This window comes from Myxocyprinus asiaticus, chromosome 32 (assembly GCF_019703515.2).
Source record: "Myxocyprinus asiaticus isolate MX2 ecotype Aquarium Trade chromosome 32, UBuf_Myxa_2, whole genome shotgun sequence".
In the NCBI taxonomy this organism is placed as follows: Eukaryota; Metazoa; Chordata; class Actinopteri; order Cypriniformes; family Catostomidae; genus Myxocyprinus; species Myxocyprinus asiaticus.
The window spans coordinates 33,660,029-33,731,945 of NC_059375.1; the positions used below are offsets into that span (position 1 = coordinate 33,660,029).

The following is a 71,917-nucleotide window of genomic DNA, read 5'->3' on the forward strand; positions in this document are numbered from 1 at the left end:
ATCTTTATATTTTTCATCTGGTCGAGGTCGATATGTGTTTTAGAAAATAATGTAATGCAATTACTCTTCAGACAGAGTAATTAGTAATCTAATTACACTGTAGATATAATTAGTAGTTAGTAATTAATTACTTTTTTTAGAGTAACTTACCCAACACTGAAAAATGTATAAAAAAAAAACAAAAAAAAAACTTTTATTTGCATTTACATCAGAGGAACATTTAATAAAATAATGATTCAAATATTGTATATATGCTAGCTATATGTTATGTACAGTCTTACAAAACAGAATGGTGATCGCAGAGATAATCATCAATCATTAAAAGCTAATTGTCTTTCACATAAAGCACAGTGCCTGGGTTGAATTGTATTGTGCACTGATAAGTTGAGGGTAAATATAAGTTTCTCCTATTCAATTAGATTGCCTGCTCGAGAGTGGCTCTTACAAGAACTACTTAATTCTTACAACCTGTTTTAACTGAGCTTTGACAAACAGTTCTAGACTGATATGTATCTAAAAAGGACTGAACTACACTGAACAAAAATATAAATGCAACATGTAAAGTGTTGGTCCCATGTTTCATGAGCTGAAATAAAAGATCCCAGACATTTTCCATATGCATTGATTAGATTAGGGCCTAATGAATTTATTTCAATTGACTGATTCCCTTAAATGAACTGTAACTCAGTAAAATCTTTGAAATTGTTGCATGTTGCGTTTATATTTTTGTTCAGTATAGATTGGACTACATTTGTGCATACTAAATTTAAGGGCAGTCCATTGTAACTGTTTGCTTCAAGTCATTCATTGTATATGCCGGTCAAATTACGCATAACCAGCAAAAGTGGGTTGTACTGATGTAACGTGGTGAACTATTTCTTAGGACTTTGCTTTGACGTGATATTTTCGAGTGCTTAGGTGCAGGCTAATTTTAGGGCATTCCGATGGTCTACCCATAGAACACAAGTCCTCGTATTACAGGGAACCCAGTGACCGAACTAAACATGCATATTTCAAGCTCTAACCATTTCAAAAGTTGAAGATTAATCAGGATCTTTCCTAAATAATGTTTTGATCAATTTGCAGCATTTCTAATTTTTCAATTGCTTTTGCCTTCTTTAAATTCTTAAACAAAGAGTGCTTTCTTTTGTACATTATTAACAGACCTGAGTCCAGTATGCATTTATGAATTTCAGAAAAGTCCAAATGCCTCTATTTCCCAATTTGTGTGCTAGTATGTTTTCTAATTGTCATTGTAAAGACTACATTATTTGATAAAGAATTTCTAAAGATCTGGCACCTGGTTCCTTGTTTGAAGTCTAAACCATAGCTATAACATCCCCACTTCAAAAAACACAGAGAAAACCTACAAACCTGAGTTTTAAATATGCAAGCAATCATCAAACTTCCCAAAAGAGTCTGAATTCCAGTGAGAACCAAACCAGATCTTCTGTAAACACATGACAACAGCATTAGTAATCTAACTGGAATGACTAACCAACTTCCAACACAGGGCTGAAATTATAATCGCATGGTTTAGGCCATTTTCACACCTAGTTCGTTTGAGCACTCCAAGCGCTCTCAGAGCGGTATAACGTGTATATGTGAACAACCCAAGTGGTCTCAGACCCCCTAAAAGGACCCAAAAGCAAACCCGTACTCGGATCACCGCAGGAAGTGGTCTGAGTGTGGTTCGTTTGTGAGTCCTTTTGTGGTTCGATTGATTTGTGCGATGTGAAAGCGAAGAGGTACAAGTTTATGACACGAGTACCTCGTGGCTTGCCATACATAGCTGCATTACATACTTCATATTCCAGTCACAATTTACTGTCCACATATGGGAATTTTAAGCTAATATAGTTATACCATGATTACCATGACGTGTTTTTGTGTCTCATTTTCCGTTCTTGTATTATTTGAGCATCTAAAATGAACGGACCAGCCGCATGCAGAGCAGCGCTTTAAGATTAACCATTTTAAAGTGCTCTGATGGGCGTACTATCTACGGAAGTTCACGCCAAACTCCCACGAAAATGCAAGCAAGGATTTTTATAGTTTCACTTTCATTTTATTTGCTCAATGGCAAATGTTCTTGGCTCATACACACAATGTAAATGACACGCAGGAGGAGATGCTTGCTTGCTCCATTACTCTTGAGATGATAAAGAAACATATTTTCAAATGCACATAGAATTACAAATGTTTTCCTTCATATGAAATATGGGCTTGTAGGTTTTATCGGAGAGCCTTAACATAATGTGAATTTTGGACAGAAATACAGTATACATTATTACTATTGCATAATGTAATACAATTGGCGGTGTTGTCTGGGTTTCATAAATGATATAACAAATAAAATATTACTTATGTAATTCTATCCCTGTGCAATAATGTTTAATGAAGAATTGTTTATTTTTTAAAAGCCTTAAAAGTAATCATATAGTCCCATTTTATTATATGATTTCAAGTTAAATATCAATAAATAACTCTCTCCGTCATAAGCATACGTACACCTTAAGCTGTATGACAATTGCTTATCATAATAATCGCAATTATTTATGAAAAATTATTGTCAGCCAAATTTCATAATTGTGACAGCCTTAGCTGCAATGGGGTCTGAGTTCTTAAGGAGCTGTGGTGTGAACAACAAGGGGTCTGAGACCACAATAATGTGAAGAGGACCAAAAAAGAAACTGGGTCCTCTTTTAAGTCCACTTACATTGTGAACACCAAAAGCAATGAGGTCATTTGCGGCTGGTTCCCTTTCTGGTTCACTTTAACCAAACTGGGTTTGGTTCACTTAAAATGTACTATATGTGAAACCACTATTCTCAACAACTCAGCTGTCAAAGTAAAGGAAATTATTAGACATCTTTTCCTCAAATCAACTGGCCACAGACTGGCAAAACAGCCAAATGCATCAGCATTATGTAGTCGAAACATGACCCAAACTGCACCATTAGCCGAGTAGCACCATGTGTGACTTGAGTGTCTAGTAAAGTAAAGGGGGGAAAAGTTCATACAATCTTGCAAGAACAGGATGTTTTTCAAGATATTTCTTTTGCATAGCACCTATGTGACGTTCATGGTCAACACATGAAGCAAAGCCCCACATAAACACTACGAACAAGAGAAAGTGCTTGGAGAAAAAAACATAAAATGTATTAAAAGGGTCTCTATTTGTGCCAGGCCTTATATTGGCCCATAATGTCCCTCTCAAAGGTTCCCTGTTCACTTCCATCATGCCAATGATTGTTGGAAGAGTCATCGCCAATCATGTTGGCCCTTGTTGACCATGACTTTCCAGGCTACTGAAGTGGGCCTCTCTCAATATGCGGTTGATGTGATCGTATGAGATGTTTTGGCTCAAGGAGATTGCTGGATCTTCAGCTGTGTGGGTGGGGGCAACAGGGCTGCAGGGAGCCTGGGAAACATGGAGTCTTCTTTGGTCAGTGCTCTGGATGGTGGTGCTGGCCCCTGCCATCTGCTCTGGACTGCTAATGCCACTGCTGTCACTGCTGGAAGACTGTTGAGAGACAGAATAAGAATAAGCAGTTTGTCAAAACCAGTTCAGAAGGGTGGCAGTAATCAGAGAATGCTGCAAATCCACTGAATTCAAAGGTGACGCCTTCACACTAGAAATTATGCTACATCAGAGGATGCTGTGAATCTACTGATTTCAATGGGGATGATTTATTGCAATCCATATAAAAGATTATCTTTTGCTGCAATGTAAAGGTAGGTGATTTTATCACACTAAAATCATACTGTTTATGTGGTGTGGGCATACTTTTTGAGTATTTAAATTTTACAGATTGGCCCCGTTCTCTTCCATTTTAAGTGCCTCACTATAATCCAGATTTTTGCTTTTTTTTAAAGGAGGGGCAAGTCAAAATTTATTTTAACATTATGCCACAAATGCTTATATAAATGGACACCACAAAATTTTTGCAAGTGTATTTACATTTATTTGTTATTCAAAATCAGCATACATCTGTAATATATAGGCACATTTATTGTTCATGTTTCATCCACCAAACCTTAAATAGCAGCAAGTCCAAATTCCAAGCTTTAAAATGACACATTTTTTCAAATGAGAAGATTATAATTAATTAGCTAGCAGTTCCAGGTTAAAGGATTAAAAATGTAAACTTTTTTTTTTTAAATATCGGTTATCGTCATAGCCTAGCGGGCTGTGCTCATGACATGTGGTGCTGATGCATCATAGGTGACCCGAGTTCGAGTCCTGGCTCGTGATGTCCTTTCCTGATCCTATTCCCACTCTTCTCACTCTCATTTCCTGTCATCTCTCTACTTTCCCTATCCCAGTAAAAAGCCAAAAAGACCATTAATAAAAATAATAATAATTAGGCTATCTATATCAGCCACAATGAGCTGTGAATTTTCAGTTATCAATATAGGCCCAGAAATTCCATATCAGTGCATCCCTAAGAATCATATCTGAGGGGCCTGGGTAGCTCAGTGAGTATTGACACTGACTACCACCCCTGGAGTCGAGAGTTCAAATCCAGGGCGTGCTGAGTGACTCCAGCCAGGTCGCTATAATGTGGGGTGCGTAGTGAGTTGTGTATGGATGTCGCAGAGAATAGCGTGGGCCTCCACACGCGCCACATCTCCGCAGTAACGCGCTCAACAAGCCGACTGAAGATGTGCAGACTGACAGTCTCAGACACGGAGGCAACTGGATTGAGGCACTACGAGGCATTCATCACTACACCACCATGAGGACTTAGAGTGCAATGGGCATTCCAAATTAAAAAAAAAAAAAAAAAAGATAATTCATTATATAAATATATATATATATTTTTTTTATTTTCCATATACAACATTAAAACCATCTGCCTAATATTGTGTGGGTCCCCCTTGTGTAGCCAAAACAGCTCTGACCCGTCGAGGCATGGACTCCACAAGACCTCTGAAGGTCTTAGCAGCAGATCCTTTAAGTCCTGTAAGTTGTGAGGTGGGGCCTCCATGGAGAATGGGGGGCCAAGTCAACACCTTGAATTCTTTGTCATGTTCCTCAAACCATTCCTAAACAATTTTTGCAGTGTTGCAGGGTGCATTATCCTGCTGAAAGAGGCCACTGCCATCAGGGAATATCGTTGCCATGAAGGGGTGTACATGGTCTGCAACAATCTTTAGGTATGTGGTACTTGTCAAAGTAACATCCACATGAATGCCAGGACCCAAGGTTTCTCAGCAGAACATTGCCCAGAGCATCACACTGCCTCCACCTGCCTGCCTTCTTCCCATAGTGCATCCTGCTGCCATCTCTTCCCCAGGTAAACGACGCACACGCAGCCGGCCATCCACATGATCTAAAAGAAAATGTGATTCATCAGACCAGGCCACCCTTTTCCATTGCTCCATGGTCCAGTTCTGACGCTCACTTGCCCATTGTAGATGCTTTCGGCTGAGGACAAGGGTCAGCATGGGCACTCTGACCAGTCTGCGGCTACGTAGCCCAATACGCAGCAAGCTGCGATGCACTGTGTGTTCTGACACCTTTCTATCATGGCCAGCATTAAGTTTTTCGCTCCCTGACCCTGTTGCCGGTTCACCGGTTGTCCTTACTTGTACCACTTATGGTAGGTACTAACCACTGCATACCGGGAACACCCCACAAGACCTGCCGTTTTGGAGATGCTCTGACCCAGTTTGGGTCTTGTCAAAGTCGCTCAGATCCTTATGCCTGCCCATTTTTCCTGCTTCCAAAACATGAAATTCAAGAACTGACTGTTCACTTGCTGCCTAATATATCCCACCCCTTGACAGGTGCCACTGTAACAAGATAATCGATGTTATTCACTTCATCTGTCAGTGGTTTTAATGTTGTGGCTGATCGGTGGATGTGTGTGTGTGTATATATTGGTGCCCGACCAATATATCGGTCGGCCGATATTAGCCCTTCACCAATATATCGGTATCGGCGTATATTTTACTGATATGCGCCGATATGAAAACTTTTTTTCAGAACATATAATGCAGAAAACAATGCTTTAGAATTGGTGTCATAGCGTAGTTTGTCCAGCAGATTGCGCGCCGACTCCATTGTTTACAGAGCTGACTCTGAGCTGATGGTGGCTCTGCAGACAGGGCAGAGTTAAGCTGTGTCTCGGAAGTTAACTAGTTTGTGAAATACATACTGGAAACTTAAACAATGACCCCATCATTTTCCCTTTTCAATATAACTAATATAACATTAACCTTGTCCCTGACAACAATGTCACTCATGTCTGTTTGCTGTTAGCCAATTATAGTTTGTCAGTTCAGTCAGTAATGTAGCAGATTGAAAGGTAAGCGAGCATCTTTTTGCTGCTCAACAGACAATGGTGCGGTGGTGGATTGTGTCTGATGAGTGTTGATTTCATGCTATGTTGTTACTTAGTTGGTGAGACACAATGCTGGAAAGTAAAATAAACAACGTCCGTCTTTTACTCTCCGTGACAACGAGCTTATAGCTAACTAGCTAATCAAGTAGCTACTTTCAGTAACTACGTTTCCATCCAAGGAGAAAATTGCCATTAACGCAAAAATGTAGTGTCATATGACAGAATTTACCCCAATCGTTATCCTGTGTTAATAATGACGACAAGGTATAGGATCCTTAAAAGCCAATTTATTGTATGTGATTATGGATTGATCTGAACGGCATAAAGATCCGATCACTACAAACACAACACTTCCAGGAGTGCCAACACAAATATCTCGTATCATGCACATTGACAAGTGCACGGAGAACAAATTAATGGCCACTCTTTGTGATTAATTTAATCGCGGTAGCCATCCGTTTATTTATTAAATTTGCTTTTCCACACCATTCAAAATAATAGACGGCAGTCACAGAATTAGCCCACAATACAAAAAAACATATAATTTCTATGCACAAAGATGTTTTAAATTAAAAATAAGTACACAATACTAGGAGAAAAGCATCAGTGTGCTTTTTTGGAACACTAACATATATCCCAATTATATAAAATTATTGTTTAGCTTACTTTTGAAAAAATGCCGGCAGAATTCCCTGTATTAAATTAAATAAATTACCAAACGAAAAATGCATTAAATTAAAAAAATAAATTACCAAATGAAAAAAATATATATTTTTAGACCTATATATGCCTTTTCTTTACACAAACTTAAATTAGCCATACCCTGTTCTGTAGATGAATAAAGTCGGCTTAATGACATTCTCAGAATGTTCTGCACTTTTTTCAAGACTATAAACTATCAGAACTATTTATCCAATGCGGAGTTCACTTTCAGAAAACTAGATCTGAACCTTTTAAAACTTTTAAATATTTTAAATCTAACCCTCTTTACCTCAGATCACATTTGCTGACCTTCTTTACAAAATGTAAATTGCATTATGATGCTAAAATTAATTTTAGATGATAATCAAGTTCAGTTGGTCGTTGAAAGTTTTGGGACAAATATATGGGACATAATGCAGTTGAGATGGCGATGCTTTAGATCAGATGATGAAAGCCTATTGAATATCAGGAATGTATCATATATGTAAATCCTGATATTACACCACATCAATGTTTCTTTAATAGCTGTGCACACAGCATATACACATCGATGGATGGTCCTTATACTAAGACTGAAAGTTTCCCCCGCTACTTGGTGCAGGTTGCCAGCTTAAACAGGGCCATGACAATTTGCTTTTGGGTCGGACCTATGTCGGCAACCTGTGATAGACGCAACATCAGGACCAATATTACAGTCCTATCAGAAGGACAACTGCTCCCTTTTGATTGCAATTCCTCGTCATCTGATTGCATTTATTTGTGAAATTAAAATGACAGTAAGCTGGCTAATTTCAATGAATTGTCTCAATACTCTCCCCATTTTACCAAAACTTCAGAGGAAAAAAATTAGGGACATCTGGGAGGTGAATTAGCGATAAACACACATTTCTTTATGGAAACGGCTTAAGGGCAGATTTCCTTTGCAATAAACCAAAACTTAAGTGACAGTATTTTTTTAGGCATGACGTCATCACGCACACCATTTTTATCGATAAAAGTCCATTTGAATGGAAACGGGCAGAATACGGCAAATTTCACAAAAAAAACTTTGTCGATAACAAAATAGCTCGAAAAGTGGATGGAAAATAGGCTATTGTTGTCAGCTGAGTGGAAGCTAATGAGTAAACATGTATTCACCAAACTGTTTTGTTTAGGATTCACAGTTTGATACCCCCTTTAACCGAACAATTCCAGTCGTTGCATTTATAAAATGTAATATTTTAAAGTCTGGTTTTCCACCGTTGTATGTTTCCCCTGAACTTGTATAGCAGAATACGTTGCAACACCGCTGCTTATCTGTTTATCTTGACTCAGCAGTATTAATATAGTCAGCATTTGACTGATACTAAACAGTAATACTGATGTTTATTTAGCTATTTATTGTATTCTTATTTATTCTTTATTTTCTCAGTGTTCATTTCTAGAATTTGTTGACAATGTATAATAATAATTTCAAATATTCTTTGATAAAAAATATTTAAGAAATCAGCATTCTGAGTACCTTTGCATAGTCATATCAGTGCAAAATCGGTGCACAATCCACACAGAAAAGGTCTGTTTTCATTCCAGCTCAAAAATTAAATATATCAGCCACCATATCGGTAATCGGTGAATTTTCCCTCTCTAAAATCGGTATCGGTCTCCAAAATCCCATATCGGTCGGGCTCTAATATATATACACTGTGTATATATATGTACAGTGCATCCGGAAAGTATTCACAGTGCTTCACTTTTTCCACATTTTGTTATGTTACAGCCTTATTCCAAAATGGATTAAATTCATTATTTTCCTCAAAATTCTACAAACAGTACCCCATAAATGACAACGTGAAAGAAGTTTGTTTGAAATCTTTGCAAATTTATTAAAAATAAAAAAAGAAAACAAAATCACATGTACATAAGTATTCACAGCCTTTGCCATGACACTCAAAATTGAGCTCAGGTGCATCCCGTTTCCACTGATCATCCTTGAGATGTTTCTACAACTCGATTGGAGTCCACCTGTGGTAATTTCAGTTGATTGGACATGATTTGGAAAGGCACACACCTGTCTATATAAGGTCCCACAGTTAACAGTGCATGTCAGAGCACAAACCAAGCCATGAAGTCCAAGGAATTGTCTGTAGACCTCCGAGACAGGATTGTATCGAGGCACAGATCTGGGGAAGGGTACAGAAAAATTTCTGCAGCATTGAAGGTCCCAATGAGCACAGTGGCCTCCATCATCCGTAAATGGAAGAAGTTTGGAACCACCAGGACTCTTCCTAGAGCTGGCCGCCCGGCCAAACTGAGTGATCGGGGGAGAAGGGCCTTAGTCAGGGAGGTGACCAAGAACCCGATGGTCACTCTGACAGAGCTCCAGCATTTCTCTGTGGAGAGAGGAGAACCTTCCAGAAGAACAACCATCTCTGCAGCACTCCACCAATCAGGCCTGTATGATAAAGTGGCCAGACAGAAGCCACTCCTCAGTAAAAGGCACATGACAGCCTGCCTGGAGTTTGCCAAAAGGCACCTGAAGGACTCTCAGACCATGAGAAACAAAATTCTCTGGTCTGATGAAATAAAGATTGAACTCTTTGGCCTGAATGGCAAGCGTCATGTCTGGAGGAAACCAGGCACCGCTCATCACCTGGCCAATACCATCCCTACAGTGAAGCATGGTGGTGGCAGCATCATGCTGTGGGGATGTTTTTCAGCTGCAGGAACTGGGAGACTAGTCAGGATCGAGGGAAAGATGAATGCAGCAATGTACAGAGACATCCTTGATGAAAACCTGCTCCAGAGCGCTCTGGTCCTCAGACTGGTGCGAAGGTTCATCTTCCAACAGGACAATGACCCTAAGCAAACGGCCAAGATAACAAAAGAGTGGCTACGGGACAACTCTGTGAATGTCCTTGAGTGGCCCAGCCAGAGCTCAGACTTGAACCCGATTGAACATCTCTGGAGAGATCTGAAAATGGCTGTGCACCGACGCTCCCCATCCAACCTGATGGAGCTTGAGAGGTCCTGTAATGAAGAATGGGAGAAACTGCCCAAAAATAGGTGTGCCAAGCTTGTAGTATCATACTCAAAAAGACTTGAGGCTGTAATTGGTGCCAAAGGTGCTTCAACAAAGTATTGAACAAAGGCTGTGAATACTTATGTACATGTGATTTTCTTTTTCCGTTTTTTTATTTTTAATAAGTTTGCAAAGATTTCAAACAAACTTCATTCATGTTGTCATTATGGGGTATTGTTTGTAGAGTTTTGAGGAAAATAATGAATTTAATCCATGTTGGAATAAGGCTGTAACATAACAAAATGTGGAAAAAGTGAAATGCTGTGAATACTTTCCGGATGCACTGTATATATTGCGGTTTGTTTTTTCATTTTTTAAAAAGAACCACACTTTTACAAGAATTATGTGATTTACCTATATATAATGTGTTTTATTTTATTTTTGTTAATTACATGTTTCCATAATGTATTAAAATAGCATGTTTAGCGTGCATGCCTAATTACTATAAAAAAGTATTTAAAATAGTTTTATTAAATAAAAATAAAACATTAAAAAAAACAACAAAAAAAAACAACAGTAAGGCACTCGAAGTTAAAGGGATTCTGCTTTGTGGCCCCCAGGCTTGCCAAAGTTGAGTATCCATACTCTAAATGTTTATCCTGCCCCTAGATAAATCAGGTTGGTCCATTATTTTAAAACCGATATTGCGCCTGCATGCGCAGTGTATCAAAATTTTAACTATGGACACGGCATTTTAAAAATGTGCTGCTTAGGGTGCAAGATGCGGCAAAAAGACGTCCATCTACTGCACGTGTACACAGACCAACTAATTAAAAAAATAGCACAGACAGAATGGAAAATGCGCTTTGTGTGAACAGCCCCTTTTCATTCTACCACAGATTCTAGAGTGAAATAAGCTCTAGAGTCAAAGAGGTGTCTCAGATGATCATTTTGAGTGACAAATGTCTTGGTCAACCATTGTGCCCTCTTACCTCAGAGTCCCAGAAATCACGGCCGACCTCAGGGAGGAAGGAATAACCTCCAGACCTCTTTGCCTGGGGCAAGACCTGGAGCTCCTCAGCATCACAGCTGCGTCTGCGTTTTCTGTTGACAGAGATCATCAACATAATGCTTCCATTAGCAACATGGTCCATTAGCCCATCTATCCAATTAGCATGGGGTAATTCACAGCACACTATACTACATTGTTATACAACCTGGCCTGTTTGAACTGGTTCAGAATATTCTAGATGATACAGCTTTTGTAAATACAGTTGTGCTCAAAAGTCTGCATACCCTGGCAGAAACTGTGAAATTTTGGAATTGATTTTGAAAATATAACTGATCATGCAAAAAAAAAAAATAAATAACTGTCATTTATTTAAGGATAGTGATCATATGAAGCCATTTATTATCACATAGTTGTTTGGCTCATTTTTAAGTCATAATGATAACAGAAATCACCCAAATGGCCCTGATCAAAAGTTTACATACCCTTGAATGTTTGGCCTTGTTACAGACACACAAGGTGACACACACAGGTTTAAATGGCAATTAAAGGATAATTTCCCACACCTGTGGCTTTTTAAATTGCAATTAGTGTCGGTGTATAAATAGCAAATTAGTTTGTTAGCTCTCACGTGGATGCACTGAGCAGGCTGGATACTGAGCCATGGGGTGCAGAAAAGAACTGTCAAAAGACCTGCGTAACAAGGTAATGGAACTTTATAAAGATGGAAAAGGATATAAAAAGATATCCAAAGCCTTGAAAGTGCCAGTCAGTACTGTTCAATCACTTATTAAGAAGTGGAACATTCGGGGATCTCTTGATACCAAGCCAAGGTTAAGTAGACCAAGAAAGATTTCAGCCACAACTGCCAGAAGAATTGTTCGGGATACAAAGAAAAACCCACAGGTAACCTCAGGAGAAATACAGGCTGCTCTGGAAAAAGACGGTGTGGTTGTTTCAAGGAGCACAATACGACGATACTTGAACAAAAATGAGCTGCATGGTCGAGTTGCCAGAAAGAAGCCTTTACTGCGCCAATGCCACAAAAAAGCCCGGTAACAATATGCCCGACAACACCTTGACATGCCTCACAGCTTCTGGCACACGGTAATTTGGAGTGACGAGACCAAAATAGAGCTTTATGGTCACAACCATAAGCGCTATGTTTGGTGAGGGGTCAACAAGGCTTATAGTGAAAAGAATACCATCCCCACTGTGAAGCATGGTGGTGGCTCACTGATATTTTGGGGGTGTTTGAGCTCTAAAGGTACGGGGAATCTTGTGAGAATTGATGGCAAGATGAATGCAGCATTTTATCCGAAAATACTGGCAGACAATTTGCATTCTTCTGCACGAAAGCTGCGCATGGGACGCTCTTGGACTTTCCAGCACGACAATGACCCTAAGCACAAGGCCAAGTTGACCCTCCAGTGGTTACAGCAGAAAAAGGTGAAGGTTCTGGAGTGGCCATCACAGTCACCTGACCTTAATATCAACGAGCCACTCTGGGGAGATCTCAAACGTGCGGTTCATGCAAGACGACCAAAGACTCTGCATGACCTGAAGGCATTTTGCCAAGACGAATGGGCAGCTATACCACTTGCAAGAATTTGGGGCCTCATAGATGACTATTACAAAAGACTGCACGCTGTCATTGATGCTAAAGGGAGCAATACAGAGTATTCAGAACTAAGGGTATGCAGACTTTTGAACAGAGGTCATTTCATTTTTTTCTTTGTTGCCATGTTTTGTTTTATGATTGTGCCATTCTGTTATAACCTACAGTTGAATATGAATCCCATAAGAAATAAAAGAAATGTGTTCTGCCTGCTCACTCATGTTTTCTTTAAAAATTGGACATATATTACCAATTCTCCAAGGGTATGCAAACTTTTGAGCAAAACTGTATACCACTGAGCATTGAGGCACTGTAGACTTGATTGCAACCATTAGTCATCAATATATCCACTCCAGGCTTATGACTCAGATTTAAGGAATAAAAATATCACCATCATAAGAGCTGTCATGCTTCATACTGGTTAAGTGCACAGCCTCGTTTAACAGATATGGCAGCTAGTCAAATGGATCAGTCTTTTAAAAGACCATCTTAAAATAACCACCAGACATAAAGTACTACAGCAGATCTGCACAGGCATGAATCAGGCACATTGCAACATTAAAACAAACACAATAACACGTTTAAAAGAGTACAATAAGCAAATATAAGGAAAGGTGTTACCTGCTTTCCGTCAACATCTCGTATCTGTGCATTTGGCAGCCAAATAAGGGCACTCACGACCTCTCCCAGCGCCAGATGCAGACCACTAGGCTCCCTTTCAGAAAAATGAGGGTATCTGCCCAGATTTCTACCTAAAAATGTGCAAAATGACAAATATTGCTCATTATGAGAATCACGTATAAAATATTCTTCCGATCTGCCTTTCAAGAGAAGCTGTAGACTTTTTTTACATTGCCGTTCAGGTGAGCAACAAGCACAATATTTATATTCAGGCCTTCTAATCTATCTTAAATAATCCTATAATAAATATTAGCGGTACATTCGTTTGAATAAGTACGCTGTGTGTATATACTCTGTTCATACTAGAAAAATGGTCTGCATTCGAGTGACAAAGGACGGAAGGAAAGGCAGCTCCGACAACAGCACCACCTAACCATATTATGTACATATAAAGGCCTGACATTAATTGACAACGTGGATTATTTGCGTATCAAGTGTCACGATCGATGACAAACCGATGTTAATGTTGAATTGCAACACATAACGATGGTGCATTCAGAAAGGCAAGCAGAGAGGCAGATAGCACACTGCTGCAGCTATGTGTAGTTCACTTTACTTCCTCATAGCGATGAACTGTTCTTACTACAAAATAATCTTAGTCATTTAGACAGAATAAAACACAGTCTATGAGAGAAAAGGAACGTAACGGACTCTACCTCCTTCTATTCACAGACGCCGGGTGCCTGTTCGGTCTTGAGTTCAGTCATTTTCCAAAGTTACAATGTATCCATGTCGTCTGATCTCAATCTCTTTCACTTTCCATCTGTTGCTGTTTTTAGGACGTAACACGCGTGCCTTTGGGCAAGTGACGTAAGATTCGAACGTAACGTTCGCTTTTTTTCTTTTCTTTTCTTTCTTTCTTTCTTTTTTATTTTTTATTTTTTTATTTAATAAAATGTAGAATTCTAGACGCTTCTGGCATGTCATGCCATGTTTATATATATATATATATATATATATATATATATATATATATATATATATATATATATATATATATATATATATTTGGATATCAAACTCTGTCACAATATAAAAAAGGCAAATATCCATGAAAATGTATAACTGAGGTCAAACTGAAACAAAATACATAGACATACAAATTAAATTAAATAACTATTAAATAAAACAATAAAACAATAGTTCATATTATATAAAATCATACTTTTCTATATTTTTCATGTTTGAGGATTTTACAGCATGTTTAAGGCACCAAGATACTGCGACAGGTCCATACAGATGGGCTGTTTTTGTATTTTTTTACATTTATGATTTTTTATTTTATTTTATTTTTACACATAAACATCCTATTATTTAAAACAAGACATCAGAATGTTCCTCAATTTTTAGCGAGTGGCGTAAAATTCGAACGAAACTTTCGCTTATTTAAATGAAATTCGAGTCGCTTCTGACGTGCTCTCTAATAACTGTAAATATACAACTGTAAACTGCTCGAATGTATTTGCGTAATTGCTTATAGCTGATAGTTGATGTGTTTTAGTATGTCTTGGAAACGTTTAATGTTTACACACAGGCACTTGTTAAAGGCAGCTAATGGGGTCTTTCGTAACTCAAAATAATCCAGCATGGCATCTTGCGAACCGTTGAATGCTGGAATGTCTGTCACTTTAGTGCATTTTGTCTCAGCAGAGTGACAGATGTCAACCATCATAAATGCGCTAAATGAGTTGTTAAAAATGGACTTGTGATGTCGTTTTATTTATTTGACTTGTATTATGCACGGTTGCATTAGAAAGGTTGTCTCAGAGTTCAATAATCAAATAGACGCCATAGAAAATTTATCTCTCTTCCATAGAAAGACTGCAGTGAAATAATAAAATATGAGTGTAGGTAAGTATAAAATTTTAATATCTGATAGATCATTCGTTTACCAGAGCGCGTTATTTCAGTAGCCTATGGCTGTTTGACCCTTCCTGGATTTTAAAATCGTAAGATTCTTAGAGTGCATTATGACATCATGGACTTGAGATGGGCCTTTCTAGTCACTTATGAGGGATTATAATGTTGATGTTCTAAACAGTTAAATTCATTCTCAAAGACCCCATGAAATCAAAACTGGCGTTTTGTTGCTATTTTAGTCAGTGTCTGTTAAATGGATAGTTCACCCAAAAATGAAAATTCTCTCATCATTTACTTAGCCTCATGCCATTCCTGATGTGTATGAATTTCTTTATTCTGCAGAATACAAACAAAGATTCTTAGAAGAATATCTCCGCTGTGTAGGTCTATACAGTGCAAGTGAATGGTGACCAGAACTTTGAATCTCCAAAAAGGACATAAAGGCAGCATACAAGTAATCCATACATCTCGAGTGGTTTAATCCATGTCTTTTGAAGCGATGTGATAGGCGTGGGTGAGAAACAGATCAATATTTAAGTATAAATTCTCCTCCCTGCCCAGTAGGTGGCAATATGCAAAAGTAGGATGTAAAAGTGAAAGTGGAGATTGATAGTAAAAAAGGACTGAAATTTTGATCTGTTTCTCACCCACACCTTTCACGTCGTTTCTGAAGACATGGATTTTACAACTAGAGTTGTTTCGATTACTTTTATGCCTTTTTATGCTTTTTGGACCTTCAAAGTTTTGGCCACCATTCACTTGCATTGTCTAGACAAACAGAGCTGAGACATTCTTCTAAAAATTGTGTTTGTGTTCTGGAGAAGAAAGAAAGTCACACACGTCTCGGATGGCATGAGGGTGAGTAAATGATCAGAGAATTTGCATTTTGGGGTGTACTATCCCTTTAACTCTGAGGCTATCTTTGTCAGTGTACTGCTAAAAGTTGACAAAAATCAACTTTTATCAGATATATTACACATTTAAAATTTACATTGTTTCTCCTGTGGGAAAACAGAACAAAAATATTAATGATGATGCCTATGATCTTGCGCCTATGTCCAATAAAATGCTCTCTACAATGAAAATGCCACTAACCGGAAGCGAATCATGGTTCATGGTGTGACAAACTAAAGACTGTTCGAAATGTATAAGAAATATGTCAACATGCTTGTGAAACCATTTTATGGGGTCTAACAGATCTTTCTTCTTAGAGATGTGAAAAAAAACTACAATTAGTAGTGTAAAATTGCTGGGTTGCTACAAGTGATGCAATAACCTTGAATTCTGACCTCATTAATTCAGTCCTGTGATATGACATCTTTCATTCTCTTTCAGAAGATTGTCCATATTGTGGAAAGCCCTTCAAAAGGCTGAAAGCTCACCTTCCTCATTGCAAAATGGCACCAGTTTCACAACCCAAAAAGAGCATTCAAATGCCCAAAGAACTTAGTGTGACCACTCCCAAACAGAAGATCCATAAAAACACAGCAATAACAGAGAGGACTAAGGTCATCATTGATGAGAAACAGACTTCTGATGGCAAGAGGAAAGAAGATAGATTGGGTATAAATATGAAGTTAATTGAAAATGCAAACAATCCTCTTGCAACTGCAGAGGTTAAAGTAACATCAGCTGAAACTCTGAACAAAGAGAGGCTTAAAAGCAAATGGCTTACTAAAAGACAGAAGGAAATTGAAAGATCACAACAGCTAGTGCCAGTCTTACAGAAGTCAAAAAACCCTACCTCAGTATCTGAGCATGAAGGAGATAAAAGTTTTCATGAGATCTCCAAAGAACCATCTCAAGGAGCATCTCAATCTAATGGAAAAACTACTAAAGGCAAAAAGAAGCTAAAGCTGACAACGTTATCAGGGCAGTTGTCCATCACCAAAAGTAGGAAAAAAGCCTCTAAACTTGTGCCAGCCAATCTCAAAAATGTAAGCCTCCCAGATGAATGGAGTTTGCAACATGAAAAACCAAAACTCAGAACAAAAGTTAACTACTTGGGGGAGCTAGAAAATCTTTCAAACAGCCTGAACAAGGATTCTGCTATGGTATCAAGAGTAAAAGAGCAAAAAGCTCTTCCTTTCTTTATGTCCAAGACTTCTGTGTGGGAGCACATCAAGGACAGCTTGTATTTTAGAAGAGCTAATAATGTTTCATTGCCTTATCCCATTATAGAAGCACCAAAAGTTTCTGCTTTTGAAACCAAAGATATTTCTTCCACTGTGCAACAGTTAAACAAGCTTGAAACAGCGGCTACCAGTGTTGCCTCTACATCTTTACTCTCTTCCTTTGAAACCTCCATTCAACGACCTGTAAAAGATGTGCTAAGTTCAAGATTGCAAGGTGTAAGGAGTCTAGCATGGAGTCCAGAGATAGTGACCGCTTACAACAGAATATTGTTCTCTGCAGTACCTTCAGGAAGCTACTCTAATGAAAATATGTGGACGAAGCATTGGGTCTCCGTGCCATCACCCCATAGTGAAGGTAATGCTCGATTTATGTGATTTATTTACAGTTGAAGTCAGAAGTTTACAAACACCTTAGCCAAATACATTTAAACTCAGTTTTTCACAATTTCTGACATTTAATCATAGAAAGTCAAGTCTGTAGGTCAGTTATGATTACTACTATATTTTAAGAATGTGAAATGTCAGAATAATAGTACAGATAATTATTTATTTCAGCTTTATTTCTTTCATCACATTCCCAGTGGGTCAGAAGTTTACATACACTTTGTTAGTATTTGGTAGCATTGCCTTTAAATTGTTTAACTTGGGTCATATTTTTTGGTTAGCCTTCCACAAGCTTCTCACAATAAGTTGCTGGAATTTTGACCCATTCCTCCAGACAGAACTGGTGTAACTGTGTCAGGTTTGTAGGCCTCCTTGCTCGCACATGCTTTTTCAGTTCTAACCACAAATTTTCTATCGGATTGAGGTCAGGGCTTTGTGATGGCCACACCAATACCTTGATTTTGTTGTCCTTAAGCCATTTTGCCACAACTTTGGTGGTATGCTTGGGGTCATTGACTATTTAGAAGACCCATTTGCGACTGAGCTTTAACTTCCTGGCTGATGTCTTGAGATGTTGCTTCAATATATCCACATAATTTTCCTTCCTCATGATGCCATCTATTTTGTGAAGTGCACCAGTCCCTCCTGCAGCAAAGCACCCCCACAACATGATGCTGCCACCCCCATGCTTCACGGTTGGGATGGTGTTCTTCGGCTTGCTAGCCTCACCCTTTTTCCTCCAAACATAATGTTGGTCATTATGGCCAAACAGTTCAATTTTTGTTTCATTATACCAGAGGACATTTCTCCAAAAAGTAAGACCTTTGTCCCCATGTGCACTTGCAAACTGTAGTCTGGCTTTTTTATGGCGGTTTTGGAGCAGTGGCTTCTTCCTTGCTGAGCAGCCTTTCAGGTTATATCGATATAGGACTCGTTTTACTGTGGATATAGATACTTGTCTACACGTTTCCTCCAGCATCTTCAAAAAGTCCTTTGCTGTTGTTCTGGGATTGATTTGCACTTTTCGCACCAAACTACGTTCATCTCTAGGAGACCAAATGCATCTCCTTCCCGAGCAGTATGATGGCTGCGTGGTCCCATGGTGTTTATACTTGCGTACTATTGTTTGTGCAGATGAACGTGGTACCTTCAGGCGTTTGGAAATTGCTCCCAAGGATGAACCAGACTTGTGGAGGTCCACAATTTTTCTGAGGTCTTGGCTGATTTATTTTGATTTTCCCATGATGTCAAACAAAGATGCACTGAGTTTGAAGGTAGGCCTTAAAATACATCCACAGGTACACCTTGGATTCAGTACACCTCCTATCAGAAGCTAATTGTCTAAAGGCTTGACATCATTTTCTGGAATTTTCCAAGCTGCTTAAAGGCACAGTTAACTTAGTGTATGTACATTTCTGACCCACTGGAATTGTGATATAGTAAATTAAAAGTGAAACAATCTGTCTGTAAACAGTTGTTGGAAAAATTACTTGTGTCCTAAACGACTTGCCAAAGCTATAGTTTGCTAATATTAAATCTGTGGAGTGGTTAAAAAGTGACTTTTAATGACTTCAGCTTAAGTGTATGTAAACTTCTGACTTCAACTGTATATATGTTTTCACCTTTTAACTGAATATATTTTGAAGTTCACACAATGCCTTTAATAAAAATAGGAATCACTTTACAATTGAATCTGTTTTTAGAACTTTGAATGACTAGTGAATAATTCACTTTTTCAGTTGGCAAGCTAGTGTACGTTCTACCTGTCTGAGGACATCCTAGACAGTTTATTTAGGTCTATTACTGGATCACAAATTATTTTGAAGTGACATTTTCTTTAGCCAGCTTATATAAGCCACATTCCATTATCCTAGGTTTACATTTTGGTACCTTAAAAACTGTCATGCACAGTCCTCAGTGTCTAGGATTTCAGACTGATAGTGAATGAGCTACACTTTCTTCAGCTTGACTGGAAAGGGCCACTGGTCCACTGGAGGTAAGGAAATATTATGTGAAACTGTTTCTCACCTCATTCCCTTGTTTTACTATCTTTTCATTCATTCTTTCCCAAGTCATCGTTATTGTGGTTTCAAGTTGAACTCAATCGACAGAATTTGTGGCATAAAAATATTTTGACTCGTCTGTCCTTTTCTTAAAAAAAAGCAAATATTAAAGTTGCAGTGAAGCACTTACTGTGGAAGTGAATTGGGCCAGTGTTTGGAGGGTTTAAAAGCAGAAATGTGAAGCTTATAATTTTATCAATTTTAAAAGCACACATTAATTCTTCTGTTTAAATCGTAATTTTTACAGTCATTTCAGGGTTTTAGGGTTTGTTTACATTACATCGTCATGGCAAAGAAGTTGTAAAATTGGCTATAACTGTACACAGAAAAGGTTAGTAAGCGATTTTATCAGACTAAAATTATGTTAACATACATATTGTTATTGTTATTATTATAATTATAATTATTAATTAATTATTATTATTATAATTAATTATAATTATAATTATATTGTTTATGTCTTGTGGCTATACTTTTGAAATAGTGAGTCTTTTATAGTTTATGGATTGGCCCCATTTACTTCCATTGTAAGTGCCTCACTGAAACCCGGATTTTTGCTTTTTTTAAAGAAAAGGAGGGGCAAGTAAAAATTAATTTTTGTGGTAATCAATATTATGCCACAAATGCTGGTGATTGATCTTAACTTGTTCTGAACCCAGAATATTACTTTAAACCAGTTCTCATTACATTCAAGTGGAAATGCAGTTCAGCTTTATTGGCATTCTTCTAATTTCAATCCAGTTACAAGAAAGACTAAATACATTGTGAAATTACAGTATATCTAAATTGTAAACAATGCCTTTGTTCATGTAGTGCCTCTAGTGGAGCAGAAACTTGGGGATGTCAGATTGAATGAACTTGGTGCCTGGTTTGGTGTTCAAATTCCAAAGTCACCCAGAGAGATTGTGACCATATTGAACCAAGGTTTGTTTCTTAAACGCCATAACATAACATATGCTAAAGATTAATACTCAGACATAGGCATTTAGTCATAATAAGGCTTTGCATTTACTATATGAAGCACTAATGATGCTTATTTTAATGACTTTATACAATATTATGACAGACACAAACTTGAAGCATGTGGTTTATTTTTTTCTTTAATTATCTACATCAGGGGTTCTCATGTAAAGCAAATGAGGGGGGAATTAGGTTACAAATGGGGGGGGGGGCTTTATAAGTCATAATGATCAAATATATCGTCAAGTTCCTCTTTGCATTAAAACGTTTATCTAGACTTGGAGTATATCAGTTGGTTCTCAGTTATACGGGTTAAAACGCATTTGTACCACGGTTCATCTGATTTTGAAGTATCTGGTTTAGCAACGTCAAATACACAGGTGGAGGTACAGCCTCGGCTAATGCACCTGTATGGCTCTGTAGATGGATACAACTCAATAGACAGAGCAGTGCAAGCGCAAATTTCTTGAAGCTCCAGCTCTTAAACTCGCAGCTTTGCGAGAATCAGTGAGAAGCAAGGCGCAAGAAGTAGAAACCATTTGAATTCAGCACATAATTCTAAATCACCACCTTTTAACTGTACTTGAGGCAGAAATAGATTGATAATAAATATTATCATATCACTACTTCAGCTCTATTAAATTTGTCATAGGCTACATTAGGGGAGTGAGGGAATATAATACATTTTTGTTACAATTTATAAATATTTATATTTTGTATTTATTGTTTTTACATGTGTTTAGAGTAGGTCTACTGTTTGTAATTACATAAATGCCATAGTTTGTTTTATAGAAATCATGTTATATCTAACCATGGTAGTGAAGAAGATCCATGCTTCCATGTGTTTACTATGGTCTTGTTAAAAATTCTACTGTTAAAACTATAAAAATAAATAAATAATTAATAAATAAATAATGGGGTAAGGGAATGAAGTAGGGGGGCGTTCATGAAAAAAAGGTTGAGAACCACTGATCTACATGTTTCTGTTATATATACTGTGTGTGTGTGTGTGTGTATTTATATATATATATATATATTATACATTATACAGTGCATTCAGGAAGTATTCAGACCCCTTAATTTTTCCCATTTTGTTATGGTGCGGCCTTATGCTAAAATGCTTTAAATAATTTTTTCCCACATCAGTCTTCACTCCATACCCCATAATGACAAAGCAAAAAACAGATTTTTGATAACTTTGCAAATTTATTAAAAAGAAAACACTGGGGGGCCTGGGTAGCTCAGCGAGTATTGATGCTGACTACCACCCCTGGAGTCGTGAGTTCGAATCGAGGGTGTGCTGAGTGACTCCAGCCAGATCTCCTAAGCAACCAAATTGGCCCGGTTGCTAGGGAGGGTAGAGTCACATGGGGTAACCTTGTCATGGTCACTATAATGTGTGGTTCTCGCTCTCGGTGGGGTGCGTGGTTAGTTGTGCGTGGATGCCGCGGAGAATAGCGTGGGCCTCTACACATGCTACATCTTCACGGTAATGCGCTCTACAAGCCACGTGATAAGATGTGCGGATTGATGGTCTCAGACACGGAGGCAACTGAGATTCGTCCTCCGACACCTGGATTGAGGTGAGTCACTATGCCACAACGAGGACTTAGAGCAAATTGGGAATTGGGCATTCCAAGGGAGAAGAAAAAAAAGAAGACAAAACTGAAATATCACATTGACATGAGTATTCAGACCCTTTGCTATGACACTTGAAATTCAGCTCAGGTGCATCCCATTTCTCTGGATCATCTTTGAGATGATTCTACACTTTGATTGGAGTCCACCTGTGGCAAATTCAATTGATTGGACATGATTTGGAAAGGCATACATCTGTATTTATAAGGTCTCACAGCTGAAAATGCATATCAGAACAAAATCCAAGCCATCAGGTCGAATTAACTTCCTGCAGAGCTCAGAGACAGGATTGTGTCGAGGCACAGATATGGGGAAGGCTGCAAAAAAACTTCGGTTGCTTTGAAGGTTCCCAAGAGCACAGTGGCCTCAATAATTCTTAAATGAAAGAAGTTTGGAACAACCAAACTTATATATACAGTTGTGCTCAAAAGTTTGCATACTATGGCAGAAATTGTGAAATTTTGGCATTGATTTTGAAAATATGACTGATCATGCAAAAAACTGTCTTTTATTTAAGGATAGTGATCATATGAAGCCATTTATCATCACATAGTTGTTTGGCTCCTTTTTAAATCATAATGATAACAGAAATCACCCAAATGGCCCTGATCAAAAGTTTACATACTCTTGAATGTTTTTGGCCTTGTTACAGACACACAAGGTGACACACACAGGTTTAAATGGCAATTAAAGTTTAAGTTCCCACACCTGTGACTTTTTAAATTGCAATTAGTGTCTGTGTATAAATAGTCAATGAGCTTGTTAGCTCTCACGTGGATGCATTGAGCAGGTTAGATACTGAGCCATGGGGAGCAGAAAAGAACTGTCAAAAGACCTGTGTAACAAGGTAATGGAACTTTATAAAAATGAAAAAGGATATAAAAAGATATCCAAAGCCTTGAAAATGCCAGTCAGTACTGTTCAATCACTTATTAAGAAGTGGAAAATTTGGGGATCTCTTGATACCATGCCAAGGTCCGATAGACCAAGAAAGATTTCAGCCACAACTGCCAGTAGAATTGTTCGGGATACAAAGAAAAACCACAGGTAACCTCAGGAGAAATACAGGCTGCTCTGGAAAAAGACGGTGTGGTTGTTTCAAGGAGCACAATATGACGATACTTGAACAAAAATGAGCTGCATGGTCGAGTTGCCAGAAAGAAGCCTTTACTGCGCCAATGCCACAAAAAAGCCCGGTTACAATATGCCCGACAACACCTTGACACGCCTCAGTTTCGGGCACACTGTAATTTGGAGTGACGAGACCAAAATAGAGCTTTATGGTCACAACCATAAGCGCTATGTTTGGAGAGGGGTTATCAAGGCCTATAGTGAAAAGTATACCATCCCCACTGTGAAGCATGGTGGTGGCTCACTGATGTTTTGGAGGTGTGTGAGCTCTAAAGGCACGGGGAATCTTGTGATAATTGATGGCAAGATGAATACAGCATTTTATCAGAAAATACTGGCAGACAATTTGCATTCTTCTACACGAAAGCTGCACATGGGACGCTCTTGGACATTCCAGCACCACAGTGACCCTAAGCACAAGGCCAAGTTGACCCTCCAGTGGTTACAGCAGAAAAAGGTGAAGGTTCTGGAGTGGCCATCACAGTCTCCTGATCTTAATATCATATCATCGAGCCACTCTGGGGAGATCTCAAACGTGTGGTTCATGCAAGACGACCAAAGACTTTGCATGACCTGGAGGCATTTTGCCAAGACGAATGGGCAGCTATACCACCTGCAAGAATTTGGGGCCTCATAGACGACTATTACAAAAGACTGCACGCTGTCATTGATGCTAAAGGGGGCAATACAGAGTATTAAGAACTAAGGGTATGCAGACTTTTGAACAGGGGTCATTTCATTTTTTTCTTTGTTGCCATGTTTTGTTTTATGATTGTGCCATTCTGTTATAACCTACAGTTGAATATGAATCCCATAAGAAATAAAATAAATGTGTTTTGCCTGCTCACTCATGTTTTCTTTAAAAATGGTACATATATTACCAATTCTCCAAGGGTATGCAAACTTTTGAGCACAAATGTGTATATATATATATATATATATAAACTCAGCAAAAAAAGAAACGTCCTCTCACTTTCAACTGCTTTTATTTTCAGCAAACTTAACGTGTAAATATTTGTATGAACATAAAAAGATTCAACAACTAAGACATAAACTGAACAAGTTTCAGAGACATGTGACTAACAGAAATGGAATTATGTGTCCCTAAACAAAGTGGGGGGGGGGGGGGGGCTGGTTTTTGCCAGTCCTGTCTGGTCCAGCGAAGGTGGGTTTGTGCCCATAGGCGACATTGTTGCCGGTGATGTCTGGTAAGGACCTGCCTTACAACAGGCCTACAAGCCCTCAGTCCAGCCTCTCTCAGCCTATTGCGGACAGTCTGAGCACTGATGGAGGAATTGGGCGTTCCTGGTGTTACTCGGGCAGTTGTTGTTGCCATCCTATACTTGTCGCGCATGTGTGATATTCGGATGTACCGATCCTGTGCAGGTGTTGTTACACATGGTCTGCCACTGCGAGGATGATCAGCTGTCCTTCCTGTTTTCCTGTAGCACTATCTTAGGCATCTCACAGTACGGACATTTATTGCCCTGACCACATCTGTAGTCCTCATGCCTCCATGCAGCATGCCTAAGGCACGTTCACGCAGATGAGCAGGGATCCTGGGCATCTTTCTTTTGGTGTTTACATTGTTTACACCCTTTACAATAAAGATCTGCAAAGTTATTTGGATTTTTGCAAAATTATCTTTAAAATACGGTGTCCTGAAAAAGGGATGTTACTTTATTTGCAGTGTTTATATATATATATATATGTATACAGTTGAAGTCAGAAGTTTACATACACCTTAGCCAAATACATTTATACTCAGTTTATCACAATTCCTGACATTTAACCACAGAAAACATTCCCTGTCTTAGGTCAGTTAGGATCACTACTATATTTTAAAAATGTGAAAATGTCAGAATAATAGTAGAGAGAAGGATTTATTTCAGCTTTTATTTCTTTCATTACATTCCCAGTGGGTCAGAAGTTTACATACACTTTGTTAGTATTTGGTAGCATTGCTTTTAAATTGTTTAACTTGGGTCAAATTTTTTGGTTAGCCTTCCACAAGCTTCTCACAATAAGTTGCTGGAATTTTGGCCCATTCCTCCAGACAGAACTGGTGTAACTGAGTCAGGTTTGTAGGCCTCCTTGCTCTTACACACTTTTTCAGTTCTGACCACAAATTTTCTATCGGATTGAGGTCAGGGCTTTGTGATGGCCACACCAATACCTTGACTTTGTTGTCCTTAATCCATTTTGCCACAACTTTGGAGGTATGCTTGGGGTCATTGTCCATTTGAAAGACCCATTTGTGACCGAGCTTTAACTTCCTGGCTGATGTCCTGAGATGTTGCTTCAATATATCCACATAATTTTCCTTCCTTCATGATGCCATCTATTTTTTAAGTGCACCAGTCCCACCTGCAGCAAAGCACCCCAACAACATGATGCTGCCACCCCCATGCTTCACAGTTGGGATGGTGTTCTTCGGCTTGTAAGCCTCACCCTTTTTCCTCCAAACATAACGATGGTCATTATGACTAAACACTTAAATATTTGTTTCATCAGACCAGAGGTCATTTCTCCAGAAAGTAAGGTCTTTGTCCCTATGTGCACTTGCGAACTGTAGTCTGGCTTTTTTATGGCGGTTTTGGAGCCATAAAAAACTTTGTTTTGGCTTCTTCTTTGCTGAGGAGCCTTTCAGGTTATGTCAATATAGGACTTGTTTTACTATGGATATAGATACTTGTCTACACGTTTCTTCCAGCATCTTCACAAGGTCCTTTGCTGTTGTTCTGGGATTGATTTGCACTTTTTGCACCAAACTACGTTCATCTCCAGGAGACATAACGTCCTTCCTGAGCAGTATGATGGCTGCGTGGTCCCGTGGTGTTTATACTTGCGTACTGTTGTTTGTACAATTGAACGTGGTACCTTCAGGTGTTTGGAAATTGCTTCCAAGGATGAACCAAACTAGTGGAGGTCCACAATTTATTTTCTGAGGTCTTGGCTGATTTCTTTTGATTTCCCCATGACATCAAGCAAAGAGCCACTGAGTTTGAAGGTAGGCCTTAAAATACATCCACAGGTATACCTCCAATTCAGTACACCTCCTATCAGAAGCCAGTTGGCTAATTGGCTAAAGGCTTGACACCATTTTCTGGAATTTTCCAAGCTGCTTAAAGGCACAGTTAACTTAGTGTATGTAAACTTCTGACCCACTGGAATTGTGATATAGTAAATTAAAAGTGAAACAATCTGTCTGTAAACAATTGTTGGAAAAATTACTCATGTCATGCAGAAAGAAGATGTCCTAAATTACCTGCCAAAACTATAGTTTCCTAATATTAAATCTGTGGAGTGGTTAAAAAATGAGCTTTAATGACTTCAACTGTACATCTATGCTTTTCCTTGGTTATCTGTAAGCAGGTTGGCAGTGGTACTACAGGAAGTATATTAATGTTCGTAGAGGAGGAATCGGTGGGATATCCATGCTGTTCGCTGGCTACTGTGTCCTGTCTTACATATGGAGTTACCCACATCTAAGTAAGATTTTGTTTAAAAAAAAAAAGAAAATTGTACAATAGAAATTTGTCTTTATTTTTTGTCTTCAAATGTCCACAAAATCTTTTTTGTGCTACAGAGAAAGAACGCTGGAGGAAGTACCATTAAGGACTCTTAGTGTTTGTTGGTAACTTGCCAACATGAAGTTTTTTTGTGTGAAGTGTGAAGAAAATACGTTTTTGAATATCTACAATGTCAAACTGACTGAAGTATGAATTAACAATTTTGATGAGAAGACAAATCTATCTGGTAGCCCAGAAAACTCAGTATTTATGTTAAGAACTCCTTAATATTCATTTATATGAAACGAGTTCATGTTTTTAAGCTTTTTTTTTTTTTTTTTACTAACATTTTTGTAATTGTGTAATCAAGTGGACTTACCTGAGTTCTAATAAATAATAATTATACAAACTGTTCATGTCACATGGTTATTTTGTGCATTTACATGTCCATCTTTTAATTCCCTGTCATCTTACTTTAAATTTAACATACACTGGCAGCCAAAAGTTTGGAATAATGTACAGATTTTGCACTTATGGAAAGAAATTGGTACTTTTATTCAACAAAGTGGCATTCAGCTGATCACAATGTATATTAAGGGCATTAATTACATGAAAATTTACTATTACAATTTGAAAAAAAAAAAAACATTCAGAACTTATTAAACTACTTCAAAGTGTTCTCATCAAAAAATCCTCCACATGCAGCAATGACAGCTTTGCAGATCCTTGGCATTCTAGCTGTCAGTTTGTCCAGATACTCCGGTGACATTTCACCCCACACTTCCTGTAGCACTTGCCATAGATGTGGCTGTCTTGTCGGGCACTTCTCACGCACCTTACAGTCACTAGCTGATCCCACAAAAGCTCAGTGGGGTTAAGAACCATAACACTCTTTTTCCAATTATCTGTTGTCCAACGTCTGTGTTTCTTTACCCACTCTAACCTTTTCTTTTTGATTTCTGTTTCAAAAGTGGCTTTTTCTTTGCAATTCTCTTTATTGTTGTACATGAAACTGGTGTTGAGCGGGTAGAATTCAATGAAGCTATCAGCTGAGGACATGTGAGGCGTCTATTTCTCAAACTTGAGGCTCTGATGTACTTATCCTCTTGTTTAGTTGTACACCTGGCCTTCCACATCTCTTTCTGTCCTTGTTAGAGCCAGTTGTCTTTTGTCTTTGAAGACTGTAGTGTACAACTTTGTATTAAATCTTCAGTTTTTTGGCAATTTAAAGCATTGTGTAGCCTTCATTCCTCAAAACAGTGATTGATGAGTTTCTAGAGAAAGCCATGCCAGTCTATTGCATACTGTGGCAACTCAAAAACAAACACAAAGACAATGTTAAGCTTCATTTAACGAACCAAATAGCTTTCAGCAGTGTTTGATATAATGGCAAGTGATTTTCTAATACCAAATTAGCAATTTAGCATGATTACTCAAGGATAAGGTGTTGGAGTGATGGCTGCTGGAAATGGGGCCTGTCTAGATTTGATCAAAAATTACTTTTTTCAAATAGTGATGGTGCTGTTTTTTTTACATCAGTAATGTCCTGACTATACTTTGTGATCAGTTGAATGCCACTTTGGTGAATTAAAGTACAAATTTCCTTCCGAAATAGCAAAATCTGTACATTATTCCAAACTTTTGGCAGTCAGTGTATTTATCCATATTTAATTAAAATAAAAATTGGTATTACAAAATATTGGCTGTATCCAAAATTAATTTAATATTGATTTACCTTTGCTGTTGTAATGAACACTCACAAAAACAACAAATCAAGAACTGACCACATATAGTATTATGTGAACACATACCTAACATAATAAAAATAACTTTTTTTGTTTTACATTCTTTTCCTTTACAAAAAGTATAAATATTTTGTGTTTCATGTTTTAATTTTTGTAATACAAACATTACAAATCAAGTTTTGGGTGATGCAGAAAATAAAACATTAAAAGCAACTTTTACCACGGGTGTAACATTAATTGAAGGCCACACTCGCACATCAAAAAGCAGTAAAAACAAATGATAGACTATTTAAATGTGTTTTCACTCGCTCTGTCCTAAGGCAAAGAAGCCCTTCGAAATGAAGGTCTTTAGAGTGCTCCCTAATACCGACCACTAGAGCTCAGATCATAGAGAATATTTTACTTAGTTTTTGTCTTTTGTCATTTTTGGCTGAATTGCTGGGAAAGACAGTGGTGGTTATTGTTAAAGATGCAAAAAGTATGGGATGACATTTACAGATGGAATTGGAAACAAGCAACCTTCGGCTCTGGAATGGATGCTAATGCAAATGCATACTTGTGAAAAATGTCCACAAACTGCAGTTTCTCTATCTTGGTCACTCCCATTGCTGACAAGCCCTGTAATGTGGAAAATATGTAGACTACAAAATAAGACTGAATGCTAACAGTCTCCTTTAGAAATTATTTATCAAATGGGATTGTTGAAATACAATTGTGTGTAATATATTTGCACAGAGAAGAAAAGCCTTGACATCCTCCAACCAAACTCCATGTAGCCATGTAATAACTACATTTAGAGCCATCTCATAATACAATTGCAAAATCTGATATTCTGTGATTGCACCTATTATGTGTTCACCGATTTGATCTTACATAAAAATGTGCGCATATGAGTGGAGACGTGGTCGGCAGAAGGGTTGTAAGTGCTGTGAGAATGGCTATTTTTGAAAGTACATGGTCATGTCCACATGTGCAAAAAAAAAAAAAAGCTGCCACTAGGGTCAGAAGCCAGCAAAAGACTACAGCCTGACCAGCAGGGGACACAATGCACAAGGGAAAATGAAAAGTTTCAAAGAACATCTAAATATGGGGGAATCTCGTAAAACCTGTCAAGGACACTTCCCGGTCATATTTCAGCCAAAATCAAAATTCATTATTGTTTAATTATAAGCCTATTTTAAGGATTTTATTAGGCTGTTTGTTTTTTATTTTTTACCTTTTTCGCAGCATGACATTTTTATTACAATCAAGCACACCCCCACCAATTCTCATTCTGTAATGCTTAAAAAAAGATACATTTTTTAAATTGTAAAGTATTTATACATGGTGGTAGTATTTGTTGTGCTACCATTTAATCCAAGGTAATTTACATTTTTACTGTGATACAGTAACAATAATCTGATGAGAATCAGTATAGAGAACAATGGGAATGCCAGAAAAAAAATTCAAAAGTAATATAATATAAAATATCATTTTTGAATTTGATTTGAAATGTAACCTGAAAAAGTTTTCATGAGATTCACCCACACGAGTTATCTGACACTAACTTAAGGTGCACAAAAGTACATATTTTCTCCAGCAGCGCAGATTAAATGTGTAAAATATATATATATATATATATATATATATATATATATATATATATATATATATATGTAAAGCATCATTAAAAAAAATAATTAAACAAACAAAAAGATAAACATAATGTAACAATGTACCCTCAATCTGAGGACTTAACTTTCCACCTGCACAAAACCATGCAAGTTGTATCTTTGTGGAGAGGTCACATACCTGTAAGGTACAAAACTAAATGCAAAACAAAAGTTTAAAAACATGAGCATAACCACTGCTCAAAAACAAATGTGTGGTGTGTTTGCATTTACTGCAATAATGTATCACAAGTGGAGGGACAACCATACAACCTTTACTGCGAAGACTATCAAACTAACTGTAGGTCTGTTTGATATTAACAGATAAGCTACAAATAACAATGTCTACTTGTGACATTCCAAACCATCACACCATTAACTTACTGCTTGATTGTGTATCTATGCATATATTGATGTGTGTGTGCAAGAATATCCTATGAAGAACTGTCGTAAAAGGTTTTCTCATGTAAACTTCTCTAGAACAACAGGCACAATATTAGAGTATCAATCATCTTTAGTCTCACCATCCTCTTCCTCAACACTTCGGAGCCGATGTGTGCACTTTTGAACTGCTATAATGCCAATGTACGTCATGGAATCCCAATTGCACAGACATGGCATGAAATGAAATGGGACTAGAAAACATAAATGTGGCACTGTCTAACATTCTAAGATGCTATTCACGGCAGCCTCAAGCACAGAGTCTGTGTCAGCCAATGAGGCGTGACTATGATCGGAAAGTTGCTGTTCCTGACTCTGCCCCAGGCTTGATGGGTAGCTCTGGGCAGAGCTATGCTGTGATTGGCTGGGAGATGTAGGGTGCTTGGCATGTTGACTGCTGCTGAAGTTGTTGCACTTCATTTTTTTCATGTCCAGGATGCACTTGAGAGGAGTTCTTCTGTGTTCCTCCATTCCGCTTTCTAGATGTGAGTCTGTCCTGTAAGCAGGTTCTGTGTGGCTGTTCATTCCCTGTCCGTCTCTACCAATCTGACTCATGGAATGCCTTTGTGGTGTCCCCATTATGCTGGCAATGCCCTCATGGCTGGCCGCGACCGTGACTTCAGGGCTTGGGATCATCTTCTTAGGGCTGCAGCAGAATTCTTCCAGAAAGCCATCTTAGAGAGTGATGTGCCAAAACATTACAAACATACTGTACAGTTCTGTTCCAAAACCTAGTGAGCTGCCTACATAGGCAGTATTTTAAGGCATTATGGGCACAAAATTGAATGACTATTCCAAAATGTTGGACAGCATAATTACACTGCCTTGTAAGCAGGGCTTGGTGATTTTATCAGTTTATTCTAATTCACACTTTGACACAATTTCTTTTCTTTTTTTAAAGGTTTCACATAAAAATATTAGGAAACGCTACATTAAGATAGGTTTTCAAACCACCAAAGGCTGAATAAGGAAGATTTTTTTATAGCGCTTGGCTTGATGCCACCCTCAATCTCTCCAAATAAACATAATATCCCCTTTTCTCCCCAATTTGGCATGCCCAATTCCCACTGCTTACTAGGTCCTCATGGTGGCGCAGTTACTCACCTCAATCCGGGTGGCGGAGGACAAGTCTCAGTTGCCTCCACTTCTAAGACAGTCAATCCATGCATTTTATCACATGGCTTGCTGTGCATGACACGCGGAGACTCACAGCATGTGGAGGCTCATGCTATTCTCCGCGATCCACGCACAACTTACCACGCACCCCATTGAGAGCGAGAACCACTAATCGCGACCACGAGGAGGTTACCCCATGTGACTCTACCCTCCCTAACAACCGGGCCAATTTGGTTGCTTAGGAGACCTGGCTGGAGTCACTCAGCACACCCTGGATTCGAACTCGTAACTCCAGGGGTGGTAGTCAGTGTCCATACAAACGTAACATAGTTTTAACAAAATGGTGACCGATATAAAAGCCAGTAATATTTCCAGTGTGACTGTAGCAAGATTTCATCCATCTTGCACATATACCCCAGCTTAATTAGACCATAACTGGCCTTGCTGTGCACATGTATTTTATTTAAAGACTCATAATGGGTTTTTCATTTCAAATCATACGGATAGGCAATAAATTGGAGAATTATACAACATCCACTGCTCCTTAGTTTACTATGATTCAAATAGATTACTATTTAGATTAATAGATTATTGCTTTGATCTGTGATGTGTTTCAAGTGTACTGCATCTATAACCAACATCTGGGAAGTGATCATTTTGAAAAATTTGAGAGTTGAGTTGTAATGAATATCTTTTATAATTTCATATTGCTGCGCTGCTCGACGTGTACCGTACACACCCGCTAGAGGGCACTGAGTGTGTACGTTTTTTCCATGTCCATTTTGTCACATCCGTAACAAGTTAATTTCCCATTTGAAACTGGAAAAAAAACATTATTCAAAATTGTTTAGGACATGTCCTTATGAAAGTTTACCATGTTTCTTTCATGTTTAACAGTGCCATTTGTAATAATAAGACCAATGATGGCTCCTCATTACCGTGCTCGGGTCAATGTTTAGTATTTGTTGTGAAAAAACTGATAGCCTAAACACATTTAGAAACATTAACAACAACTTCCACAGTTGTAATAAAAGTCTAATAGATTCACTCTAATGGATTAAATATGAATCTATAACATTTCTGTCATATAATCTGTCATAATAACCAATAAATTTAAGTAAGCGTGATGATGTGTAGATTGACAAGTCTTGTAATTTATGTTGGTACATGCCACAGAGTTGTTTCCCCCTTTTCCACGTCAGTGCTGTTTAATGTTGAAGCTGACTAGCCATTTGGGATGTTTGACTTCCTTCAAAGCGCTGTAATGTAGAACAATCTGTGTAACATTCCGAATGGGTTGCATAAGTTTTGTGATCTGCGCCGCAATATCGAGGGAAGCCTGATTGAATCTAGCATGTGATCAGCTCTGCGCTATCCTATCTCTGGAGCATGCAAAAAGGTAAAGCATGGATAATGAGGGAAAGCCGGTTGACGCACATGCTCCAGAGATAGGATACTGCAGAGCTGCAGAGCAGTGGCTCACACCGCACTCACGCGAAAACCAGGCTTTAATCGTGCCGCGCAAAAGACGCGCCTGCGTTTCAGATGAGAAGAATATTCAGAATCAGCTTTATTGCCAGGTATGCTTACACATACATGGAATTTGTCTTGGTGACAGGAGCTTCCAGTGCACAACAATACAATACAGCAACGAGACAGAGATAACAATAAAACATAATGAAAAAATAAATAAAAATAGAATAAAATAAACACTGAATAGAAAATAAAGTATATATAGTATACAAAATAAGACAAAATATACAGTACTGTGCAAAAGTTTTAGGCACTTGTGAAAAATGTTGCATAGTGAGGATGTCTTCAAAAATAATGACATAAATAGTTTTCATTTATCACTTAATGTCATACAAAGTCCAGTAAACATAAAAAAGCTAAATCAATATTCGGTGTGACCGCCTTTGCCTTCAAAACAGCACCAATTCTCCTAGGTACACCTGGACACAGTTTTTCTTGGTTGTTGGCAGATAGGATGTTCCAAGCTTCTTGGAGAATTCACCACAGTTCTTCTATCAGTTGAGGCTGTCTCAATTGCTTCTGTCTATTTATGTCATCTCAGACTGACATGATGTTCAGTGGGGGGGCTTTGTGGGGGCCATGACATCTGTTGCAGGGCTCCCTGTTCTTCTATTCTAATCTTTTCTATTTGCAAAAGTAATGTTTGGGAGTCTAACATTTGTATTTCCTACTGACACACTAAAGCTGAAGATATAAATAACCATCTTAAAACAAATGCTTTTGTGAAACATCTTATGTGCCTAAGACTTTTGCACAGTACTGTGTATATATATATATATATATATATATATATACACACACACACACACACACACACACACACATATACATACACACATATTTAGTGCTTAGAAACCACTGAATGCAAGATGAATATAATTTAATTTGCTTAGGCAGCCCGACATTTACACAATTTTCAATGCAGGAGAAACCCTGAAAACGTCACCCACCACTGCCGGTTTCTACCCGCATTTGGCGGGTGTTAATGTCAAGTCCTGCTTACAAGGCAGCTTACTAAGTAGGTGGTAGACAGCAAGGTAGTTCCCTAGGTTTTGGAACAGAGCCTACATAAAGCAATGGAAAAACCTGTGACAGTTAAAAGTAACATATCAAACCCAGTATTCCAGTTAATTTCTGCTTTCTCCTGTTCATTCCTTACCTGGATCCACTAATACCGTTCGTTTGTCTTGGGTCAAGTTGTTCCGCTCCTCCTGGTTAAACGTCCTGTCAATCATCACCATTTCTGATGAAGGGCTGGACCTCTGCAAGAGCATTAAGGAGTGATTACCTAAAAATAACTATAGCAGATCCATTGTACATTGATTAAAGAGATGATTCAGGCAAAAATTAAAATTCTGTCTTCATTTACTTACCCTCATGGTTACAAAAACACAAAAGGAACACAAAAGGAGATATTAGTAGAAGCACCATTCGCTTTATTTTATAGGAAAAAGATGCAATGAAAGTGAATCGTGACTGAGGCTGCCATTCTGCGTAACATCTCTTTTTGTGTTCCATGGAAATAAGAAAGTCATAAGGGTTTGGAATAACATGAGGCTGAATACGTGATGTGAACTATTTCTTTAAAATGAACAACAGTGGGTTCGTAACCTACCTCTGCTTCCACCATTAATAAGCGTCTGTATTTGTTCACCATGGCCTGTGTTCTTTTTAACACTTGTGTGGCAACTGCCTCAAACTCTTCATCAACTGCAAAGTCAAAAACAGGCCATGAGAACCAATGGCATATTCATTTTCTCTGTGGTTACTTATTAAAAATGTGTTGCGGAAGTGTTGAAAACACACCTTTGGTGAATTCTTGTGGTGATGAGCCTTGGAAAACATGATAGGGCAGCAATCTGTCAATGACATCATCTAACGAGGTGAAGGGTGTCCACTCTGGAGACATGACTCCACTATGATCTCTTCTTAGCTGCTGGAGGACCCTGTAAAATCAGGCATGTAAAAGGCAACTAAACCACAGACACACTGCCTTTTATCTGAATAGTAGTCTATTTCAAGTCCATAGTCGTATTACAGGGTTCCCATACTTTGACAAATTATTTCCATGATATTTCCAGTAGTTTAGATTACTAGATAAAGATTTTTTAAATTTTATAGAGATCACACTCATTTCTAGCCAATTAAATATTTTAGAGCAGAGCAAGTAAAACAAATAAAATAGATTTCCATGAATTTTCCAGCCTGGAATTCCCTGTTTAAAAAAAAAATCCCTGATATTTCCAGGTTTTCCATGACCTTGGGAACCCTATTATTAGCATTAAGAAGTGTAGAGCACACTATGGACACTCACATTCCTCCTTTAGTTAGCTGTTGAGTTGCAGGTCGCTTCGGTGTGAGTGCCGATTCCTGATTGGCAGGAGTTAGCATTTTCACAGCTAAGGTATAAAATAGAATATTGAACAAATATACATAATTGATTCACAAGGGGAAATTCACGTACACAGCTGCAGCAATGTCTAATAAAAAGTGCAAAAACATCTACATTATGTAGACACAGTGCAATCAAGACCACGTAATGGATATACTGTAGTGTATACACTATGAAAGTATGAATAAATGTATGAGAGTTACATACATAAATCGTATATTAATCTTTAAAGTAGTAGTTCACACACAAAAGAAAATTCTGTCATAATTTACTCAACTTAATGTTGTTCTAAACCCATATACCTATCTTTCTGACGTGGAACATAAAAGGAGATGTCTTAATAAGATCACAGCCTGTGTTTTTAGTGCAATGGCAGTGGAGTGCCTCATTTTAAAGATTGCAAGAGGACCCAAAAGTATCATAAAAGTAATCCATATGACTTGAGTGTCATATTCCAAGTCTTCTGAAAACATACAATAGGTTTTGGAGAGAAACAACCTGAAAAACAACTTAAGTTCTCGTGTGAACACACAAACCACTATGAACAAGCTCATAAACGTGCAATGGAAGTCAAGATTTTTGTTAAAAAAATTACTTAAATGTCTTCGGAAGACTTGGAATCTGATGCACGAGCCGCATGGACTACTTTTAAGATACTTTTGGGTCTTTTTTCAAGCTTTAAATTGAGGCATTATTCATTGCCACTATATTGAAAAGACGGATTATAATATTCATTAAAACATGTTCTTTTGTGTTCTGCATAAAGCCCAAAGTATGCTTCGGTCAGAATTGAACACTGAGTGTCTCTGTACAGGACGCGTGAGGCAAATTTCATCATCTGTGTATGTGCAGAGTCAAATGAAGTATACTTTGACAGGCTCGTGTTCGACTGTACATAGACATTAAGCGTATACGTGACAACCGAAGTATTCTTTGGGCTTAAGAAAGAACGTCACACATGTTTGGAATGAAATAGGGGTGAATACATTAGGACAGAATTGTAATTTTTGGGGTAAACTATTCCTTTAAAGAAAATGGGTAAACTATTCTTTTTAAGTTCACTGATGGTCATGAAACACAAAAAGGTTACGATGGACTCTTACCTTTGGTACCAAGGAGATGAACTAATTGTGCCTGCCCTCTTTGTGTTGCTGCCGTGGTGTCCTATTAAATTAAAGAAACATTCAAATTTGCTGAAAACACACATTTTTAAGGCAATAAAGGCACACAGAAAGAATAGAAAGATGGATTGATATTTTGAAAATATGTTTCACCTGCTGAAACTCCTGAACTCCAGATGAAGCTGGAGTGTTCTGAGCTATAGGCATGAGCAGGTGCTGTCCTGGGCTGACCGATAATTGCTGACAAACCTGTGGGCCTTGGATACCAGACCTGACCATGGTAAGGTGGCCTGAAGTCTGTGACATATGTACAGGGGTCGGGCTAGGCGATGCACTGGCGGTCCAGACCTTGGCCGTGGCTCCAGGTCTCTGTGACACAACAGGTTTTGGTGAAGCTTGGCCTATCTGACCTCCACTGACCAAACCTTGATTCATTATCAACTGCCCTCCAGTTGAAAAGTTCTGCCCAGGGATAAGCTGTACTGTTGTGTTCTGATTGGTCAAGATCGAGTAGGTGGTAGTGCTCATTGAGGACGTGTTGCACACTTGAGTGTTTGCTTGAATAACCTGCCCATTCACAGCCTGGAAGCCATGAACAGTGGTTCCAGGAGTGAGAGAAATAGAGCTGGGTATAAAGAACTGCCCCTGAGGCAGACTGGACTGGGGTTGGGGCTGTGCTTGTTGCCCCAGAGGTGAATGCATTACAATGCTGCTGGCTTGGTTAACCATTTTCACCTGTTGAGGAGAGCCACTGGCTGTGTAGGAGCTACTGACTAAATTAGCAGAAGTAGTGCTGCTGGATTGAAGCCCAATGTTGCTGATATTGTAAACATTTTGTCCACCTGTCTGTAAGGGTTTAGGCTGAATGGGTCTAACCAATGTCTGTTGTGCAGTGCCTCTCTGAATGATAATATTCTGAACTGGAACTGTCCCTTTATTGGAGGACATTGACACCTGATCAGCCGTGGAAGGGGCAAACATGGCACCCTGCCCACTGCTGTTGGTCACTACATTTCCACTTGGCTTCAAAAGGAACTGAGGTTGTTCCAAACTGTTGATAGTCATCATAGAGGAGGCACTGCCATTAAAGGGTCCCAATACCTGGACGCGTCCTGTGGGGCCATTTGGCAAGGGTAGCTGAGGAACCTGCTGGATAAAACCCTGAGGTTGTGCCACCATGCCAGGACCTCCAAACCCTCCAGAGACCAGCTGCTGAGGGAAGGTGGTAGCTGTGGGAATGAGAGATGGTTGGGAGTCCAAAAGGGCTTCTTGAGCCAATGTCTGCTCTGTGATATCTGCTTCCAGCAATGACTTCTGGAGGATGTCAAAGGGTTGGTCCTCACCCTCAAGATCAACCCCACCTGGTGAATTTTCATCTTCAAGCTCATCCTCGATGAACGGAAGGCTGCTTGAGAGCTGAAACTCAGCTTCACCAGCCTCCCCGAATTCTCCCAAATGATTGTGGCCATCTTTGAGCCCTTCGTTAGAGCCACCCTGAGTAGAAAATAAAATCAGTTGTTGTTTGGATGCTCTCTGTAAATTTGTGGTAAACAAATATATTCCAGATATTCTCGTTGCAAACAAAAATATACTCACAGTGTCACTGGTAAAGAACGAGCTGGCAGACCCAAAAGCTGCATTTGTCACGTCATCTTCTCCAATCTGTTTTAATGTCAAGAAAGCTGTCAATAACCTTTCAATATGAAACACCAATGTCATGTACTGTTAGCATACTTACAGATTTACTATTTGATCCATGAAGATACTCATTCAATGCTTGCACATCTCTGTTGACAAAATAGTTAATTTTAACATATGACTGATTTAAAAATGCTTTTTAAGAGTATTTGAAACACTTCAAACTGTAACAGACTAATTCTAAAGCTACTCACCCTATAAAATCCAGAAGACGGCGGTCGTCTTCATCATCCATTACACCTGGGACAGTAATTACACATTTTGAGATTTTACAATGAAAACACAATATCTCAAAGTTTAGGTTCTTTTAATTTCCATTTGGCACTGGTGTTTGACTACAATGAGATATACTTATATATGTATATAAATTAGTTCTTGAATAGACCTGAAGGAGTTGCTGAATTTTGGCATACAAAATCAAAACATTTCAACCACTGTCAGAGAGCTCAGTTTGTTTATGGACACTCCCATGTATAGTTTGTGACTTCATATATACTATTAAATGCCTACCTGCATTTGACACCTTTATAGGTCAAATTGTGACCTAAGAATTGTTCCTTGAAGTTATAGGCCTGAAGGCAAGGCCTCTAAATCAGCAATTCAAATACAATGACTTGTGGCATGATGCAAACTAGATGGAGTATTTGTATTGTGGCAGCTTATTTTGCTTCCTGCCGCGAGGAAAAAAGAAGCAGCTAAACGCAGCCTTAGTTGGTCATAGCTGGTTTAAGCTTGCCCCAATCCTGACCAACTTAAAGGTGCCCAAAACCCTGTAAACCAGCTACCTGATCAACCAGTTAAATCCAGGTTTTTTTTTTTTTTCGTAATAAGTGGAGAACAAACAAAATACAAATAACACATGCTATTGTAACTTGTGAACAGTAAACAAAAAACGTTTAATTTCTCATCAAATTTGCCTATAAATTCATCCTGTGCAACCAGGACATTTAAAAACAAAGGGTGATTTAAGTGCATGTTTGTGGAGTAAAATAGTCTAATATTGATAGTATAGTAGTTGAAAACTATAATATGACTATATTTAAGAAATACAGCAGTCATGTGTGTTACAGAAAGACAGTCTTTAGTGTTTCATATATTGTGTTGCAGTGGCTGCGGTTAAAGCCTGTAGAGACTTCAAAATGGCGTCTGGCATTTAGAACTGCGCCACTGTTCACTACAGTCGACAAAAAAGGACATTATGACGCAGGGTCTCTTGCATTTTGAAATAGCACTCGATTGTACTTTATGATAATATTTTTGAAAGGTTGCCATAGAAACTTAACGTGTGATAACGTGCACAACGTTGGAATTACATGTGTGGAAATGTGGCAAAGGAAGAGACGTGGGGGGATGGGAGAAAAATGTTTGGCCAGTTTAAACGTTAACTAGCTGCATTTAATGTTTTCAAATAAATAATAAGGTTAAGACAAGTGAGGGAAAGAAGTGTCATGTTTGTGTTTTCCCCAAAGTGACAAAAAATGTTTGAAAAGCACTTGATGGATGCATTTTCCTCGTTGTATCAAAAACCTAAAAGGCGTGCATTGATAAAATACTGCTTTAGTGAACTACGATGCACAAATCGAAACATTTGATATTATTGTCTATTATTTCAGACTTTATCAGCAATATACAAATAAGAGGGAAAAAAGAAGGATCGGACGATCTAATGGCTATACACAGATACCAAGAGTTGTCATCAAATTCTTAATAATAAGGTATTAGATATGCTACTTCAAGTTAAACCTTTTAAAATGACAAAGCATAAAGTTTGCAATATGTGTGTCATGTAATCTGTATGTAGAAAAATTAAAAGTGGCAAGGTAATTCGGCCTTTGGCATGTCCTTGATAAAGAACTTCCCACATAAAGTAAAAAAATAAAAATAAAATAAAATCGTTCATTTAAATCCACCATTAATATTCTTGTTTTTGTATAACTATGATCGTTATATATGTCTGATATATTTTGGCTGAAGTAAGAGAATTTAGCGAGCCAAATGAGGGAGGGGATTGATTCTTTTTTTTTTTTTTTCTCTCTCAACGAGAAAAACCCCATCTATCCTCTTTGCCTGTTAAGTCAAAGGGGCGGAAAAATATACGTAGAAAAGCAGCAACCGCTAACAATTCAGAGTAAAACCCTGTTCAATTGAGGCGGCGACGGATTCACTGATTCACTACTTGTCTATGTCAAACAGTCTAGGTTGACAAACAAGGATCTCTATGGCGCACGGACAGGAAGCACAAAACACGCCGTATTAATCTCGCTTAAAAAGTAACAACTCGAAACAGACAGGGACTTCGTTAATAAATAGACCGAATCGAGAGGCGACGGACGGTTGCGTTTTATCGAACGGCTTGAGAAAATGCTCTAAAATCGCGTTTACGCATCTGTGCGCACTTGCGCGTCTGCGCCAGCCGTAGAGCGCAGCAGGACAGGCGGCTCGACGAAGCGCGCAGAGGCGCATTTTCAGTCTGGAACGGCTAGTTTAATATCTCTGTCTTGAGATTTTGTAAAGGGGCATTAAAGCGGATCATAAAGCGAGTCTTAAGTATTCTTCTTGCACCCGAGTTGTTGACGGCCTTGTCGGAAAAGCTTGGCGACGTGGACACTTTCCCCCACCTATTAATTCGTCAAGCAAAAACCGAACGCAGAACAAATCGTTGTTTATTTCGCTTTGCATAAGATAAAGACGACTTGAAAAGAGGCAAACCCTTACTCCTGTCTCACTCCTCTTGAAACCCAATATCTCCATTTGGCAACTTTTAATTTGCTCCCCCTCCTCCTCATCCTCCTCCTCCTCCTTCTTCTTGTTTCTCCCTCTCCCACTCATATATTTTTCCTTCACTGTCTTCGCTGCTCAGTCTCAGATAGATTTTTCTCTCTCCACGCTTGCTCTTCCCTCCCCGAAGGAAGGGGAGGAAGGAGCTTGTGTGTGTTCTTTCCTTGAAATTTTTATCACAAAATTATAATACACTCAAAGGGGGAAACTCACCGTCATGAAAAAGCAGTGCCGTGTCCACGGGGTTTCCTCGCCATCTCTGCACGGGCCGGTGGAGCTGTGCGGCTCCAGCAGAAGGCAGCATCACTACCTAGTGCTCTACACACCATTGGGTTGATTACTTAAAAGAAAAAAGTCTCAAAACTCTTTAACTTCTGTGTTATGCATATAACTTATTTCTCTTTTGACACTGTAAAATGCAAGCTGAATATATTTAGTTTGGATGAGTCACTTTACATGCCCAACATAAATAACTGAAAAAAATTATAATAATTGTGTTGGTAACAAGCGATAGGGGGCGGGGTATCCCTTCCGACCACACCTTCAGTATCCTGAGATCGCAGATTACCCATAATGGTGGTCCTGTCAGCTGCATGCAAATTTTTATAATGTAGGTACTAGACTACAGTAAACAAACCGCATCATTGGATCATCTCTACTGATTCATTTGTATAAACTCCATGTCCCCGAGACTGTTTCCGCATTGAGACTGTGAATAAGGATCTACGTTTTCTGATGCAAGAAATAGCCTATAGTAACAAAGAAAACTGGCTCTGAGCTGTACAAATGCAAAATATCCAGTTTAGGGTTATTCCAAAAGTACAAGATATAAATTGATCATAAATACATTTATCATTAATAATTAACTCCTTATCCTAAATGCATAAGTATATTTTTGTTTTATTCACATTTACCACATTTAAATAAAGTTAAAATAATAGCCAGAGGCGAGAAATAAATTAACAATAAAAAGATAATAATACAGTATAATAATACAAAATAAATAAAATAAAAAAAAACTGTTTTTTTTTTTTGTTATTTGTTATTTTTTTTTATTTTTATTTTTTTATTTTTTTCCCAGGCAAATTGTATAAATACAATTCAATAAAAAAAGCATTTTTATGTAAATAAAAATAAAACAGTTCTCATACAGGTTTGGAACAATATGAAGGTTAGTAAATGATAATAGGATTTTTATTTTGAGTTGAATTATCTCTGTAATAATGATTTTTATTGTTTTGTTATCATTTCATTATATACATTGTTATACATTCATTAAACATTTTCAGTTTTGACCTTTAAGTTATATTATATATATTTTTTAAATTGACAACAGTCCCACAGAGCATGTAGACAATATATAAGTTAAAACAATAGCCAGAGAAATAAAATAATAATAAAATGGTAATATAATAATAATTATTATTATTATTTATTTTTATTTTTTTATTATAATTTTTTTGTGCAAGCAATCTGATGTTATGTTAGGTGACTGTACCTCTACAAAACGTGACATACTATATGGTGTTCAACCTGGGTCAATTCTTGGGTTACTTTTATTTTCATTGTATAAGTTGTCTTTGGGTAACTAACATTCATAGTAATTATTCATACATGAGATTAACTACCATTTTTATGCTGAAGATGCAAAACTATATATCTCAGTGGAGCCCAGTGACACAGACACATTTAAGAAACTGAATGTCTGTCTAGCATCCTACTATGGATGAACACAAACTTTCTGAAACTGAATGAGGATAAAACGATTCTTATTGTTGGCACAAAATATGAGAGGGAGTGAATTGAATCTGCACTAGGTACTACAGTCAAAGACAGAACCTTGGTGTCATTCTAGATAGTGAACTGAGTTTTAAGTCTCACATGAATTATGTTACAAAGACCTGCTTTTATCATCTCAAAAATATTGCATAAATTTGATCCTCTTTTACTTGATGATGTTAAGAAACTGATTCCTGCTTTTATTTTCTCTCGCCTCGACTATTGTAATGCATGTGTTATACTGGCTAATGATATAGATAAACTACCACCGGAACAAAATGCTGCAGCAAGAGTGCTTACATGATCCAGGAGAAGAGATGACATTACACCTGTTTAACACTTTGTTTTAGGATTGATTTTAAGGTTCTTTTACTGGTTTTTAAAGCACTAAATGACTTAGCACCTTCATACATTTCTGACTGTTTATCAAAATATGTTCCAATTTGTAGTCATTATTAATTATTAATATTTTCCCCTAATTTTATTTTAATTCATTTTATTCTTTTAGTTTTTGTCTCTTGTCTTGATTTGTTTAACTTTGATATGTTTTCTTTTTCTAATGTTTTTATATTCTGACATGTGAAGCACTTTAAAGGAATAGGTCATCCTAAAATGAAAATTCTCTCATAATTTACTCACCCTCATACCATCCCAGATGTGTATAATTTTCTTTCTTCTGCAGAACACAAACACAATTTTTTAGAAGAATATCTCAGCTCTGCAGATCCATACAATGAAAGTGAATGGTGATCAGGCCTCTGAAGCTCCAAAAAGAAGATAAAGTCAGCATAAAAGTAATCCATACGACTCCAGTGGTTTAATCAATGTCTTCTGAAGTGATCCACTTGGTTTTGGGTGAGAACAGACCACAGTATAACTCCCTTTTCACTGTACATCTTGCCATTGCAGACAATAGGCACGATCACGATTTCAAGCTTGATTACACTTCCTGGTGCTTGATGCATGCGCAGACCGCTAGATGGTGCTATAGGATGTGTAATCGAGTTTGAAATCATGATCGCCAAGGAGGCTGTTTTCAAGATGTACAGTGAAAAAGGAGTTACATTTTGGTCTGTTCTCACTCAATACCAACTGGATCATTCAGAAGACATCGATTAAACCACTGGAGTTATATGGATTATGTTTATTCTGACTTTATCTGCTTTATGGAGCTTCAAAGGCCTGATCACCATTCACTTGCATTGTATGGACCTACAGAGCTGAGATATTCTTCTAAAAAAATCTTCAAAAATCAAAATGTGGTTTCTTTTTAGATAATTTAGTCTGCGAATGTGGAACGTTCCATAAATAATAATAAATATTTATGTATATACTATATATATATATATATATATATATATATATATATATATATATATATATATAGGTTATCGGTGTGGAACAGTCATTAGTTTATTATGAACGCGACCTGTCAGATTCAATGCACCAATAGAAAACTGCGTAACTAAAGGAACGGGTGCTTTGTCCAATCATCGATGAGTTCACATAAACCATTCGTCACATAATCACGTGCGTCCACAACGCCGGCACGCCTGTCTTCCGAGGCAACATGGATGCAGCAGGAGTTGACGCTGTCTTCGTGAGTGACGATAGAGAAGCGAATACCGCAGTTAAAATACCAGAAAGGGTGTTACGGAGGGATCAGGCGAGACTGGAAGAGGTAGAGCGCCGGAGAAACGTAAAGGAGAGCCAGACCGTGACGGAGGAAAATAGCGACATCTTCATGTCCACCTTTAATGCTGAGAAAGCAGCATTGGATGAGATGGTCTCCAGCTGTGACCATGGTGACCGTGACAAAGCTTTAAAAACACTGGAGGAGGCCACTGTCAAAATTCAACAGCTCCAGAAATTCCTGAATGACAGCATTATGTTTCTGACACAGTATAAATTAAGGCAAGCTCAAGCATCCATGCAGGAACTCCAGAGCTCTCTGGCTGAGAGAAGAGAGGCGTTTTTGCCTAAAAAGAAATTTGCCTTTAGATCCAAGAACACTAGCAAACAGCCTGCAATGAATCGAGAACCAACAAAAAAGTCTGTGTCTGATGTGGGTGGTACTGTAGTGGTTGATGCTTCTATTCCTGTTGATCAGTGTGGATTCTCTAATGTTGACAATCAAGTCTTGATCAAGCAAGCTGAGGAGATCCAGCAACAGGATGTGCTGTTATCTCACCTGACGAACTGTAAAGTGAGACTCTATGGGTGTCCGAGCACCTTGCATATCAAGAATGTCCGTAACTGTGAGATCCTCTGCGGGCCAGTGTCCAGCTCTGTTTTTGTTGACCAGTGCTCTGACAGCATTTTAGTTTTCCCCTGTCAGCAGCTGCGCACCCATAACACCACTGCCACTCAGATATACCTCCATGTGACCAGCCGAGCAATTGTGGAGGACTGTCATGGGGTCAGGTTTGCCCCATTCACATGGACCTATCCTGGGATTCATGATCATTTCAAAGTATCTGGACTTGATCCGGACAGGAACAACTGGACGCTGGTGGATGATTTCAATTGGCTTGCTGCTGGCACACCCTCACCCAATTGGACCGTCATTCCTGAGACTGAGAGAATGTCTAATTGGGATTCTGTAGGACCAGCCTCCCAAGAGTCATGATCCTGATGCAAAATAAAGTGCTGTTCTGTCTGGAAACAAATAATACTAAAAACAAAGTTACATTAATATAGTGATGCCATAAACATTAAATGTTCAAGAATTTCTCATTTTCAGAGTCCCTAAACTAATTGAATGCTTTTTAAGAAGATAAAGAAACATATTGAAATGATCTTATATCAAGCTTGTATTTAATTGTGGTTCACTCACCAAGTATATGGATATATTACAAAAAAAAAAAATTCATTGTTAAATGCTCAAATTCTGAATGTTATTCACGGGTTACAGGAAGAGATGATTTCAAATTAATCTGAATAAAGTTTTGTTTGGTAAATTTGAGTGATTTTATCCCAAAATGTATTTCCCTTTAAGGTGCAGTAGCAGGTCAGGGTTAGAAAAAAAATTTATTCTTAATTTTCTTTTATAGGCCCATTAATACATATTGTGATGTAAAATATGAGTTGATGTTGATTGACTGATTTGGGGAAACAGATAATATCTGTATCAATACAATAATTGTTTCAAAGAAATATTCTGGGTTCGATACAAGTTAGGCTCAATTGACAGCATTTGTAGTATAATATTGATTACCACAAAAATTATTTTCACTTCCCCCTTTTCTTTAGAAAAAAAAAAAAAAAAAGAGCAAAAATCTGGGTTCCAGTGAGGCACTTACAATGGAAGTGAATGGGGCCAATCCGTAAACATTAAAACAGTCACTGTTTCAAAAGTATAGCCACAAGACGTACAATATGCAAGTTAACATGATTTTAGTGGGATAAAATTGCTTGCTAACCTTTTCTGTGTAATGTTATAGCCAATTTTACAACTTGCCATGATGATGTAATGTCAACAAACCCTAAAACAACTGTACAAATAACAATTTAAACAACTTTGCATCTCAAATAAAACATGAGTTTTAACAAAATAATGTAAATAAAGTAAATAAAATTATAAGCTTCATATTTCTGCCTTTAAACCATCCAAAATTGGCCCCATTCACTTCCATTGTAAGTGCCTCACTGTAACCTTGATTTTTGCTTTTTTTAAAGAAAAGTACGGATGAGTCAAAAATAATTTTTTTGTGGTTATCAACACTGTGCCACAAATGCTGTTGATTTGAGATTAATTTGTATTGAACCCCAGAATATTCCTTTAATGTATGTTTTTTTATGTTTTTTTTTTTTTTTATTAACAATTTGTATTGATTCCATGCAGCAAATAAAATAGACACAACAGAAAATGCAGAATCAAACCACATGAAATCACAACCCTTCCCCCCGAACATTAACCCCCACTCCACCCGACACAAACAAGCACCCCAGTGGTCAAAAGCCAACTGACAAAGATAAAAATAGACAATAAAACAGCAGAAAATATTTAGAAACATAAAAAAAAAAATAATAAATAAAACCATAAAAAGCACACTTTCAAAAACAATTTTATATGTACTTATCCCCTATATTAATGACCGCCCCATCACCTAAAATACAGAGTCTGGGGCTAAAAGAAATTTGAGTGTCCAATACGTCACACATAATCTCTGAACCCTCAACCAAAATTCTTGTGTCTTATCACACCACCAAAAAAATGGGTCGGTCCCCATCTTCTGATTGGCATCGTCAGCAGGTGGGTGTGTCTTTAAGACCAAGCCTATACAATCTAGAGGGTAGAATCGATTTAAAATCTTAAATTGCATAAGGTGCACCCTCGCATCTCTAGATGTAGACTTGATGTTTTTTAGAATCCTTGCCCACACTCCCTCCTCCAATACCAAGTTTAAATCTTTCTCCCATAATCCCTTGAGAAGTTGAAGCTCCATCCCCCAGTCTCTGAATTAGCAGGGAGTAATACACTTTTGCCTCATGACCTTTTTCAAAAGCAGTAATCACCACTCCCAGAGTATCTGCCGCTTTTGGCCGGTGTATGCTACTCCCAAAAATAGTACAAAGCAGGTGGCACGGCTGTAAATGCCTAAAGAATTGAGACATGGGAATCCCAAAATGTTGAACCATATTTTCAAATGATCTCAAAACTCCACTCTCATATAGGTCACCGAGCGTATTAACCTCCCTCACAATCCACTCTGTCCAGTAGAAAGGGGACTTATTAATACATAATTCTGGGTTCAGCCATATGCTCGAAGCAACATTCAAATAAATGTCAGAATTAAACACTCTGGACACTTTTGTCCATACCGCATGCAAGTGCGGGATAATGGAGTGTAACTTAAATTCTCCGGTTAGTTTGATAGAAAGGCATTGCGATATTGAAATAGGGGCAAGAACTCAAATCAAATCAAATCAAAATCACATTTATTGTCACACAGCCATATACACAAGTGCAATGGTGTGTGAAATTCTTGGGTGCAGTTCCGATCAACATAGCAGTCGTGATAGTGATGAGACAAATACCAATTTACAATAACATCAAATTAACACAACACAATTTAAAGTCTAATATACACATAATTACACACAACACAATATACAAATAATAACATACACTGTACAGTATACAATACGCACAATATAGATACACATTATTCAATAAAAATAAAAAAGTATATATAGTAGTATATATAGAATGTACAGTAGGTTGTATTGTACTGTAATGACATTCAGGCTGTCGGTTGATAGTAAGTTGTTAAGAAAGAATATATATAATAATAATATAATTTATGACAGTCCGGTGTGAGATATAAGAGTAATAAAGTGCAGTGCTGATGTATTTTGATCGTGGGAGATCAAGAGTTCTAAAGTCTGATTGCTTGGGGGAAGAGGCTATCATGGAGTCGGCTGGTGTGGGTCCTGAGGCTGCGATACCGCCTGCCTGATGGTAGCAGTGAGAATGGCTCGGGTGGCTGGAGTCTCTGATGATCCTCCGAGCTTTTTTCACACACCGCCTTGTATATATGTCCTGGAGGGAGGGAAGCTCACCTCCGATGATGTGTCTGGCAGTTCGCACCACCCTTTGCAGGGCTTTGCGGTTGTGGGCTGTGCTATTGCCGTACCAGGCGGAGATGCAGCCAGTCAGGATGCTCTCTACAGTGCAGGTGTAGAACCGTGTGAGGATGTGGCGGTTCATTCCAAACTTCCTCAGCTGTCTCAGGAAGAAGAGGCACTGATGAGCCTTCTTCACAACGACTTCAGTGTGGATGGACCATGTGAGTTCCTCAGTGATGTGGACACCAAAAAGTGCGTGGAGGACATTGTTCCGACCAGAACAACACAGATCTATCCGAACCAGAAGCCATGGATAAATAGCGATGTTCGCACGGCACTTAATGTGCGGACCTCTGCCTTCAATTCCGGAACTTCCTGTTCAATACAAAACCAGGGATGTCTGAGACTGAATGCATAATAATAAAACAAAATCTTGGGTAGGCCTAGCCCACCTTTGTCAATCGGCCTATGCAATTTACTGAAATGTAATCTGGGACGTTTACCATTCCAAATGAAAGACTTCGCTATGCTATCAAATTGCTTGAAATAAGAGAGGGGGACATCTATAGGGAGAGATTGTAGCAGGTAGTTGAATTTTGGAATACCATTCATTTTAATAACATTAACCTTCCCAATCATAGATAAATGTAATGAAGCCCACCTGCCCACATCGCTCTAAAACCTTTTTATTAAAGGGTCAAAATTAACTCTAACTAAATCACACAAATTTGCTGGGAATAAAATACCTAAATATTTAATGCCCTGTTTGGGCCACTGGAAGGTGCCCGGCTGAAAAGCCATTACTGGGTAGTACGCTGTCAGAGCCAAAGCTTCGGATTTAGACCAATTAACTATGTATCCTGAGAATTTAGAAAAGGAATTAATAATTCTTTGGAGGCAAGGCATAGATCTAGTAGGGTCGGAGACGAATAATAAAATATCATCTGCGTTAAGCAAAAGCTTATGCGCCACACCTCCTGCCATCACCCCTGGAAAATCATCCTCCTTCCTTATCGCGTTGAATAGTCATATCTCCACCTTCTGCGACAAAATAGTATTATATCAATCTGTATTAAATCGGGTCAATTCCCTGAGGCCATTAGATGACATTCGACATGTCAGCTCTGCCTCTGCACTTTTAATATTCCCTTCCAATTCCACGAGTTCTTGTGCTTTGGATTTTTTGTTGAATGAGACATACATTATGATCCAGCCCCTAAGAACAGCCTTAAGGACAGGACCATTTGGTGTCCATATAAACACTGATTTCAGCCTTTAGCATTTGTTGAAATTTTGGATTTTGCAAAAGGGATACATTAAAGCACCAACTATATGATTTCTTTTTCTCCATATGTGGCAACACCTCTAAACATTCCAGGTCGTGATCTGAGACTCAATTGACAACAATCAACAACAGATGAAATGAGGGACTTAGATATATATATATTAAAAAAACGAAAACAATATATTCTAGAGTAAATCTTATGGAATTGGGCATTCCAAATTGAGGAGAAAAGGGGAGGAAAAATTTTTTGCTTTAGGGGGCTTACACATTTTTGCTTCAGTATGATCAAGGACTGAGTCCATCAAAAGATTAAAGTCCCAATATTATATCATGAGTGGTTCCAGCGGCTTGCAACATCCCTTCAAGATATTTAAAAAAGCCCTGATCATCAACATTAAGTGCATAAATATTAGCCAAAATAAGAATTTGTCCCTGAATTTCAGCTAAAACGATAATGACTCTTCCTAATTTATCTTTACTCTGTTTGAGACATTTGAATTGTATATGTTTACTTATCAGCATAATGATTCTCCTGCTCTAACTTGAGCCAGCACTATAAAAAAAAATGCCCATCTCATATCTTCCCAAAATTTTCAGCTTCCTGCAGAGAAAGGTGCATTTCTTGAAGAAACACTATATCATATTTCTTACACTTAAGAAGAGAAATAACCTTCCTGCTTTTTATGGGGTGCCCCAACCCATTCACATTCCATGTGGAGAGAGACAAACCACTCATATTAACATTTGACATTTTGACATATAAGAAAAAATAGATCTTGTGTCAAAAACAAGATTATAAAGACCACATTTCAACATTAGTGCAACCATCAAAATCCAAACATCCCCCAGAACAAAACACAGAAAAAATTAAAACGTGCGCATTAACCCCGCGCACGACAGCGCCAACTGTCGTCCATTCCTCCAAACTCAAACAGTCCATGCATGCCTATGAGAGCCCCTGTGACAACCTTGCTGTTAGATTGCTCTAGTCCGGTGTTTCTATAAAAATTTTGAGAGACAGAATTCAAAAGATAATCTAAAAAACAAACTCCAGTCAATAGGCAGAATAAACACAAAGAGCATATAGATTCATCCATAAAACTGTCCTGAAGGTGTGTTACTCAACAAAATAAACTCCAGCCGATAGGTGGAACCAGCACAAAAAAAGCACGCAGATTCCTCAAACAGTCAAGCAAATGTTCAGTGAGCCGGTCCACTCGGCTGCAACATGAGTGTAAGCAAATGACTTACTCCAATGACTTTGCAAGAAATACTCCACAAAACAAACTCCAGCCAATAGGCAAAATAAGCACAGTAGATTCATCCATAAAACTGTCCTGAAGCTGTGTTACTCTACAAAATAAACTCCAGCCAATAGGCGGACTAAGCACAAAGAGCGTGTAGATTCATCAACACAACTGTCCTGAAGGTGTGTTACTTTACAAAAAAAAACTCCAGCTGCTAGGCGGAACCAGCACAAAAAAAGCGTGCAGATTCCTCAAACAGTCAAGCGAATGTTCAGTGAGCTGATCCACTCGGCTACAACGTGAGTACAAGATGACTTACTCATTCCATTGACTTTATGAAGGACATTGCTTGCTGTGGGCATGTGAATGCCATCCTTAGCATCTATTCTCAATTTGGCCCGGGAATATCAATGCAAAAGCAAACTTCCGTTGATGTAAAAGTTTCTTGCATTCCTTGAATCGATCACGTATTCCTCTTGTCGAGTTTGCAAAGTCTTGGAACAAGAAAATGCTGTGATTCTTCAAAGAAAGCTTTCCTTTACTCCTCACCTCGTGTAACACAAGATCTTTATCGGATGATCTCAGAAATTTGTCCAGAACTGATCGGGGCCTGTCTCCCTCCGCGGATCGCCAAGCAGGAACCCTGTGAGCTCCCTTGTTTTCCAGCTTATGGCTTGCTATGTCAAGCAGATTCGGAAAGAGCCCATCCAGGAATTTCACCATATCCTGTCCCTCTAATTCCTCTGGAACTCCAACGATATGGACGTTACGGTTTTCCATGTCCTCCAGCTTCTCCCAGACACGCTCCAAATCGACCTTGGTTGCTAGCGGATTAGCAGATAATTCTCTCTCCGATGACGCCAGGTAATCGATCCGTTTCTCGACATACCCTACTCTTGTAACCACATCAGTGAACTTCGCCTCCATGGTGGTGATCGATCGACGTATCACACAAGATTCTCCAAGTCAGCAACAACCTTCATCAGCATTGCGACATGTTCAGCATCTCCCGCCGCATTTCCAACACCTCCCCGACCAAGTCGACTCCCAGGGCCACGGCCTGCTCGGGGGCATCTGCTTGAGCACGTAAGTGTCTTTTAATGTCTCCAGAGCCCGAGGATTTTGTATTCTTTGACATATTGTCCTCCTAGAACAGCTATGGAACAGAGTGTATCGAATCTCACTGGTTTATGTCATTAAAAGTATTAAAACTAGCAAAGAGCGCAGAGCTCGCCGTTCACACGTCCGATCCTCGCATGGCGTCATGTGACTCCCTTTAATGTATTGATTAAATTCAAGTCAATAGATGAGACAGTTTGTTTAAAATGGTTAGAGAAAAAAATCAAATCCAGTGGCAAATACTGCCCCTTACTTAAAAAGTTAATTTCAGACACTGATTGAATATTGGGCCTTATTTATTAAATTTGAGCTAAAGACATTTGTTTGTAAATCGTTCATAAATCCATTCTTATGTAAATTATCTCATTGAATAGAATGGGGACATTTTTGTAAGAATAGTTTGAACGATTTACACACATTTCTTCTGCATGTGTCTCATGAATAAGGCCCACTGTGTGGAAAAGAATACATATATATATATGATTACAAACATAATATGGAGGTTTTTATTGAATATATTAAAACTATATCATGATGAAAGTTATGCAAGAAAAAGCTGTTCCTCCAAAAATGGCTTCATGTTTTCAGATACACTATGATAGTAAACACTCAAAACTTTTTAAATCCACTTTTTAAAAGGTTTAAGCACAACTTTCCAAAGTACTCATCCCAATCCGTACATGGATCAGTTCTGTTGACTAGTAATTCATCGTTTATCTTGGGTAGTAGGCAATCACCTATTATTCATGGACTCAGAGACCCTTGAAGCAGAAGAGTTGTGGTCTTAAGTCTTTGGCTCCTGGTTTCTGGTGTTCTTGAGTGATACCAGCCATACCATGTGACCAATCAAGCCAATCAAATGCCATAGCAGCAGCTTACAGATAGGCTCATCTGTGAACCAGGGATTTCTGTAAATGGGATGATGGTGATTAGCTGGGTTTAGGATGACGTACAGTAACTTTGTGTTTAATCATTTGGATCCTTGGCTTTTGTCCTCCCTTTGCAGAAAGGGAGACATCACTATTTGCGTCAGTTACCTGTCCACACCGCTGCGTTTTAATCATTGTGGATGAAAATCCATTTTTGTGGCGAATCGAGAAGATAATGTTTTACACTTGTGTTTACTTATAGACCGATCTGGGCCTTGTTTATTATGGGTGCGAAGACAAACATGAAAACAGCTAACAGGTCCTTGCTTTATTGGAATGGATTACACATTGCGCCTTGAACATACCTTGAGTATTGATATATTGTAAGCTTCTGTTTTTGGAAATCATCAGACTCTGAAAATTTTTTTTTTTTCTATCTCTGGACTTTAACTAGTAGTCCATCATGGCTCTTATGAAAGTGAAGTTTGATCTGCAGAAGCGGGTGAAGCTGGCCCAGATGCTATGGCTCATGTACTGGTTTTCCGTAATGGCTGGCGTGCTGGTCTTCAGCATGGGCCTTTTCTTTAAAATTGAACTGCGCAAGAGAAGTGAACTTATGGACAACAATGAGAGTCATTTTGCACCCAATCTGCTAATTGGTGTGGGTCTTTTGGCATGTTGTCTCAATGCCTTTGGGGGCAAGATCTGCTATGATTCCCTTGATTCCAACAAGTTTGCAAAATGGAAGACAGTTCTGAAGCCCTTCCTCATTTGTTGTTTGTTCTTTAACGTTTTGCTTGTCCTCACAGCGGTTCTGTGTTTTGCCATGCGCATTCCTCTAGAGTTTACACTAGCTGAGGGCCTGAAAAATGGAATGAAGTACTACAAGGACACAGATACACCTGGTCGCTGCTATATGAAGAGAACTCTGGATCTTATGCAGATGGAGTTCCGGTGCTGCGGAAACAACAACTACAAAGATTGGTTTGAGATCCAGTGGGTGAGCAACCGTTACCTGGACTTCAGCTCTAAGGAAGTCAAAGAGTGAGTGTTCCTTTTTGCAGTTTTCAATCAATTTTGTTCAGGCATAATTTACTAAACATTTAATAGTGAATCAGCTGAAATTTAGATGTTTATTAGGCCTACTATTAATGCTTCTATTAAGGTGACCAATATGATACAAACCAGTATTATGGTCTATAAACATCTCAGAATGTTTGTTTTATTATTGTAGGGAATAATTTTGTAGTGGAAATGTTTAAAGAGAAGGTGGGCCTGGGGTGATTTACTGGGGTCAGTTTGCAGTGTAAGTGGTATGAGGCATGTTAGCCAGTTTGGATTTAGTTGTTAATCTTCTTGGATCACATTTGCTTGTCCTCAGAGCTTTATGTCCTTTTCAATCAGTTGAAGGCCAGGTAGATTGGCTTGGAATAGACACTGAGGTAACTAGCAGAGTCCTTGTGACATCAGTGGACATTTAATAGCTGATTGATGTTCTAATCTCCAATCTCCAAAGTGACCTAAATTATTTGGATAATAATTTATAGTAGCTAATAAATAATATATGATACAGGAAAAATTCCAGGGCTAAACTGAAGTATATCTGCACAACGGTGGAACAACTTTTCTTTTGTTTTTTTGTCCATAGTCGAATCAGCAGCAATGTGGATGGAAAATACCTCATGGATGGAGTTCCCTTCAGTTGTTGCAACCCAAGCTCACCAAGACCCTGCATCCAACAGCAAATAACCAACAACTCGGCTCACTACAGCTATGACCACCACACCGAAGATCTCAACATCTGGAAACGTGGCTGCCGAGATGCTCTTGTATCCTACTATGGTGGAATGATGAGCACCATTGGGTTACTTGTGCTGCTGGTCACCCTCTTGGAAGTAAGATATTTAGCTTTGGAGTATCTTAATGTGCTGATCCAGGATCAGCCCTTAATCATGTACATTATCTAACTATAATCTTAATGGACTATGCTATAAAGGTCAAACTGATCTCTGATCAGCACTTAAGTAAAATTTTGTCCAGTCCAGACACACGATCCTGTAAATTGCCATTGCAAGAAGGTTTTTGGTGTCTGTCCCCAAATACAGTAAATTATAATTATTCCAACAAAGTTGCCCAATGTTTTGGCTATGTATTAGAATGGTGATCTTCACTCTTCTTTTGAGACAATTCCAAAAGGGTTAAAAAGTGAAGGTTAGTTAGAGGAGTAATTGCTAATCTTTGGATAACGTCATTCCATGTTTCTGCTGGCAGGAGTTTCATTCCCTTAACATTGTCATTTAGTGTCAATATGAGTCCCATAATATGGCACCAACAGGGAAAACATCTATCTGACATGTTTTTCAAGAAATGTTTATGGACTACCTTGTAATAATACTGTTGAGATAAATTACATGAAACTTCACTGTAAAAAGTGAATTCTTTTGACAGTACAGTACAATATTTTAACCATAAGGAACTATTTCTACCTGATCTAACCCTCAAAAACTTTCATTTATGTGTAACCAAATAAAGTCAGGTTGATTCGTATTGATTTGTGTGTCTTATTAAATTATAATTTTCACTTGTGGATTTTAATTTTTAAATTATCTGACAAAACTCATATCAGGTTATCTGTTTGCACATATAAAAAATTGGAATATTGATGGAAAACGTCTAATAACATTACTCTGAACTAAATCTGCCTAGCTTACAACAAACGATAGCAACAGAAATACCTTGAACTAGAGTTGGTGGAGATTAGGAGTGTGAGATGGTGTGGTGCCACTGCAGATTCAGGAGGATCAAATGTTCTAATCTATGGGGCAGAGTTGGGCCTTGCTTTCTTGGAAAAGGTGATTTTAAATCACCAATTAAGATGCTGTAGACAAAATGTAGAACATTTTATTTATTTAGAGTTTAAACAAACAATTGATTGTTTGATTTTCTGATAGTTTAATTTCTTAATATTCTCCAGGATCATTGGGTGAATCTCACAACACCTGTCAAAAAAATGTCCAGGTCATATTTCACACACACACACACACACACACACACACACACACACACACACACACACACACAAAAATAAAATAATATATATATATAATTATATTAGATATTATATTATAATTATAAGTATAATATGACATTTTTTTTTATATATGATTTAAATTTCAAAGTACCAGTATATTCATTATGGTAATATTTATGATTATGATTTAGATAAAGAAAATCATTGTATTACATGATTTTTGTAGTATAATACAGTTAAAAAAACTACTTTTTTACAGTACAAAATCTAATGAGAATGACTTAAAGATTAATAATAAAAAACTCAAAAGTAAAACATTATTATAAGAATTTTGTATTACAAGTTTATCATTGAAAGATGCTGAATTGTTAATGCTACAATGCAAAAAATATTAATGGTCCTAAAAGTGGGCTTTATTTTCTTTATGCAAAATATAATTTGGGGTGAATTGTGGCCTAGACATGTTTACATAATTTTCAGCATCTAACATTAAACATACCATACTTTCATGCTCAACTCTTTCATGCTTTGCTTCAGATTGCTGTAATGATTGGACTACAGTACGTAAACACCTCTCTGTCCACGCTGGTGAACCCAGAAGACCCTGAGAGCGAGAGTGAGGGCTGGATCCTGGAGAAAACTGTCAAAGAGACCTTCACTGACATCATGGCGAAGATGAAGGTTATGGGCAAAGGCAATCAAGTGGAGGAGGGAGCACAGGAAGAGGCTGTTGCCACTGTAAGCTGAGTGAGTTTAGTCCACTAGAACTTTGGCCACACCTACCCGAGGTAGAGAGCTGTGGGACGCCGCCTGAATCAGAAACTGTAACTATATCACTCACACAACACAAAGTGAAGACGAAGCCAATTAATGAAGACCTGGCGAAGAAGAAAAAACTACAACAACCAAAATACAAACCCTTGTCAGTTAGTAATATTCTGTTTTTATAAAATCTGTATATTTCATTTAAATGGTAGCACAATATTATGTTGAAATCCCCAGAAAAAAACATAAATTAATTTCCAAATTATTGGCTAAATTAAAAAATCTTTAAGTATTCAAAATGTATTTTTTACAAGCTTTGCTCCTCTATTTGACTTTGTACTTTGCTGCACAACATAAAAAATGTTATAGTCAAATGTTAAGTTCACCATTCTACTTCAGTTTTCATTTTGTTTTATTTAATGTTTGAGTTGATATTCAACCTGAGGAAGGCTACTCTGGGATTTGGCATAGTGTAAAAATTAAGTGGAAACTAGCTGTGTGATGTCCTCCCATTGCAACTGCTCCTATGCAACCAACCATGCCACACCTCAGTTCAGTTAGGGCATTTATTTAATAGGATATCCTTTAACAACACACTTTAATTGTCATGTGACAAGTATGACAAAAGAAAAGAAAACACTACTTTTTAAATTCTATAAGGAGCAAGAAGCAAGGTACGAAACATGTACAGATGAGAATGCACACACTTTTGACAAAGATGGATGGAGAGACAACAAGTAGATGTTTTATTTGTTTTACTTGAAAATTAAGTAATGCTTAATAAAAATGTATAGTATTTTTGAAGCACTAACTAAAAGAGCTGTAATATGGTTTCAAATGAGTACGACCAGAGCTTTGAACTGGGATATGGGTATGAAAGTTTATTTTTGTGACCTGCCTAATAAATACTCTGTTGAATTATCTGCCCCTAAAGATAAATACATCAGAGCTAAAAGGGGAGGCTGATTTTGCCATGTTAGGAGACCAGGAACATTCAAGGCCCCAATAAGTGCTATGGTACAGAGGGATAAGCAGGTACAGGGTGAAGGGATGCTTGAGATGGCCCATTGAGCTGAAGAGAAAGCTTAAGACTGGCAGCTAAACCCTGACCTGTGACTTCTGCATTCCCACTGCTGGGATCTCCTGTGCTTTTACATCGACACAATAACTACACAAAATGTCCCAGGCCAGAGACTGAAACTCACTTGATACTCAAATGTGTAATTATTTGTAATTATATAAAAAAATTTAAATAAAAAAATATTCCAATTAAATGTCTATGTAAATAGTGCAGGATTATTCAAAATTCTATTTTTCTTTTTGTAAAAATAAATTGAAATGATTCTGTTTGTAAGAAAAGTTGACTTTACTATAGAACAGTGTTTGGTGCTTAGTGATTGTTATTGTGAATAAATTAAGTTTAATTGTAAAAAAAAAAAAAAAAAATTCTAATTTGCATTGTCCAGTCATTTGCTGAAATCAAAGAGCAGGACACTCTGGGAGCTCTGTGGGAGGTTTGCCTTATCCAATGAGATCAGCTGAGAATTATCTGATTATTGCTTTCACATGGTGTTTTTCCTGCATGGCACATGGCAGTGAATCTGAATAGTAGGTCTGATAGAGTTTCACCATATGGTGTTTGAGTCTGTGTAGTGCTATGTTTAAAAGAAAATGATGATAGATAGATAGATAGATAGTCGGATAGATGGACAGACAGACAGACAAATACAGTAGATAGATTGTCTAATTTTCATAGATAAGCTGCATAATTGCTCTAAAAGGTTGTCTGGGACTAAAGAGGGCCACTTTTTGGGAGGATTTTGGTTTGCCGTCAAGAACATAAACAGCAGCTGATCTGATAAAGGCTGTAAGCTGCTTTCGAGTGTGCTCAGCTTAACTTCTTGGCAGGGGACCTGGACTACTGCTGCATATCCTTGTGCAGCGTACTAGAGTAGTGAGTTTGTGTAGGATACAGAATGTCCCTGTTCAAGCATGTCTCAACCAGACTGTGCATTTCTATAGTTCCGATTTCACATGATGCCTCGTAATGCTGGAAAACCATGCAAGAGATGGTCCATTATGATTTTTATGTAAACAGAGAAAGTGACCTTTTAGCTGTAATTAGGACAAGCATGGCTCAAACATGAAATTATGATTGAGGAGAGTTGTGCAGATTACCCTTACTTAATTGAATTTAGGAAAGTTTTTGCAAGCAATTTAATTTCTTTCATTCAGATTAAATCAGTTTCATTCAGACAGCATAATTTAGTTAGATTAGGTCAAATCAATGTACTATAGTAGTTTTAACTTAACTTCATTAGGTTCGTCAAATTAAAATGACAAATGTTTAATTTAAAGGTGCACTCAGTAATGTTTTTCTCATTAAAAATGTTTTACTCCTAAAGAAATTAATTGTAATGTCTAAACATATATATATAAAATAATGAGCACTCACATGAAATGAAGAATCTAGTTATATTAGTAAACTTATAAAAGCTGTTTTATCCTACATGGAGAGGGTCCCCCCATGGGGGCTGCCATGTTGAGATCACATGACCAGTCAAATACTACTCGCTTAATCTCAGTAACCAGCCTGTTATTGGACACTTTCACTCTTGGATTAAATTAATCATGGCTGACTGTGAATAGTGAATTTCTACAATGGCACCTGTGACTGAAAACTTTTAATTTTGAATGACGCTGCATCCATGCCACTAGGTGTCACTGCAAGTCCTAGATGTCACAAGCAAAAAGTTGCACTGACTGCACCTTTAAATAGATAAATAAATTGTAATGGTCCAACTTAATTTATTGAATTAATCATCAGTATATGCCAGGTGAGCAAATGTAAGGACAGCGAAACTGTTGCACTGTCAATTTAATAGCAACTGCTTACAGAGCTAAGCAACGCTCAAAACAAGCACCACTTATAAGTGAAAGTCAATCCTAAACCTAAGCACAAGCACCAATCTTAACCACAATGGTAACACATATCCTCCTATTCTCATCTTGCTCAAAAATGCATAAAATAGCACCTAATTTCAACATTTGTTTACCCCATCTGGTCCCATGCAAACCATGATGGGAAATGAAAATCCCCTGCTCAGTTTTATCAATGCTACAAAAAGTATTTATGTAGTCCAAACTCAAATGGATTAAGTAAACTTCAATTTAATTTTTTTGTTTTTGATAGAACGCAGTGAAATCAAGTTGTGACAAAATGTTTTAGAATTGCGTTGCTTTAGTTCATTTTAATTAAATAAACCTGCAAAAATCATTTTTGTGTGTGTACTTGGAATTTTGTTAAAGCAGGTTTGCAATTATTTCAAAATCAACGTTAGCTGGTTAGTATGTAAAAAATAAAATAAAAGTTAGAACCCCATGGATTTCAAGTGAGGTTGAGCTGCAAATATTTTGGCAGTTTGCAGCCAATTTAATCTTGTTTTAATAATTGTACAAACATTATGCTATGTATTTGTTTTTGTCAGTTAATTATTTACACCTAATAATTTGATTAGTTATTTATTAGGCAATAACAACAGGTGCTTTGAGATTCGTTTACTCAGAAGTGTGTCTTAAAGTGTCTAATCTGAAAGGATTTAAGCATTGACCTCTGTTAAAATCCTCTTCCTCTGACCAGAACAGTAAAGGTCAGCGACAGAACTAGGCCTGAAAGAAACTTACTAGGCCAGACAAAAACTAGTATAAACCAGTGTGAACACATCTTTTGACCTAAACTATCACTAAATGTGTCAGCCAAATACTGACATCTATTGGTGCCAGTCCCGGTTCTATGGGGGTGCTTGAGCACCCTCAATTGCAGACCAGGGCAAACTACTGCCCGCTGATCGATTTATCATGAAAGTTTTTTATTAGATCTTTCATTTATCTGGCTTTTGGACTTATTGCGCATCCATAAGCTTTTAATATGCTCAGGGTTGCCAGATAATAGATGTAACACCCCAATCAGAGATTATACTTGCACAAATTGGAAATATTTCACCTTATGTCATACTTAATTTATGCAATCTGGCAACCATACATGCGAGTGCACATGCTTTCTCTCCGCAAAAAAAACAAACAAACAACAACTTTGTGCTCAATAGTGCTCGGAGGGGACACGCGAGTAAAACCAAGTGAGAGAGAAATATATTTATTCTTTGTGTTATTTGTAAAATGCTGAAGTCCCTCACACCTGTATGTGAATGTTACTCTGGCAGTAATCATTTATCAGTGTCATGCAGCCTGTTTTATTCAGTGGTGTGCTGAATGGGGTGCCAAACATCGACAAGACCCACATCATGACCCATGAGCATGTAAACAGGTTGATAATGTTCTGAGAATAAAACAAGTAAACGGGTCCACTTTGCAGTCAACATTAAAATAAGCTTTTAGAATCTCTTCCCCGAATATTTGTTTACTTTTAAACCAGACTCCTGATGTAGAGTGTTAAAATGAATACTAAATTACCATTGCATTGAAGTATGGTAAAATAATCAATTAATAATTTTATTCAGCCTTTATTCAGTTTTACCAACACATGATAGAAAGTATAGCAACTTCAAGCAATCACAGAATGGTCCCATCAGTATACACTTCAGAAAATTGTGCATCATTCACTGAGTGCATGTCTGAGCTTAAAAGATAAAACTATGCACAACTTTTTATCTTCTCTGTTCTACTTAACGCCTGATGTGGCCCCAGTACCAAAATAATTGCACATCCCTGCTCAATTGAATATGTAAGACTAATACTGTAAATTGGCAAGCAGATTTTCTTGAATACCAGCAAACACACAAAAATCCTTGCATTTTGTGAATGCATAAAATGCTGCATCCAAATATATAAACGTGTATGATTTTGCAAATCAGTATGTCCTAATCTGCAGGTGCAGAATTTTGCTGACATTTTCAATGACAGATCATGGGAGGAAAAAACCTCGAAGCAATAAATGTTTTGTACATTAAAAAAACAAACTTTTCTTTACATTAAGCAGCATTTAAATATGATACATCTCCACTTCATACAGAGCAACCCCACTAAGCACCCTCAGTGATTTTGATCTGGAACCAGGCCTGATTGGTGCATGCTTAATGTATATGAAACAATTCTTTAAATGCTTTATTTAAAATGTTTCATTGTTAATAAATAACAATGTGGGTTAATGAAATGATAACCAACCAATGAACTTCATTATTACAAGGTAAGTTCAACCAAAAATGAAAATGATGGCATCATTTACTCACCCTCATATTGTTCCAAACCCACAAGACTTTCTTCCGTAAAACAGAAAAGGGGATGTTAGGCAGAAAGTTGGCCTAATTCATCATTCATTTTCATCTTTATTTTTTCATACAATTAAAGTGGATGGTAACTGAGGCAGTCAGTGCCTAACATCTCCTTTCCACTGAAGAAAGTCATATGGGTTTTTGAAAAGCATGAGGATTAGTAAATGATGACAATTTTTATTTTTGGATAAACTATCCTTTTAACGATTAAAACAGAATGGTCTTTGGTAGAGGGAAGGAGTAAACATCTTGCTCTCATGTTTCAATTTGTTTAAGTTTAATTTGTTTCTCAGACTGAATTAAATCCATTCACAAACACTATTGCTCTGATCACAGTGGGGAGACATGGCTTCTGTTCCACTGTGAAGTGATGTATTGTCTGTTCTCTGTCTGGGGATTTTAGATTCTCTCTCTTTTCCTCTCAGCTGGAAAATTGCCTCATCTCCCCATCCATCTCTTGCCAAGATCTTCAGGCAAAGCTGAGCCCCTCTATATAAAACCACACACACACACACACACACACACACACACACACACACACACACACACACACACACACACACACACACACACACACACACGTTAAGTTTTCATGTTTTATGAGGACTCTCCATAGACATAATGGTTTTTGTACTGTACAGACTTTATTTTCTATCTCCTAAACCTAACCCTCACAGAAAACATTCTGCATTTTTACATTTTCAAAAAACATAATTTAGTATGATTTATAAGCTGTTTTCCACATGGGGACCGACTGACTGTCTCCACAACATCAAAAATTTCAGGTTTTACTATCCTAGTAAAGGAATCCATAGGGAATACCTGGACACACACAAACACACACACACACACACACACGCACACACACACACTTTTCTAATTTTTAGAATTCCTCAGCTGGTTTTCATTGTGATCTACACTGCAATAAATAATTTTCATGATCTGTATTTTTGTCTTGTTTTTCAGGAAACATAATTAAAACAAGATAAATTCACTTAAATAGCAAACTTGCGTGAGATAATACAACTGATTTTCAGAGAATATATCTTGATTTAAGGTTATTATTCTTACCCTGTTTACCCTTGTTTTTCTTGTTTTAAGTATGAACCTCACTAAATTAGGCTAGATATATGTGTGAAGCAATATTAAACAATTTCCCAATGGAATACGAAAAATAAACGTAATTGACGATATATTATCATATTTCTTATTTTTTCTTCTCAAGTAAATGTATCTTGTTTTAAAGGATTTTTACCCATTTTTATTGGAAAAATACTGATTTAAGAAAATGGTTTTGCAGTGTATTTGAAGACACTTTGTCCAGTATAAGAAGCATGATCACAGATGTGTGTTACACTCTCTCATGTCCATAAGTTTTCATAATTAAATAAGCAGGGGACTCATATGATGCTCTGTGTCTTTAGCTCTTCACAAACTCCTCAGTAATATCTACCTAAGAGATGTCTGATGGCTGAAAACAGCTCACACATTTAGCTAAATGGGATCATGATCTTTGTTTGAATGATGCCAGGATGAATGTGAGTGATTGTGATGATGTGTGTGCATGTGCATCTCTGTACTGTTCAACATTTCAGGGAGTATCCATTGTAGACCAGCTTTTACACTGAACAGATATAACAGACAGGAATTACAATAGATGACTCAAAAATGAAAATTATCTCATCATTTACTCACCCCCATGTGATCCCAGAAGTGTATGACTTTCTTTCTACTGCAGAACACAAACAAAGATTTTTAGAAGAATACCTCAGCTCTGTAGGTTCATACAATAATTTGAAGCGCCAAGAAACACATAAAGGCAGCATAAAAGTAATTCAAAAGACTCCAGATGCTGAAGTCATGAGTTCGAATCCAGGGCGTACTGAGTGACTCCAGCCAGGTCTCCTAAGCAACCAAATTGGCCCGGTTGCTAGGGGGGTAGAGTCACATGAGGTAACCTCCTCGTGGTCGCGATTAGGGGTTCTCGCTCTCAATGGGGCGCGTGGTAAGTTGTGCGTGGATCGCGGAGAGTAGCATGAGCCTCCCATGCTGTGAGTCTCCACGGTGTCATGCACAGTGAGCCACATGATAAGATGCACGGATTGACTGTCTCAGAAGCAGAGGCAACTGACACTTGTCCTCCACTACCCGGATTGAGGTGAGTAACCGCTCCACCACAAGGACCTACTAAGTAGTCGGAATTGGGCATTCCTAATTGGGAGAAAAGAGGATAAAAAAAAAAAGACTCCAGTTGTTTAATCCATGTCTTCTGAAGCGATCCAATTGGTTCTGGGTGAGAACATACCAAAATATAAAAATGTTTCACTATAAATCTTGACATCAGCAGTCTCCTTGGCGATCATGATTACAAGCTCGATTACACATCCTAGCGCCATCTAGCTCTGTGCATGCATCAAGCACTAGGAAGTGTAATCGAACTTGAAATCATGATTGTGCCTAGAGACAGCAATGGCAAGATGTACAGTGAAACATTATTTGCATTTTGAATTTTCATTTTTGGGTAAACTATTCCTTTAAGATCAGTCGACAGTATTTGTGGCATTATGTTGATTACTAAAAAAAAATAATAAAAAAAAAATTAAAAAAATCCGACTTATCCCTCTTTTTCTTTCAAATAAGCAAAAATGTAGGTTACAGTTACTTTTTACAGCGACTTTCATGACAAATAGTGAGCCAATTTTATAAAGATACTTGTTCATACTTATTTTAATCAAAATCATGAAATGACATAATCATAGTAAATTCTTTAATTTGTGTAAAAAGATTGTTCATGAATCATCAATTTCATTGGCTTTTTATGAACTAACTTCAATCGTACTTTGCAAAGCTTTAAGATGACTATATCAACCTTGTACAAAAATCATGTACATAATTTCATTTGTAACTCATTAATAAATGGTTCTCAGGTGTTCACTTTACATTATGGTACACATTTTCATTTGCTAACGTTTGTAACTCATTAATAAATGGTTCACAGGTGTTCACTTTACATTAAAGTACACATTTTCATTTACTAACGTTTGTAACTCATTAATAAATGGTTCACGGTTGTTCACTTTACATTAACATACATTTTTAGCTTACTTATGTTGGTAACTTATTAATATATAAATTACATTTTCATAGGTTAATAATGTTGGTAAATGGTTCATGGTTAACTCATGAATAAACAACATAGGTGTCCATTTTGCATTAAGGTACCCTTTCTGAGGTTACAAGGTTGATATATTCATCTTAAAGCTTTATAAGGTATGATTAAAGTTAATTCATAAATAGCCAATAACATTAAAGATTCATGAACAATAATTTTGTAAACAATTAGAAATTAGAAATGTCAAACAATGCTTTGTGTGAGCATGAAGACTTGCAGAGGACTGTGTAAGTCACCACTCGGAGTAGCACCATTCTTTTCACATGAACATTACCAGGAAAGTGTCCTAGTCATAGACATTACAATACTAAATTCTATATTAATTATTGTAATGTCTATGACAACACCTTTTAATCTCTATACTAGTCTATTTTTGCTGGATCATTACATAAATGATGAATTATGACATTTTATGATTTTGATTAAAATATGAACAAGTACCTTTATTAAGCATTTATAACATGTGAGTAAAAATTGGCTCACTATTTGGCAGGTATTGCATGAAAGTCGCCCTTTTTATTCATGTTGTTATAACTGCACATAAGTGATTTACAGTGCATTTGTAGATGAGTTATTAATCATTAATAAACCCCTTTAGAAACCCTTTACAAAGGGAATTTAATGTAAAGTGTTAACCTATTTTGGTTTTCTTCCAATTTGAGAGTGTCACACATGACACCAGAAAAGAAATAGCACATAGACTTTTAACAGCAGAAGTATGTATCATTTGTTCCTGCTTGTGTATTTATGGAATAACAACTTTGAGGACTTCATTCCTATTCATTCCTATATCGTTTATTATTGAGGAAAGCATGAGACATCAACATAATCTTCCTCATGGGGGCAGCATTTACTGGCGTGTTGACATTGACAGAGAAGCTATTCTGCAAGCATACAGAAAATTAACACTCATGTGATCTTTGTTTGCAACCCCCAATAATTTCTCTAGTCCACAGAGATATCGCTGACATATACAGTAACCAGTTTCCACAATACACAGATGAAAAGTGAAAAATCCTATGTTTATCAAATCATTGCACAGTCATGACCCCTAGATATTTCTCTATCCCCCACCCCCTCTGTGGGCTCTGGGCTCTGCCCTTGGCCTAGGTCCAGGGTTGCTCTCTTTCTACGTGACGCGGAGATAAATGCCTGCAAGAAGACTGCGAATGACAAAAACACGCTGGGGACAGAGAAAGGGAGTGAATAATGGATGCGTTGAAGAAGGTGAAGTTATTTGCCTTGCATAATCATAGTTGCAGCCAGGCAGTAGCATCATGCCCATTCAAACTGAGAGCCCCCTCAGATTTTTGATCCAAGTGAATGTTGAGGGCAATTTCCAAAACATTATTTGAATCTTTAATAATTTATTTAATTAATAATTTGTCTACAATAATCATGTTAAAGATTATAGTAGGTTAAAACTGTGTTTCACAGTCTGCCATGATTAATTGAATCCATAAGTGAAATTGTCCAATAACAGGGTGGTTGCTGAGATTAAGCAAGTAGTATTCAGCTGGTCATGTGATCCTAACATGGCCGCTCCCATAAGGGGACCCTCTGCATGTACAATAAAAGTCTTCATCTCATATGAGTTCTCATGATTATATACAGGTATATATATGTTACAAAATTACAATTAATTTCTTTAGGAGTAAAACTTTTTTAATAAGGAAAAAATTACTGAGTGCACCTTTAATTTGGTCGGGACAATCTAGTTGGGCTTTCTGCTAATTAGGCCTATTTGACAATGTTGTCATAATTTACCACCATCATATCGTGTCGCTCGAAACTCGTATCACTTTTCCCCTTTGAAACACAAAAGGAGTAAATTTAAAAATAATTTATAATTTTTTTTTTTTTATAATTTTATTTATCACACATATACAGTGAAATTCTTTTTTTCACATATCCCATCTAAGCTGGGGTCAGAGTGCAGGGTCAGCCATGATATGGTGCCCCTGGAGCAGATAGGGTCAAGGGCCTTGCTCAGGGGCCTAACAGTGGCATCTTGGCAGTGCTGGGGCTTGAAACCCCAACCTTCTGATCAGTAACCCAGAGCCACCACTGCACCTAATTAAAATATTAAGGCCGCTTCATAAAACATAAATGTCACTCACAGTACAGCGCAACAGGAGGGTTTCGGAAGTAAAAACCCATTCATTTTTTACCATAGTCAAATAAATTTTTTCAAATATCATATAAACCTCTTAATAAAGACCTACCATTAATTCAGAGGTTTATAATCAATGAAATACAGTGCATCCGGAAAGTATTCACAGCGCTTCACTTTTTCCACATTTTGTTATGTTACAGCCTTATTCCAAAATGGATTCAATTCATTATTTTCCTCAAAATTCTACAAACAATACCCCATAATGACAATGTGAATGAAGTTTGTTTGAAATCTTTGCAAATTTATTAAAAATAAAAAACAAAACAAAAAATCACATGTACATAAGTATTCACAGCCTTTGCTCAATACTTTGTTGAAGCACCTTTGGCACCAATTACAGCCTCAAGTCTTATTGAGTATGATGCTACAAGCTTGGCACACCTATTTTTGGGCAGTTTCTCCCATTCTTCTTTGCAGGACCTCTCAAGCTCCATCAGGTTGGATGGTGAGCATCGGTGCACAGCCATTTTTAGATCTCTCCAGAGATGTTCAATCAGGTTCAAGTCTGGGCTCTGGCTGGGCCACTCAAGGACATTCACAGAGTTGTCCCGTAGCCACTTCTTTGTTATCTTGGCTGTGTGCTTAGGGACGTTGTCCTGTTGGAAGATGAACCTTCACCCCAGTCTGAGGTCCAGAGCGCTCTGGAGCAGGCTTTCATCAAGGATGTCTCTGTACATTGCTGCATTCATCTTTCCCTCGATCCTGACTGTCTCTCAGTTCCTGCCCCTGAAAAACATCCCCACAGCATGATGCTGCCACCACCATGCTTCACTGTAGGGATGGTATTGGCCAGGTGATGAGCGGTGCCTGGTTTCCTCCAGGCATGACGCTTGCTATTCAGGCCAAAGAGTTCAATCTTTGTTTCTCATGGTCTGAGAGTCCTTCAGGTGCCTTTTGGCAAACTCCAGGAGGGCTGTCATGTGCCTTTTACTGAGGAGTGGCTTCCGTCTGGCCACTCTACCATACAGGCCTGATTGGTGGAGTGCTGCAGAGATGGTTGTTCTTCTGGAAGGTTCTCCTCTCTCCACAGAGAAATGCTGGAGCTCTGTCAGAGTGACCATCGGGTTCTTGGTCACCTCCCTGACTAAGGCCCTTCTCCCCCGATTGCTCAGTTTGGCCAGGCAGCCAGCTCTAGGAAGAGTCCTGGTGGTTCCAAACTTCTTCCATTTACGGATGATGGAGGCCACTGTGCTCATTGGGATCTTCAATGCTGCAGAAATTTTTCTGTACCCTTCCCCAGATCTGTGCCTCGATACAATCCTGTCTCGGAGGTCTACAGACAATTCCTTGGACTTCATGGCTTGGTTTGTGCTCTGACATGCACTGTTAACTGTGGGACCTTATATAGACAGGTGTGTGCCTTTCCAAATCATGTCCAATCAACTGAATTTACCACAGGTGGACTCCAATCAAGTTGTAGAAATATCTCAAGGATGATCAGTGGAAACAGGATGCACCTGAGCTCAATTTTGAGTGTCATGGCAAAGGCTGTGAATACTTATGTACTTGTGATTTTTTCATTTTTAATTTTTAATAAATTTGCAAAGATTTCAAACAAATTTCTTTCACGTTGTCATTATGGGGTATTGTTTGTAGAATTTTGAGGAAAATAAAGAATTGAATCCATTTTGGAATAAGGCTGTAACATAACAAAATGTGGAAAAAGTGAAGCTCTGTGAATACTTTCTGGATGCACTGTATGCTTCTGTTGAAGCCATCAATCTGTGTTATTTCAACTTCATTTTTTAGAAATAATGTTTAATAGCACTATTCCTGCTGAAGAACTACACTACCCATGATTCAGCAGAGAAAGATCCACCAATCAGGGAATCCAGCCAACAAAGCGCACCAAACAAGCCCGGTTGGGACTTCCCACTCACATGACGCACTGTAAATGCAATTGAGTCTCCCTACACTCTCAAATTACTTTCATATTTGTATACTGTAAATCTGAATATTTTGCAATAAACTTAAAATACATTGTTTCGATACATATAGTTCACCCAAAAATGAAAATTCTCTCATTATTTACTCACCCTCTTGTAGAGGTCTGAAACCCGACCCGAGAACCCGATGGGCAAAGCAACTGACAGTGCATTAAATGAGAACTGTAATGTAAATCAAGCTTGTTGGTAACGGTAATGGAACAGTAAATTGGCAAGGACATACTGTATGCCTTTAGTATTCCTTTGTAGAGTTCTATACAAATATGACACATTAATTCTGACATGAACATCAAGTGCTAATGTAATATATTATAAAGAAACTCAAAGCTTACCACGAGACTCAAAACAACATTTGTAAAGATCTCTCATTTAGAACAAACAAGGCAAAGCACACTGTTTTGTAAAAAAACTTTATTACAAAGGACTGATTATTTAAGACATTGTGAAGTAGAGAACGCTAAATTAAGTGGCAAATGTAACTGTCAATACAATAGAAGAAACATATTCCCTAAGGATGTCCCAATACCATTTTTTTTAGAACAAGTACGAGTACCTATACTTCTTTTTGGTACTGGCCGATACCGATATCATTCCATATTAACCATATCATCAAAATGGTGTCTAAATAAATTAATTCATTTGAATTTTAATCAAATGAAAATAGAACAATACATTTTTCAACATAGTATAGTATTATTTTTTTTATCAAATTAAGTGCTTTTATACAGAACCTCACCGCACAATCCAAAATACAATATCCGAGTTATATTTGTACTTGATTATTTTGATTATTGGGAGGGTTACCCCCCCCCCCAATCTATGCCCTTGTCTGTATCGGTATCTCGGGACATCCCTAATATTCTCCATTATTGAAAAGTGTCTATTTGGTAAAGGCTGATGTAGAAGTGAGAGTGTATATACAATATATACTGTACATATGTGTGTGTGTGTATGTGTGTGTGTGTGTGTGTGTGTGTGTGTGTTATTGTATAACAGAACTCAATGACAGTCCATTTCAGCTCAATCGCACTCAGCTCTGTAGGAAATTCTCAAGCAGCAAAAACACAACATTATCTGAAAATCAATTTTCTCAAGTTTCCTTTCGATCGCTCTGAGAGTGGAGAGCTGATGCGAAAGGATGACAGAAGTCTATGTATTATGAAGAAATAAAAATAAAAGGCCTTGTGCCAGAGAGTTCAAAGCATAATTGGAAATATTGATTTTAATAATGGTCTGTTTAGTGTGATTCATGTGGCTGTGTGTTTTGTGGGGGTGAGTAAATTATGACAGAATAAAACTTTTTGGGTGAACTACACCTTTAAGAAGCCAGGTGAAAACACCAACACACCAGCAAACTTTGCTGGAGACCAACTTGCATTACACAAAATCTGATGGTGACAGCCTGCTCTCGTGAAAATTATGTGACTGTGTCGCCATTTTTGCAAAATGATTGCAGGATTATGATTTCAATCTGGATTACACTTTTGGTCTTTTCTCACTCAAAACCAACTGGATTGCTTCAGAAGACATTCATTAAACCACTGGAGTTGTATGGATTTCTTTTATGCTGACTTCCTCTCTTTTTTCTAAGCTTTTGGAATTCTGGTCACCATTCATTTGCATTATATGGACCTACAGAGCTGAGATATTCTTCTAAAAATGATAGTTTTTGTTCTGCAGAAGAAAGAAAGTCATAGACATCTGGGATGGCATGAGGGTAAGTAAATTATGTGAGAATTTTCATTTTGGGGTGAGCTAACCCTTTAAACCTAAACCTAACTGATAGTGCCATAAAAGCAAATGTGAGTTGAGGAACACAATTGCTGAAGCAACCAGTTAATTTTGTGGTGCATCTATGACACTTGGCTCACGTGTCCACTTGCATGTTCTTCTGGACCCGTTCTTTGGTCCTTTTGTTGGACGTGCAATGCTCTATCAGTTAAGCTATCGACCAAGGATTGCACTTGAATAAGCTTGTAGATATAATAACTTGATTCTATGAGACCAGGTTGGATGGTAACCTGTAATTCTGGCCTTTTGGCAAGGATTGTGTCTCATATATTAAATAAGATTCAACTAACATTAGTCATGTCTGTGAAACACAAATGCCAAAAAAACAAACAAAAAAACAACATAAAGTGATGACAGTAAA

General features: G+C 37.8%; 5 protein-coding genes across 17 annotated transcripts; 3 read left to right on the plus strand and 2 right to left on the minus strand.

The window, feature by feature from the left end:
- Positions 1–3,170: 3,170 nt before the first annotated feature.
- si:dkey-21c1.1 (uncharacterized protein LOC100150256 homolog) lies at positions 3,171–14,146 on the minus strand. The gene is made up of 4 exons (XM_051667083.1): positions 14,018–14,146; positions 13,302–13,432; positions 11,046–11,157; positions 3,171–3,526 (listed from the first exon to the last, which is right to left on the minus strand). Exons 2-4 carry the CDS (start codon positions 13,331–13,333, stop codon positions 3,275–3,277), a joined length of 396 nt encoding a protein of 131 aa, XP_051523043.1. The 5' UTR covers positions 13,334–13,432; positions 14,018–14,146; the 3' UTR covers positions 3,171–3,274.
- Positions 14,147–14,941: 795 nt separating this feature from the next.
- si:dkey-21c1.4 (uncharacterized) lies at positions 14,942–30,444 on the plus strand. Of its 11 annotated transcripts, none has more exons than XR_007894269.1 (5): positions 14,942–15,212; positions 16,557–17,711; positions 18,875–19,014; positions 19,615–19,736; positions 20,617–20,680. XR_007894269.1 is itself a non-coding variant. In XM_051667057.1 (5 exons), exons 1-5 carry the CDS (start codon positions 15,203–15,205, stop codon positions 27,148–27,150), a joined length of 1,422 nt encoding a protein of 473 aa, XP_051523017.1. In that variant the 5' UTR covers positions 14,942–15,202; the 3' UTR covers positions 27,151–30,444. The 11 variants fall into 11 exon arrangements, 9 of the variants coding, with proteins under 9 accessions (XP_051523017.1, XP_051523015.1, XP_051523023.1 ...); XM_051667057.1 differs by lacking the exons at positions 18,875–19,014; positions 19,615–19,736 and adding exons at positions 26,908–27,024; positions 27,122–30,444 and having other exon boundaries at positions 20,617–20,727; XR_007894270.1 differs by lacking the exon at positions 18,875–19,014 and having other exon boundaries at positions 19,652–19,736; positions 20,617–20,646.
- On the minus strand, positions 29,724–42,167 carry bicral (BICRA like chromatin remodeling complex associated protein). 3 transcript variants are annotated; one of them, XM_051667038.1, is made up of 11 exons: positions 41,731–41,994; positions 38,934–38,979; positions 38,780–38,828; positions 38,638–38,703; positions 37,195–38,535; positions 37,024–37,084; positions 35,843–35,927; positions 35,335–35,474; positions 35,144–35,238; positions 34,688–34,790; positions 29,724–31,553 (listed from the first exon to the last, which is right to left on the minus strand). In XM_051667038.1, exons 1-11 carry the CDS (start codon positions 41,819–41,821, stop codon positions 31,099–31,101), a joined length of 2,532 nt encoding a protein of 843 aa, XP_051522998.1. In that variant the 5' UTR covers positions 41,822–41,994; the 3' UTR covers positions 29,724–31,098. The 3 variants fall into 3 exon arrangements, with proteins under 3 accessions (XP_051522998.1, XP_051522999.1, XP_051523000.1); XM_051667039.1 differs by lacking the exon at positions 41,731–41,994 and adding an exon at positions 41,455–41,658; XM_051667040.1 differs by lacking the exon at positions 29,724–31,553 and adding an exon at positions 33,548–34,592 and having other exon boundaries at positions 41,731–42,167.
- A 2,594-nt stretch (positions 42,168–44,761) lies between these two features.
- tbcc (tubulin folding cofactor C) lies at positions 44,762–47,179 on the plus strand. The gene has a single exon (XM_051667214.1). The coding sequence runs from the start codon at positions 44,867–44,869 to the stop codon at positions 45,923–45,925; it is 1,059 nt and encodes a 352-aa protein (XP_051523174.1). The 5' UTR covers positions 44,762–44,866; the 3' UTR covers positions 45,926–47,179.
- A 6,326-nt stretch (positions 47,180–53,505) lies between these two features.
- prph2a (peripherin 2a (retinal degeneration, slow)) lies at positions 53,506–58,588 on the plus strand. The gene is made up of 3 exons (XM_051667321.1): positions 53,506–54,431; positions 55,036–55,282; positions 56,956–58,588. Exons 1-3 carry the CDS (start codon positions 53,851–53,853, stop codon positions 57,163–57,165), a joined length of 1,038 nt encoding a protein of 345 aa, XP_051523281.1. The 5' UTR covers positions 53,506–53,850; the 3' UTR covers positions 57,166–58,588.
- The last annotated feature ends 13,329 nt before the right edge of the window (positions 58,589–71,917 follow it).

Bases quoted from the DNA above. Each gene is read 5' to 3' on its own strand.
- si:dkey-21c1.1 (XM_051667083.1), bottom strand. From the start codon at position 13,333: ATGCACAGATACGAGATGTTGACGGAAAGCAG. The intron at 11,158-13,301 runs GTAACACCTTTC...CTCTGTCAACAG, and splicing joins GAGATGTTGACGGAAAGCAG to AAAACGCAGACGCAGCTGTG. The intron at 3,527-11,045 runs GTAAGAGGGCAC...GTCTCTCAACAG, and splicing joins GTGATTTCTGGGACTCTGAG to TCTTCCAGCAGTGACAGCAG.
- si:dkey-21c1.4 (XM_051667055.1), top strand. The intron at 17,712-20,616 runs GTAATGCTCGAT...TTGTTCATGTAG, and splicing joins GCCATCACCCCATAGTGAAG to TGCCTCTAGTGGAGCAGAAA. The intron at 20,728-26,907 runs GTTTGTTTCTTA...ATCTGTAAGCAG, and splicing joins TGTGACCATATTGAACCAAG to GTTGGCAGTGGTACTACAGG.
- bicral (XM_051667038.1), bottom strand. From the start codon at position 41,821: ATGCTGCCTTCTGCTGGAGCCGCACAGCTCCACCGGCCCGTGCAGAGA. The intron at 38,536-38,637 runs GTGAGTATATTT...TTTTCTACTCAG, and splicing joins CGTTCTTTACCAGTGACACT to GGTGGCTCTAACGAAGGGCT. The intron at 34,791-35,143 runs GTAGGTTACGAA...ATGCTCTTGCAG, and splicing joins TATTAATGGTGGAAGCAGAG to AGGTCCAGCCCTTCATCAGA.
- tbcc (XM_051667214.1), top strand. From the start codon at position 44,867: ATGGATGCAGCAGGAGTTGACGCTGTCTTCGTGAGTGACGATAGAGAA.
- prph2a (XM_051667321.1), top strand. From the start codon at position 53,851: ATGGCTCTTATGAAAGTGAAGTTTGATCTGCAGAAGCGGGTGAAGCTG. The intron at 54,432-55,035 runs GTGAGTGTTCCT...TTTTGTCCATAG, and splicing joins AGCTCTAAGGAAGTCAAAGA to TCGAATCAGCAGCAATGTGG. The intron at 55,283-56,955 runs GTAAGATATTTA...GCTTTGCTTCAG, and splicing joins TGCTGGTCACCCTCTTGGAA to ATTGCTGTAATGATTGGACT.